Genomic DNA, 72,089 nt, shown 5'->3' with positions numbered 1-72,089 from the left:
AAATTGAGGTATTATGGAGGCCTGAATAAAATAGAAGACTCTTAATATGTAGTTCTGATTACGTTTGTGTACATGTTAGGTTAGAGAGAAATTAATGTTTTGCCTAACAATAATACTGCTATCACTCATGAATTCATCCTCCTGGGTTTCCTATGTAGTCAAGAGGTAGAAATTCTCCTTTTTGTTTTGTCCTCCATCATCTACATCTTGACTTTGTTGGACAACAGTGCTATTATCTGGGCTATGTGGTGGAACCAGCAACTCCACACTCCTATGTATACTTTATTACCCAACTTCTCTTTCCTGGAGATCTGCTCATCAATTTCAGTGTGCCCAACATGTTGTTCAACTTCCTATCCAAGACCAAGACCATCTCCTATAATGGCTGCATCTTACAGTTCTACATCTTCCTCTCTCTTTGTGTCACAGAACTTTCTTCCTGGCCCTCATAGCATTTTTTTTTTTCATAACAATTCTGTTTATTAACATTATACGCACATTCAGGTATAAATGTGAACATCTTATACATTGTTTACCGAGTAGTTTGAATGACGGTTTACTATATGGAAATTTTTTATATTTATCAGTGGATTTGGGATAATTTTCCATAATGAATAGACTGTACATAAACCAAATGTAAAACCTTTTAAAATGCAGATGGAAATTCATACAAATGCATACAAGCTTGAGAAAAGGACAGTTAAAACATCTTATGAGTAATACTTTGCCCTTAAATATCATCACACAGCAACTGAAAAGTGAGTAAAGTTTAGATGTGACTTTTTGAATTGATTTCTTATTTAGTATAGCAACTACATCTTCATTCAATGAGTAATAAGCACTGGGTATTATACCAGGGGCTGGAAAAACAAAGATGAGTAAGTGTAGTCCCCGACTTCTAGACATTCGTAGGCTAGTTGGGCAAACAGGCAAGTAGACACTATAATTGGATTTTAATGTGGTAAATGGAATTACAACACAATATGCAAGGTCAGTGTCAGCAGAGAGCAGATTGTTGCCAAGTGAGATTGGGGAGCAGGACAGGAGAGGATGTTTCATAAAGGAAGAAGGAGATGGCATTGAAACAGGGGCTCAAAGGATGTATAGAAATTCAAGATGTAGACAAAGCAGCAAAGGAGAAAGTGTAAAGTCTGTGAGGACTCTTGAGAGCCATGAGCTGTTTGGTACCTGGAACACAGGATGTGTGGGTAGGTGAGTGATGAGTTGAGGCGCTATAAGCAGCCCCAAGCCATTGCAAAGGGCCACATGGCCATCATAGCATTTGATAAATATGTTGCCATCTGCCATCCAATGCATTATTCTACCATAATGACCAGGAAAATCTGTGGAACCCTTGTGTCTGCTTGTTGGGTGGGTGGCTTCCTCTGGTTGGTGACCCCAGCCACGCTTATCTTCCAAGTTCCGTTTTGTGGTTCAAATGTCATTGATCACTACCTCTGTGATCTTGGGGCAATGCTGGCCATATATGTGTACCTGTCCCCAAGACAGTGCTGACTTGTAGCATTTTCAGTGCTGTGATAACATTTATCACTTTGTTCTACATCCTTGTGCCCTACATACTGGTCCTTCGAGCTGTGGTTCAGGTTCCCAAAAGTTCAAGGAGGAAAAAAGCCTTCTTCATGGGTGCTTCCCACCTGATAGTGGTGTCCCTATTTTATGGCTCAATCATGGTGATGTATGTAAGCCCGGGGCAGCTAATCAGCCTGGTATGCAGAAGTTCTTGACAATGTTCTACTCAATTGCAACTTCACTTTTAAACACTCTGATCTACAGCCTCAGGAATAAGGAGATGAAAATTGTCCTCGGGAAAGTTATGTGTGAAGTTTAGAAATAATTCCTGAATGGGAGACGGTTTGGTGAGATAAAATTCCTTTTGAGTCCTGTTGTAAAGAATCTAGAAAAATTATACTTAAAGTAAGGAAAGGTGCTAGATCTAGAATAAATATGTCCACATGAGAATTCTTGAAATACAAAGCTTGTCTTTATTCTGTATTGATTGAATGACTATGGGTAAGTTACTCAAATTGTTATTTGTCTGTTTTCCCAATTTTATTTTATTTTTATTTTATTTTTTATTTTTTAAAGATTTTATTTATTCATTTGACAGAGAGAGAGAGAGAGCACAAGTAGGCAGAGAGGCAGGCAGAGGGTGAGGGAGAAGCAGACTTTCCACTGAGCAGGGAGCCCAACGTGGGGCTCGATCCCAGGACCCCGGGATCATGACCCGAGCTGAAGGCAGCCGCTTAACCAACTGAGCCACCCAGGCGCCCCTGTTTTCCCAATTTTAATTGGAGACGATCTTAATAATCATGTCGGCATCATAGAGTGTTTGGGATTAAATGAGTTAATATATGGAAGCATTTAAAATAGTGCCTGGCCCTCAATAAATATTATATAATGTAATATATATTATTATCAATAACAATTATATCAAAATTTATTATCATTAGCTATAGTTGTCAAGTGCTTCAGTAGTTTTTTTTCCCCAAACTGTTAAATGATAATCCTATTGTATTTATATAAAGAAAAAAAGGGCCTATTTTTAAGGAAAAAATGTTTTGATTCTTGAAAAAATCTGTGTAAATGCAAATCAAAACAAAAATTATTTCTGCCCCACCACATAAATTTCCTTATATTATGAAAAGGATGATAATGATTTGTTAGACAAAGATTGATGAGGACTGTATTCTGGTTCCAACTCAGCAAATCAAAACTTTCATCCCCCAGTTTTTTTTTTTATTTTATTATGTTATGTTAGTCACCATACATTATATCATTAGTTTTTGATGTAGTGATCCACGATCCATTGTTTTCGAATAACACCCAGTGCTCCATGCAGTACGTGCCCTCCTTAATACCCATCACCGGGCTAACCAATCCCCCCTCCCCCCTCCCCTCTAAAACCCTGCTTGTTTCTCAGGTCCATAGTCTCTCATGGTTCATCTCTCCCTCCAATTCCCCCCCACCCCATTTTCCCTTCCTTCTCCTAATGTCCTCCATGTTATTCCTATGTTCCACAAATAAGTGAAACCATATGATAATTGACTTTCTCTGCTTGACTTACTTCACTGAGCATAATCTCCTCCAGTCCCATCCATGTTGATGTAAAAGTTGGGTATTCATCTTTTCTGATGGCTGAGTAATATTCCATTGTATATATGGACCACATCTTCTTGATCCATTCATCTGTTGAAGGGTATCTTGGCTCTTTCCACAGTTCGGCTATTGCGGACATTGCTGCTATGAACATTGGGGTGCATATGGCCCTTCTTTTCACTACATCTGTGTCTTTGGGGTAAATACCCAGGAGTGCAATTGCTGGGTCATAGGGTAGCTCTATTTTTAAAATTTTGAGGAACCTCCACACTGTTTTCCAAAGTGGCTGTACCAACTTGCATTCCCACCAACAGTGTAAGAGGGTTCCCCTTTCTCCACAACCTCTCCAACATTTGTTGTTTCTTTCCCTGTCCATTTTTGCCATTCTAACTGGTGTAAGGTGGTATCTCAGTGTGGTTTTGATTTGGATTTCCCTGATGGCTAATGATGATGAACATTTTTTCATGTGTCTGTTAGCCATTTGTATGTCTTCTTCAGAGAAGTGTCTTATATCTTCTGCCCACTTTTTGACTCGATTATTTGTTTTTTGGGTGTTGAGTTTGAGAAGTTCTCTATAGATCTTGGATACCAGCCCTTTATCTGTAATGTCATTTGCGGATATATTCTCCCATTCTGTGTGTTGCCTCTTTGTTTTGTTGACTGTTTCCTTTGCTGTGCAGAAGCTTTTTATCTTGATGAAGTCCCAAAAGTTCATTTTTGCTTTTGTTTCACTGGCTTTTGGAGATGTATCTTGAAAGAAGTTGCTCTGGCCAATGTCAAAGAGGTTACTGCCTATGTTCTCCTCTAGGATTTTGATGGATTCCTGTCTCACATTGAGGTCTTTCATCCACTTTGAGTTTATCTTTGTGAATGGTGTTAGAGAATGGTCGAGTTTCATTCTTCTGCATGTGGCTGTCCAATTTTCCCAGCACCATTTATTGAAGAGACTCTCTTTTTTCCATTGCATGTTTTTTCCTGCTTTGTCAAAGATTATTTGACCATAGAGTTGAGGGTCCATATCTGGGCTCTCTATTCTGTTCCATTGGTCTGTATGTCTGTTTTGTGCCAGTACCATGCTGTCTTGGTGATCACAGCTTTGTAATATAGCTTGAAATCGGGCAACATGATACCCCAGCTTTGTTTTTCTTTTTCAACATCTCCTTGGCGATTTGGGGTCTTTTCTGATTCCATACAAATTTTAGGATTGTGTGTTCCAGCACTTTGAAAAATGTCATTGGGATTTTGATCGGGATGGCATTGAAGGTATAGATTGCTCTGGGTAGCATAGACATTTTAACAATGTTTATTCTTCCGATCCATGAGCATGGAATATTTTTCCAACTTTTTGTGTCTTCTTCGGTTCCTTTCATGAGTGTTCTGTAGTTCCTAGAGTATAGATCCTTTACCTCTCTGGTTAGGTTTATTCCGAGGTATCGTATGGTTTTTGGTGCTATTGTAAATGGAATCCTTTCTTTAATTTCTCTTTCTACAGTTGCCTTGTTAGTGTATAAGAAAGCAACTGATTTCTGTGCATTCATTTTGTATCCTGCCACATTACTGAATTGCTGGATGAGTTCTAGTAATTTGGGGGTGGAGTCTTTTGGGTTTTCCACATAAAGTATCATGTTGTCTGCGAAAAGAGAGAGTTTGACTTCTTCTTTGCCAATTTGAATACATTTTTTATTTCTTTTTGTTGTCTGATTGCTGTTGCTAGGACTTCTAGTACTATGTTGAACAACAGTGGTGAGAGTGGGCACCCTTGACGTGTTCCTGATCTTAAGGGAAAGGCTCTCAGCTTTTCCCCATTGAGGATGATATTCGCTGTGGCTTTTTCATAGATGGATTTTATGAGCTTGAGGAATGTTCACTCTATCCCTATACTCTGGAGAGTTTTAATCAGGAAAGGATGTTGGGTTTTGTCAAATGCTTTTTCTGCATCAATTGAGAGGACCATATGGTTCTTCTCCCTCCTCTTATTAATGTGTTCTATCACACGGATTGATTTGCGAATGTTGAACCACCCTTGTATCCGGGGGATAAATCCCACTTGGTCGTGGTGGATGATCCTTTTAATGTATTGTTGGACGCTATTAGCTAGGATTTTGTTGAGGATTTTGGAATCCATATTCATCAGGGATATCAGTCTGAAATTCTCCTTTTTGATGGGGTCTTTGCCTGGTTTGGGGATTAAGGTAATGCTGGCCTCATAGAATGACTTTGGAAGTTTTCCTTCTGTTTCTGTTTTTTGAAACAGCTTCAGTAGAATAGGTATTCTTTCTTCTTTGAATGTTTGGTAGAATTCCCCAGGGAATCCATCAGGCCCTGGACTCTTGTTTTTTGGGAGGTTTTTGATCACTGCTTCAATCTCGTTACTGGTTATTGGCCTATTCAGGTTGTCAGTTTCTTCCTGTTTCAGTCTTGGCAGCTTATAGGTTTCCAGGAAGGCCTCCATTTCATCCAGATGGCTCAGCTTATTGGCATATAGTTGTTGATAATAATTTCTAATAATTGTTTCTATTTCCTTGGGGTTGGTCATGATCTCTCCCCTTTCATTCATAATTTTATTAATTTGGGTCCTTTCTCTCTTCTTTTGGATAAGTCTGGCCAGTGGTTGATCAATCTTATTAATTCTTTCAAGGAACCAACTTCTAGTTTCATTGATCTGATCTACTGTGTTTCTGATTTCTAATTCATTGATTTCTGCTCTAATTTTAATTATTTCTCTTCTAATGCGTGGCTTCGGCGTCATTTGTTGCTTTTTCTCTAGTTCTTTAAGGTGTAGAGTTAGTTGGTGAATTTGGGATTTTTCTATTTTTTTGAGTGAGGCTTGGATGGCTATGTATTTCCCCCTTAGGACCGCCTTTGCAGTATCCCATAGGTTTTGGACCAATGTGTTTTCATTCTCATTGATTTCCATGAATTGTTTAAGTTCTTCTTTGATTTCTTGGTTGACCCAAACATTCTTGAGTAGAGTGGTCGTTAGCTTCCAAGTGTTTGAATTTCTGTCAAATTTTTTCTTGTGATTGAGTTCCAGTTTTAGAGCATTGTGGTCTGAGAATATGCAGGGAATAATCTCAATCTTTTGGTATCAGTTGAGACCTGATTTGTGACCCAGTATATGGTCTGTTCTGGAGAAAGTTCCATGTGCGCTTGAGAAAAATGAGTGTTCTGTTGTTTTAGGTGGAATGTTCTCTATATATCTATGAGGTCCATCTGGTCCAATGTATCATTCAAAGCTCTTGTTTCCTTGTTGATTTTCTGCTTAGATGATCCGCCCATTGCTGAGAGTGGAGTATTGAGGTCTCCTACAATAAACGTATTGCTATCAATATGACTCTTTATTTTGGTTAACACTTGGCTTATGTAGATGGCTGCTCCCATGTTGGGGGCATAGATATTTACAATTGTTAGATCTTCTTGTTGGATAGACCCTTTAAGAATGATATAGTGTCCTTCTGTGTCTCTTATTACAGACTTTAGTTTAAAATGTAATTTGTCTGATATAAGAATTGCTACCCCAGCTTTCTTTTGAGGTCCGCTGGCATGGAAGATAGATCTCCATCCCTTCACTTTCAGTCTGGATGTATCTTTAGGTTCAAAATGAGTCTCTTGTAGACAGCATATGGATGGGTCCTGTCTTTTTATCCAATCTGCAACCCTGTGCTGTTTTATGGGAGCGTTTAGGCCATTCACGTTGAGAGTGATTATTGAAAGATATCAATTAATTGTCATCATGTTGCCTGTGAAGACGTTGTTTTTATAGATTGTCCCTGTAAATTGCTGTTGTAGATCACTCTTGGGGTCTTTCTCCTTTTAAAGAACCCCCCCTTGATATTCCTTGCAGGGCCGGCTTAGTGGTCACATATTCTTTCAGTTTCTGCTGGTCGTGGAAGCTCTGCATCTCTCCATCCATTCTAAATGAAAGCCTTGCCGGATAAAGTATTCTTGGCTGCATGTCCTTCTCATTTAGTACCCTGAATATGTCTTGCCAGGCCTTTCTGGCTTGCCAGGTCTCTGTGGATAGGTCTGACGTTATTCTGATGTTCCTCCCTCTGTACGTAAGGAATCTCTTCCTCCTAACTGCCCTTAAGATGGTTTCCTTGGTTCTAAGATTTGCAAGTTTTACTATTACATGCCGGGGTGTTGGCCTGTTTTCCTTGATCTTAGGAGGGGTCCTCTCTGCCTCTAGGACTCGAATGTTTGTTTCATTCCCCAGATTAGGGAAGTTCTCAGCTATGATTTGCTCAAATACATCTTCTAGCCCTCTCTCTCTCTCCACTCCCTCCGGGATTCCAATTATTCTGACATTGGAATGCCTCATGGTGTCACTTATTTCTCTGATTCTATTTTCATGGATTCTGAGTTGTTTTTCCCTGGCCTCCTCTTTTCCCTTTTTATCTATTATACTGACTTCCAGATCACTTATTCTCTCTTCTGTCTCAGTTACCCTAGCTGTTAGATTATCTAGATTGGAATAGATCTCATTGATAGCATTTTTAAGTTCTGCCAATTCAGCTTTCATTTCTGCCCTTAGAGACTCTATGTTGCCATTAATTGATTTCTCCATTCTAGCCATTGTCTTCACAATTGCTAGCCTGAATTCCATCTCCGACATCTTGGTTATATCTGCATCCATTTGTAAATCTGCAGCATAAGTCATAATCTCTGAGTCTTTTCTGTTTTGGGGGCTCCTCCTCCTAGTCATTCTGTTGATGGGTGTTTGAGGGAATGTATAGAGTCCAAATTATTGACCAGAACCCAAGCAAGATGCACCTGTTTTCTTGGGACCTTAGGGTTACTGGCCTCTTGTTTTCCCAGCCTGTCTTCTGTGGGAGGGGCCTGCTGCGCTGTTACCGAGGCAACCCTGTTTGGTTGGAGTTGCCCTGTGCCACTGTGGTGGGGGATGGGCTCAGTGGGAATCAGTCTTTGGGGCTTTTGTTCTCTGGTGCCTTTCCCTGGTGGCTTTCCCCATCTCTTCTGCGAGTCAGAGCAGAAGAGACCATTTCCAACCCTCTGCCTCAGAGCAGAGAGACCTCAGTCTGTTCTTCAGTGGGCTCTCCAGGCCACACCGTCTCCGTTTCTGTCCGTGCTGCTATAAACTGCAGCGTCCTGGGTTGTGTGCACCTCCGCAGGGCTCCCAGTCCTGCCTCCAGGTCGGGGCACGTCTCTGCCCTTTGTGCTTCTAAAACCGCCAGCCGCTCCCAGTTCACGCGCGGGTGTGACTCCGCTGCTTGGGGTCCTCTCCCGGGGACTGCAGTTTGCGTGTGCGCGACTCCACTGCTCGGGGTTTCCACCCCGGAGGTTGTAGTTCACTGGCGGGACTCTGGCGCACCAGGTTTCCATCTCAGAGGCTGCAGTTCGCATGCGCGTGACCATCGCTCTGGGTTTCTGTCCGGGGAGCTGCGGTTAGTATGCACAGGACCCACCGGTCTGGTTTTCCACCCCAGGGGCTGCCCTAAAGTCCTTTCCCAATGCTACCGGTCTGCAAGTCTGTGCCCTGTGCCCGTCTGCAGTGCGTGAGGCTGTCACTCATTGGCGGTGCAGGATCCCCACGGCCAGGCACCCTTCTGCTGCCGTTTATCCTCCGATATCTGCCCGCAGAATCACGGCTCTCCGCTTTGTACCTCACAACCAACCGCCTGCGATATTCTGTTTGTAGAGATCCAGATCTTCTTACATCTCAGGTTGGTTTCATGGGTGCTCAGAGTGGTCTGGTAGATATCCAGCTCAATTCCGGGGACCAGTTGAAATAGGGTCCCCTACTCCTCCGCCATCTTTCCCCCCTCCTTTTATCCCCAGTTTTTAAAAAGGATATTTTGGGTTTTTTTTAAATGTGGATCAAATGAGCAATCATATATAAAAGTATTTATAAAATGCAAAGTGAAGCCAAAAGATGGAAGCAGTTCAAATATACATCAACAGGTGAACAGATAACAAAATGTGATGTATACATACAATGTAATATTATCCAGCCTTATAAAGAACGGGAATTCTGAAACATGGATGAACCAGCTTGTCATAAAATGATAAACACTGTATAATCTCACTTTTGTAAGGTTCCTAGAGTCTTCAAATTCACAGAGACAGAAAGTAGAGTGGTGGTTGCCTAGGGGAGGGGGAGGGGAATTATTGATCAATGGATACACATTTTCTCTTTGGGAAGATGAAAGTGTTCTGGAGTTGGATGGTGGTGATGATTGCTCAACAATGTGAATGTACTTAATGCCACAGAACTGTACACTTACAAAATTGTTAAGATTTGTTAGATGTCGTGTTATGTGTATTTTATCACAATTAAAAATAATTTTAAAATGTAAAGCATATTACCAATGTCAGTTGTTTTTTATTTGGACTATCATGTTAACCTTTCCAGTAACCCCTGCTGCTGCAATCTTGTTTGTGTGTGTTTCTTTTCCTCTGTGGTGTCGCTGTGATAGCTTTTTCTCAGTAATTAAAACTACAGATGGGGTAAGATCCTTCCCTTCAAGTCACAAATACTTCTCCACTCCCCAACTGCAGCAGCGCTCTGCCCTCCCAGGTGCCCCTTTGCTTTGCTCTTTGAGGACACATGAAGTGGTCTCAAGGAGGCAGCCACTCCCCTTCCTCCAAAGGCTGACTGCCACCTCAGGGAGTTTCTTCCACCCTAGTGCCCATGATTGTTACAAACACTTTTATCACTAGGGATAAAATTAAAGAAAGGAATAATTTTGGTTCTGGGATGTAAGATCAAGTCCCCCCCTGAGCTGTGCAAACTCTTGGCACATGAAGGAATTTGCTCTTGAGGCTGCCTGGTTTTGCCCATTTTTTAGGTCTCACAGGCAGAGTCTCTCCTGTTCTATTTTAACATATAATCAATATAAAATTATTAACCAGACATTTTGTATTAATTTTTTATACTAAGTTTTGAAAACTGAGCTGAATTTTATGCTTATAGCACATCTCAGTTTGGACCAGTCACATTTTGAGTACCAGTAGCCACAGGTAGCTAGTGGTTACCATAACGGACAGTGCAGCTCTATGGCTTCTTATGTTCTCCTTGGTAATGAGCATGGGTATGGATGGGGTGAATTAGGGTTAGTAGATTAGAAACTTTCAATTAGTAACCTTAGATAAATACTTGCTATGTTTTCTTTGTTCTGTCTCCCTTCCCTTGTCCTCTTCCTCTAAAGGGAGATTGAACTTTATTTTTTTATTTTTTGGGAGATTGAACTTTAAAACAGCTTTTAGAGAGGAGGGAGCAATAAAACCTGGAAGCAGCAAAAGAGACAAGGAAGACTGTTTGTTACCAGTGGAGTCAGATCAGGGTCATTTTGGGAAAAGGAGCACAGTGGAGTGTGTTCTGATGCTCTCTCTTCACAGCAGCTGGTGTAGAAAGGTTGATGGGAAGGGAGAGGGTGGTAACTTTACTAGGAGACAGCAGAGCTTTGGTGTTCCTCTCCAGTCTCACTGATGGTGGTGCACAGGCCAGAGGCTGTGTGGTCTTATACATGGAACTCTTGATTCTCCAGAATCCGTCAAAATCCTTGAGGAGAACACAGGCAGCAACCTCTTCGACCTCAACCACAGCAACTTCTTGCTAGACATGTCTACAAAGGCAAGGGAAACAAAGGCAAAAATGAACTATTGGAACTTCATCAAGATAAAAAGCTTTGCACAGCAAAGGAAACAGCCAACAAAACCAAAAGACAACCAACAGAATGGGAGAAGATATTTGCAAATGACATATCAGATAAAGGGCTAGTATCCCAAATCTACAAAGAACTTATCAAACTCAACACTGAAAGAACCAATGATCCAATCAAGAAATGGGCAGAAGACATGAACAGACATTTCTGCAAAGAAGATATCCAAATGGCCAACAGACATATGAAAAAGTGCTCAACATCACTTAGCATCAGGGAAATCCAAATCAAAACCTCAATGAGATACCACCTCACACCAGTCAGAATGGCTAAAATTAACAAGTCAGGGAACAACAGATGTTGGTGAGGATGCAGAGAAAGGGGATCCCTCCTGCAAAAGCTTCTTAAACTCTAGTCATATTCCAAGCAGCATACTTGGTATTGACAATACACAGATGCATACGATAGGATCCTTGTTCTTGAGGAATTCTTAACTTATGTGGGCACAGATCTATTAACACTCAAAAAAAAAAAATGCAAAGAGAGAGGAATGCATAGGGTGCCAGAGGAACGAAGAAGAGTGTTGGACTAAGAGTATAGGTTAGGGAGGGGTTCACAGAGAAGCTGATAAATCAGCTGAGTCTTGAATGACAACTAGGAAGTTTTCTAGATAGAAGGGAGGGAGGAGAGTGGATAATGACATTACAATCAGAAGGAGTAACATATACAATATGTATGACTGAGTGTAGAGTGAACAAAGGGGATGTCCTGAAAGGAGATGAATTTAGGGAGGCAGGAAATTAGAGACACTAACAAGGTTGAACTTGATCCTGTTGGGTTGAAGGAAATATTTAAGGATTGAAAGCAAGGAAATGACACGATCAGATTTGCATTTTTGAAAATTTGGCCTCTTTGTTTAGATTCTGTGTTGTTCAGTGCCACAGGATAGCTCCTTCTCTCATTAAATGTAGTGTAGGCTATCCAATTAACTTTAAGAAGAAGATGAATTCAGGTTAATGGTATTGACTCAATCTTTTGAGAATTTCACGATTCCTCTTGAAAACAGCTGACATCTCAGAGTCTTACAGAGTCAAGGTGGGAAATGTGTTTTATACTAATATTGTCAGTTTAAGGTTAGTAGCTTGATATTTCAGTTGGGTAGCTGTTCAATTAAAATCAGATTTCATTTCTAATTGAACATGCCCAAATGGAAATTCTGAGCCTTTCATTCACCTTAGACTCCAAACAGTGGAATAATTCCTGGGCTTCAACCACATATTTGGCCTCTGAGAATAATTTAAAAAGTAATAATGACAGTGATAACATCAGCATCTCCTTCACATTACCTCAAGCCCTTGGTTTGTAGAATATTTCCATGGAGGCTTTTTGCTGTTGCATATAGAATGTATGACAAAGTCTGTGTTAAGGGTTATACAGCTCTTATGAGCCACTGAAAACTACTCTGTGTAAAGAGGTTAAAAAGCCATGTGCTAGAAATATGGAACTCATCTTAAGGGATCAGAATATAAAAATTCTCCAACAGATGTGTGATTTGTAAGATGTGTAAGTGTTCTAAGCATGATAAGCTGGTTTAGTAACAGATCTAGGGAGTTCTAAAGAATTCTATATCCCTCATATGTACTATTAAAACAGCAAGAGAGCTAGGTTGGTTCTATAATGGCTTGTGGGTAATTAATACAGTTCTGCAGGTTTTTATTTAGTGTGGTCATTAGCTTTGTGTTCTTGGGGATGTAGATTGCAGGTTTGAAGGGTAGACATTGGGTCAACTTAGATGAAGAGTCTTAACTTAAGGATATATTCCATGTTCTTTCAATTGACACTGACATACATCATCATAATGGAGGCATAAATAGTGTTGCTACATATCTAGTTTGCAGAACTAGACCAGCAGCACAGTATGAAAAGCTGGGCCTTACTGCTCAGGATAGAGAGAAAAGTAACAGTGATGAAGAAAGCTCTGAAATGTCTTTGGAGGGAAATGTGGCCGCATTGACCTAAATTTAAAATGCACTCACTCTACGACTCAAAATTTTTATTTCGCAGAATTTGCCCTTCATAAACATTGTTTTTTAATTTTTCTGTGCTATTTTAAAGCATTTTTTAAAAAAGATTTTATTTATTCATTAGAGATACAGAGAGAGAGGGAGAGAGAGAGAGCATGAGCAGGGGGAGAGGCAGAGGGAGAGGGAGAAGCAGGCTCCCTGCTGAGCTAGGAGCCCGATGTGGGGCTTGATCCAGGACCTTGGGATCACGACCTGAGCTGAACGCAGAAGCTTAACCATCTGAGCCATCCAGGCACCCCTCTGTGCTATTTTAGAATTAGAAAATTGAAGGGAATAAGCCCACAAATATATACATTTTAATATAGTCACCCACAGATTGTTTTCTTCATATGTTTATCAAAAGGTAAATATTTGATTCAATTAATCACATTATTATTTTCCAAACAACCTTCTTTTTTTGGTGGATCAAATATTAAAGGTGTTTACTGCTTACTTGAAGTCCAAATGGGTGTTCCTGATTGACAGGCAATTGTTTTTCGAATGATGACTCTGGAACTCAGGCTGTTTTCCATCCTTGGCTTCATCATTTTCAAAACTCAGCTTCCTAGGTCAACATGCTTAATTATAACAGAGATCATCAAGGACCATGCCTGGGTAAAGCTTAAAGTGTTGCTCATCAGTTTTAATTACACTCTGCTGACTAGGACACAGTTACATGAGCATATCTATGTACAAGGAAGGCTTAGAAAAAATGTATCCTTGACTTGAAGAAGAGGAAATGAATTTGTCTCCATCATACAATCAGTGTTTTAACTTCTTAGTTGGCCAACATCTATTCTATTTGATCTACATGTGGAATTAAGGAGTTTGAAAAGAACAGAGATTGGTAGCTCTGTGGATGTTTAGGAATAGGCTCATTCTGGATATAGTGGACAAGATCTTTAAACTGCCATTTGGACAACAGGAATGAGAGACTCTAGGTCTAACAAAGCTTGAGAGTAATGGTGCATCTCATGTCAAAAAATTTTGTTAGCTAAGAAGTAATTTATTAAGTTTAGGAGCGGGAACTCTGGAGGGAATAATACTGTGGTAGTTTAGAATATGTATGTGTATGTGCATGCATGCGTGTGTGTGGGGGGGGACTGCACATATGAGTGTGTGCACATTCATGTAGCTTTCATCTCCAATATGATAATCATTGAAGATGAAACATGCCCCGGTCTGTATGATGCACATTAATTGCCTCCATTGCTCCTGGGGTTGAGGTTTCTGGAGATAGGCTTCAGAGTCTGGAAGGGATAAGTAATGGGGAATGGAGAGATTTGTGCCTTGCTCTATTCTCTGAGTAAAACCTGAAAGGGGTCTTGGTAAAGAAAGGAACCAAAAAGTGTTCTACCAAGGAGTTGACTGACACCTCTAACTCCTGGGCTGCACTGGGATAAGTAGGTCTGGGTACATGCAACAATGACTTCTTTCCTATGTCTCAATGTCCATTTTGTTTTATATATTGATAGGAAAAGGAGCAAAAAATTTCATGATTATTTTCTTTTTCAATTACCATTTCTATTATATAAACCATATTAGACATGGGATTAAGGAAATGTTTTTGTCAAATTATCTTGTCTTTGCAGGTCATCTTCAAAAGAACTGTGTTCTTAGCTGATAGGAAAATGGGAAAAGTTTTCTTTAACACCTTGGCAATAATTTAGATGACTCTCTTGTTTACCATTCTCTTTCACACAGGTGACAACAAAGCAAATTAACACCTATTGTGTGTGGCTTGTAGGAGGGGAAAACTTTGTAAATGGAAGCTAATTTAATGAAATATAATACTCAAGGACAATCAGAAGAGAGCTGGAGTATGACTGTGGCAAATTGAATGTGCAATCTCTCTTTTCTGTGTCTTCTTGGCTTCTTGAGCAGCATTTAATTGCCTCTGCTGATTTTAAAGACCAGGAGGTTAGGTTTCTACCTTTGCACATCTCTTGAATCCATTCCTGGTATCTCTTTGCTTATACATTACCCTAGGTCAGTTTCTTCATGCTTTTTCCTTGGACTATTGAAATAGCTTTCTAACAGTTCCCTGCTAAATTCATTACACTCTGAGAAATTGTCTTACAAATGTAGCTTCCATAAACCTTTGATTCTTTTAGTCTTCTACTAGACTAGTGCCAGTTGTTTTCCACTGATTAGTAAATTAAGCCTGAACTAGACTGGCAGTCTGCCACATGGCCCCACCTTTGAAATTTTTATCTTGCCATTCCTTTACAAGTACTCTAATTTCCACTCTTTTGGACTTTTTTCTAAACATAAGCCTTGTATCCAAATCTTTTCACATTATTATTATTATATGCTATTAATGTTCTGCCTTCATCACTGCCCTTTTGCTAAGGTTCATCTCTCTTTTCAAAAGCCTTTCCTTACTTTTTCCAACTGAGTATAACCTTGTCTTATAGGACAAGAAAATATTTTTTTTCTATTTTTTTTAAAGATTTTATTTATTTGACAGAGAGAGACACAGCAAGAGAGGGAACACAAGCATTGGGAGTGGGAGAGGGAGAAGCAGGCTTCCCGCGGATCAGGGAGCCCGATACAGGGCTCGATCCCAGGACCTGGGGCTCATGACCTGAGCCGAAGGCAGACGCTTAACGACTGAGCCACCCAGGCACCCTGACAAGAAAATATTTTGTTTTGATTTGTCATATGCTGTTGTTACTGTGTCAGCAGCAGCACCATGATATAGGTGGAGGGATGCTAACATCACTCCAAATTCTGTATCAGCTCTCCATGAAGTTGCCACAATAAATATACAATCTAAGTAAAAACAGTTTCCTTTCTATGCAGGTGAGGGTCCAAGGTAAATCTCCTTAGCTCTCTTCCAATCAGATTTAAGCTCCTAAACTCCCTTTATGTAGAAATTTTGGAGCCCCGAATGTATTGTTTGAAGTTGTTTTGAACAAAAGGTATTTGACATCAGCTCCAAAGAGCAGGTACTCTACATTTTTATTTATCGTCTTTCTCCTATCTCCTAGAAGAGTGCTTGGCAATAATATGTGCAAAATAATAAATGTTTATTGAATAAATAAGGGAGGAAGGAGATGAAGAAAGAACAACTCATGCTTCCAAAGGGAAAATAGTAATATCACAAGCCTGAATTGAGGAAAATAAACATATATCTCTTTACCAGGAAGAAGAAAAATAGTGTAAATATTTTTGTGTTTCTTACTGTCTCTGTCACTTCCACAGGTCAGACTAATGAGGACCTTGGAGACTACTAATATCTCTGGGTCTGTGAGTGAGTTCATCCTCTTGGAATTTCCCTGTCGCAGAGACATCCAGGTCCTCCTCTTTGTCATCTTTTCCCTCATCTACCTTCTGACTCTCATGGGGAACACATCCATCATCTGTGCCATGTGGTCAAGCCAGAAACTCCACACACCCATGTACGTCCTCCTGGCCAACTTCTCTTTCCTGGAGATCTGCTATGTCAGTTCTGATGTGCCCAAAATGTTGGCCGACATCATCTCCCAGACCAAGAGCATCTCCTATGCTGGCTACCTGCTCCAGTTCTACTTCTTCTTCTCCATGTGTGCCGCTGAGGCCTTATTTCTCTCAGTGATGTCTTTTGATTGATTTCTTGCCATTTGTAGACCTTTGCAGTATCCCACCATAATGACCCACTGCTTATGTGCTTGGTTAGTGGTCTTCTGCTGGGCAGGGGGCTTTCTCTGTTTACTGACTCCTTTGACTCTAATATCTCAGGTGCCTTTCTGGGGTCCAGGCACCATTGACCATTTTCTCTGTGATCTTGCACCTTTGCTGGCATTGTCCTGGGCTTCAGTATCTGGAATTACTCTGATCTGTGGTATCATTAGCTCTCTCGTCATCTTTCTCACCTTCCTGTACATCCTTGGCACTTACTTCTGTGTCCTGAGTGTGGTGCTGCAAGTGGCCCCAGGCTCAGGAAGGCATAAGGCTTTCTCTACTTGTGCCTCCCACCTTGCTGTGGTGTGTCTGTTCTATGGCTCAGTCACGGTGATGTATGTTAGCCCAGGTTCTGGGCACTATCTTGGGATGCAGAAATTTGTGACCTTGTTCTATGCTTTGGCAACCCCATTCTTTAATCCCCTGATTTACAACTTCAGGAACAAAGATATGAAGGAGGTTCTGAAGAAAATTCTGAATGTGTTATTGCGGGAAATCTCTAAGGGATTCAAAAGTTGAATTTCATATACTGCATCATTAATGATTTAGGAACAAATGAGATTATGCTTTTTTCTCTTCATTTGACTTTATTTTCATATATTTCATATATTGGGAAGATGATTTTTAAAAATTCATCACACTCATGATTTAAATCTTAGGAAGTTGTTGCTGTTATGTTCCAGATATGTCTGTACTTTAGATACACTTTATTTTGAAATACAACTTAATAAGATTTTCCTGTATTTCTCTATGACTCAGTTTCTAGTTTCTCTTTTGGTTTTCATTACATACTACATTTCAAGATTTCCAAATTCTGCTTTCATCAGAGCCAGTTTGTTTGTTTGTTTGTTTTTAGAGCATAGCAAATGTTGAATGTGTTGCAAACACATGCATGATTAAACAATCACACATAGTTAACCAGATTAAAAAAAAACAAAACCCTCAACATCAGGGACAGTTTTAAAGCACTGCTTTGGTATATTCCATAATTCCAAGTATAGTTGTGGACACCAACTAGGGTACTTAGTAAGGTTATATTGACTTGATTGACTCTCACATTTTGCCAATGCTTTCACTTTAGGAGGTAGGTCTAATCCTCCATATGCAGACACATGAAAGTTACTTAACACTCCACATAAGCCAAAGAGCTATAGACTTTGTGAGATCACTACCATCCAGGTCTAAGGTTCACTTACATTCATAGTTCTGTGTAAAATTCTGGATAAACATTACCCAGAGGTAATTTTTATTCTCTAATTTCTTATTTTCTGGAGTAGTCATTTAACTTACAGTATTGCACCTCATGAGGATACCTTGTGCTATAACTTTCTTCTGGGATAATGGCAATACTGGCCATACTTCAATCCTAGTCAAATATCTGCAACCTCCTGCTGGATATTTTTTCATGAAAATATACTTCAAATGTCTGATCCTGAATTTGATAAACTCCTTTTAAATTAGCTCTAGCTGTACTTATTTACCAATGGCTCCCCTCATCTACAACCTGAACCTAAAATCTTAACATTTACAATTCCTCATCTCCTACCCAATCCTAATGTCATTAAATTTGGTGGCATCTTCCCTGTGATCCTTTGTCATCTTCACTGATCATTTTTGTCCAGGTCCTAGCACTCCATACCTGTAAAGGCATAACTTAAACCTCCTTTCCATCAGTCCATCAGTGTTTATCTCCTCTCTACTTTCACAGATTTGGGGGATAAATCCTAAATTATTTTTTTGTTTTGTTTGGTGGATACATGTCATTATAAATTTGTTCAAACCCATAGAATGTACAACACCAAGAGTTAACCCTAATGTAAACTGTGGACTCTGGGTGATGATTATATGTCAATGTAGGTTCATCAGTTATAACAAATGAACCACTTTGGTGGGGGATGTTGATAATTGGAGAGGTAATGCATGTGTGGAGTTAGGGGGCATATGAGCAAGTGCTGTGAGCCTAAAACAACTACTCTAAAAAATAATGTTTCAAACAAATATTATACACACACATATTTATATTTATATACTGCTCTGTGTTGGATCTGTGCTTATAGATCCTCATTTGTTACTCGTGGTTACAAGATGGCTGCTAAACGTCCAGGCGTTTCCCCATTCCAGGTTGGAGGAATTTGAAACTGCTCTTCCAAGTTCCAAGAAAGCAAAAGCCTCCTCAGAAACCCCCAGTTTGTGTCTCATTGGCTAGAACTATGTCACATGGCCAAACTAGCTGCAAGGAAGCTAAAGAAGTGAATGTTTTTAGCTGGACTCATTGCTACTCTGAACAAATCAGGTTTCTTGTGCTAAGGAAAAGGTGGATGCACTTTGGGTATGCAACAGCAGTCCCTGCCATAAGAGGGATCCGGAGAGTTTCTCTAATCATCTTAGACTTAATGAAACCCAACAACTGAAAACATTGAACTTTGACAAGTATAAAAGAGCTAAGGAAGAAAAGCACACAAATTTTCCAGAAGCTACTACATTTATAAATCTGACTAGAGACTAATAAGACAGAGCTGTTTGTTGACTAAGCACTTGAAATCAATTTTTGTTGATTATAATGAATGATATTTTTGTAAACAACTTACAACTAAATTTGAATATAATGAGCTTTTCTGATGATGATCATAATAATATTGAGCTAGCATTTGACCATAAAAGGGCACTTATGAGTTAAATGGCAAGGAAAACATTTGAAGAGAAAAGACTAAAGAGAAAAAACTGTTTTGAGTCCTAGTTTTCTGTGAACAGTTTTCCAAATGGCATCACTAACTAATTTAACCATCTTCCTGCAAGGAATATATAAATAATCATTTTCAGTCTGTTGATTAGAGAGGAGTCCGTTGAATCACAAAGACCACGGATACTGTCAGCCTATCTAGAGGCAATGAATCATCCCACCAGTCATTCATTTTGAGGCTTTATGAAATGTGTCCCTAGAAATGGAATGGGATAAGATAGGATAGAAATGCATTATTTGTGATAAGGGTGGTATTGTTCTAAGAAGCTTCTGTTTCAGTTGTATATGAATGTGTGTACTGAGCACAATGTCGGATGAATTTATTTCTGTGGGTTGCGGTCAAAAAAGTTTGAAAAACCATTTTCTTGGCAGTTTCAAAACACCCAAAAGCAGCCATTAGCATAGGTCACCAAAAAGAAAACCTGGCCTTAAAATCAGCACAAGAACTCAAAACGAGAAAAGAACCCAAGAAAATTAAAGTCAAATGTGGAATAATGAGCCCTCAGACCGGTGGAATGCATAGAAAACAGGAATAGTAATAACAGATGACTGTAAAAAGTGGCAAATCTTTATCCTGTTATAATGATCTTAATGCATGGTGAGTTGGAGAAGATAAGACACTTGAGAACAAGAAAAAAAACCAAGTGGCACCAAAGAAGAGAACAATACCAATGTGAAAGGACTTCTGAAAAGTCTGAAGACTGTGATTTGAGCAGCCACCTATGGGAGGTGTCACCCTAGAGAGAAAGGATCAGCAGTTAGACAAGATTATGCTAGCAAAAGTTGCATGTGATTAGTCATGTCCAAATTCTTTAGTTTGTATGTAATTCAAAGTTCCTCTCAATGTCTTCAAACTAGAACCTTATTAAATATATGTCCCATTACTCCTGTTGACTCAATTTCCCTAATTAAGGTAGTACAGTCTTAGTTTTACAATTTGAGCTTAAAATTGTTTTACTAATAACTTGCCCATTTTTAGACACTAGTCATGCTGTCCTTGAAAATTTTCTTACCCATTATAGCTCATCATAATATCCTTTTCTAAATTCATAGCATTTTTGAGGTTTGCCAGATATTTACTCATAATTGGACTGCCTTTTGTGTATTTGTTGCGGCATTATTTGTGTTTTTTTTTTTTTTTTACTTTCCTACCAGTTATATTGTAAATTTCCTGAAGGCAGGGAATATAAGTTATACTATCTTTTCACTGTTCCAGAATGGCTTCTTCTATAGTAGAAACTCGAATAATTGTTTATTTCATTAACAAGCCCATTCAACAAATGTTTATTGAGCTCCTCCTGTGTGGTAGGCATTTCTCTTGGCATTGAGGGTATAGTAATGATATCTAGCTGTCATGAAGTTCATGTTCTAGTACAAGGAGCCAGAAATAAAGATATAGGAAAAGAAGTGTATAGAAATAATATATTTCTTTTAATTAATTTATTTAAGTAATCTCAGCACCCAACGTGGGTCTCGAACTCATGACCCTAAGGTCAAGAGTCACATGCTCCACTGACTGAGCCAGCCAGGTGCCCCTAGAATAGAATATAGTTCTGTGGTTTTAAATACTTTGAAGAAAAATAAAGCAGGTGAAGGGAACAGATAATAATGGGAGTGGGGGGGGGTGCTCTCTTTTAAATAGTATAGTCTGGGAAGACTTCTTTTAATCTGAATTTTGAGAAAAGCCCCAAATGAAGTAAAGTGGTTCTGTTTTGGCTATTTCATATTTTAGGTGAGTTAAAAAGCTAGACAATTGAGTGTGGGAACATTCTAATAAGCATAATTAGAGAACTAAATTAAAATAGTTGCATTAAGCCATCAAAAAATGAAATCTTGCCATTTGCAAGATGTGGATGGAACTAGAGGGTATTATGCTAAGCAAAATAAGTCAATCAGAGAAAGACAAGTATCATATGATCTCACTGATATGAGGAATTTGAGAAACAAGGCAGAGGATTATAAGGGAAGGGAAGGAAAAATCAAATAAGACAAAACCAGAGAGGGAGACAATAAGAGACTCTTAATCTCAGGAAACAAACTGAGGGTTGCTGGAGTGGAGGGGGATGGGAAGGATAGGGTGGCTGTGTGATGGACACTGGGGAGGGTATGTACTGTGGTGAGCACTGTGAGTTGTGTGAGACTGATGAATCACAGACCTGTACCCCTGAAACAAATAATACATTATGTGTTAATTATAATAAAATAAAATAAGATAGTTGCATTAAGAAAGGCAAGAGGATTTTGGTTCAAAAGAATACCTGGAGATATACAATTGAAAAGTACGACAGGCTCAAGATTGATTTGAATCCCCAAATGTATGAATTGAAGATGTGTCAGACCACATTATTCTCTTACATGGATGTGATAAGAAGAAAGACATTACCTGGGGGAAGGACAAGCCAGTGTAGTACTTTGATAATCCTGAAAAATATGTCCTTGGAACACAAATGACCTTTATTGGCATTAAGAAGGTAGAAATGACAGGCTTTATAACTTATCTCAAAAAAGAGCTAACATTAATTACTGTCCACTGCCTTTTTTGTTAAAAGATGGAAATCTCTCATAATTTTTAAAGTATGTGTCTCATATTTAAATTGATCTCATAGACAAAGTTAGATTTGCTTAGTAATACCCAAGTTTTCAGCAAAGGCAGTTATTTCCATATGGAAGCCTAGAAGGAATTAAAATATAAAAAAAAATATGTAGTTATTAAATATACCAGGGGACTCTACTTTATTGTCTCATAACAGAGTAAGACTAACCTGCATTTGAATTATACACATTAGCCAGAATTTCTCATCCTGTGTCAATACAAGTGCTAATATTGGTCCACTGAAATAAAAGATAGGAATGTACACTTAAAAATTGATGAATAAATGTCCAAGTGGAGGTTCAGGTAGACCATTGGATATGCAATTCTGGAGGTATGAAATGAGGTTGAGAGTGGAGATAAAAACCTGAGAATTATAAACATATTAATGGTATTTAAAGCTATTAGATTCTTTGAGATCAGTCTAAATCAGTCTAACCTAATAAGATATAATGTGAGCCACAAATGTGAGCCACATATATAATTTTAAATATTCTACTAGCCACATTAATAATGGTAAAAAGAAATACGTGAAATTACTTTTAGTAAAATATTTTATTTGACTCAGTTGATCCAAAATAGTATCATTTCAACATGTACTCAACATAAACATTGTTAATGAGATATTTACATTCTTTTATTATATTAAGTCTTCAAAATCAGTATGTAATTTTACCTTATCACACTTCTCAATTAGAACTGGTCACATTTCTTTTTTTTCTTCAAATTTTTATTTAAATTCTAGTCAGTTAATATATAGTGTAATATTGGTTTCAGGAGTAGAATTTAGTGATTCCTTGGTACAACTAAATTTGATAATACTACTTATTCCCTCTAGGCAAAGAAACTGTATTCTGAAAAAATAAAGACATTTCAGTTATTTGTTTAACCTCAACATTTTTAGGTTTTATATTTAGTCCTCAGACTTCTCTAAGTATACCTGCACTATACAACACAATAGCCGTGACTCACATGTGGCTACTGATCACTTGAAATGTGTTCCAGAACAATAATCAGAAGCTCCTTCAGAAGCTGGATGAAACTTCCATCTCCGGCAGTGCTTTTTAAATGAGAGTGGGGGGTGGGTGTGAGGGCCAGTCAGGCATAGAGCAATTTTCATGTATAATTCAATTTACATAGCCATTCAAAATCCAGAATTTATGTATAGGTGTGTGTGTATATATATATATATATATATATACACACACACACAGAAAAATATTTAGAAGTATACCCACCAAACTGAAGACATTCCTAAAGAGACAGGTGTGTGCAAGTATGGAGATACAAAGATTTTCATTATTTTGTACTATTTGGTCTTTTACAATGAAAATTTATTCATTGTAAAATGTATTACTTGTGTAATTAAAAAGAATATAGAGAAAGTAGAATATTATTCATCTCAATGTAGCTAAGCAAGCCTGGTTATTGAAAATTCTATGTATATAACATTTAGACCAAAACAAAAAAATATTTTATTTTAAAATATATCTTCTTCAGATACTATGAAAACCTAGATATAAAAATCTCATTTATTTGGCTAATTGTGGTCCATTTACCCCCAGGCAAAAAAAAAAAAATTCTGGCTCAAAGTAAAAGAATAAGTGAAGAATCTTCCTTATCCACTCTTCACCAGTTCTAAGAAAGGTGAGTGGGCAGCATTAAATTTCACTGCAGCTAATGAGTCTTTCCTAGAAGGTGGGTGATTTTTTCCCCCTCCAGTTGAACTTCTGTTTCTCAGAATTGCAGATAATGCAGCAATAACTTATCAGAATCAGAGTATGTTCTACCAGCACTCATCATGAGATAGATAAGCCCTCAACTACCCATAGGGAAGTTTATTTCCCCTTTCTCATCCAGCTTCCACTTCACTACTATTACATATGGGTCATTTAATTAAGTCCTACCTTGTGTAACTTCTAGAGGGAACATGGCCCAGGGATATCATAGGGAGTCCAAATAAATGGGTTGTTAGAGTTGGCATTTTTCTCTTATTTTGGCTGCCTAGTATCTCAATCCTTTTTTGTGGCTGGGAGAATCACAATATTAGCAGGCTTGGAGCTTATCTTTGCATAATTGGATTTCTTTTTTTTTTTTTAAAGATTTTATTTATTTATTTGAGAGAGAGAATGAGATAGAGAGCATGAGAGGGGGAGGGTCAGAGAGAGAGAGGCAGACTCCCTGCTGAGCAGGGAGCCCGACGTGAGACTCGATCCCGGGACTCCAGGATCATGACCCAAGCCGAAGGCAGTCACTTAACCAACTGAGCCACCCAGGCGCCCCATAATTGGATTTCTTATTGCCAGGTATTAGCTCTTCCAGTCTTTCCTGTAGCTACAGCCCAGGAACGTACTCTTGGTTCCACCAAGCAGATACAGTTACACCAGATTTTGATTCAGGGGTTAGTGATGCAAGAAGCAGAAGTGGGGTTGGGGGCAGCAATGTTGAAATATTGACATTAAAAATAGCAATGGAGCAGGTAGTGCAGTTATTGCAGGAAAGACAAACTCCTAGCACAGAATTGGCAGTGGTTGAAGCTGTGGCATCTGCTGGCCCGTGGCAGCAGGTGTGGCTCTCGTGGTGTTGATTTTTCATCAGACCAGTTCTGCAGAATAATTTGCACATTGGTCTGAAGCTGAGCCCGAACTCTGGTTTTTCAGCTTTCATTGATTCTGTGAAATTCTTGATATTCCATCAATAAATCTTTTCCATTGTCATGCTTAATCAGCGAGAGTCAGCTTCTGTTGTATGCAAGTAAAAACCCTGTTATAATTACACAAGAGTAGAGTTACCGCTGGCAGATGTAGTCCCAGTAATCTGCCAAGGACAAGGAAAAACTAACTCTTCAAGGGAGGAGGAAAGATGGCGAAGGAGTAGGGGACCCTATTTCAACTGGTCCCCGGAATTGAGCTGGATATCTACCAGACCACTCTGAGCACCCATGAAACCAGCCTGAGATGTAAGAAGATCTGGATCTCTACAAACAGCATATCGCAAGCAGTTGGTTTTGAGGTAGGAAGCGGAGAGCCGTGATTCTGTGACAGATATCAGAGGATAAACGTCAGTGGGATGGTGCCTGGCCGTGGGGATCCTGCACCGCTGGTGAGTGACAGCCTCGCGCTCTGGGGACGGGGCACAGACTCGCAGACCGGTAGCATCAGGAAAGGACTTTAGGGCAGCCCCCGGGGTGGAGGACCAGACCGGTGGGGTCGTGCGCATGTGAACCGCAGCTGCCCGACAGAAACCCGGAGCAATGGTCACGCGCACGCAAACTGCAGCCTCCGATATGGAAACCCAGTGTGCCAGGGTCAGGCCAGTGAACTGCAACCCCCGGGATGGAAACCCCAAGGGGCGGAGTCTCGCACATGCAAACTGCAGTCCCCGGGACAGGACCCCAAGCGGTGGAGTCGTGCGCACCCGTGAACTGGGAATGGCTGGCGGTTTTAGAAGCACAAAGGGCAGAGACGGCCCCGACCTGGAGGCAGGACTGGGGGCGCTGCGGAGGGGCGCACAACCCAGGACGCTGCAGTTAATAGCAGGACGGACAGAAACGGAGACCGTGTGGCCTGGAGAGCCCACTGAAGAACAGACTGAGGTCTCTCTGCTCTGAGGCAGAGGGTTGGAAACGGTCTCTTCTGCTCTGACTCGCAGAAGAGATGGGGAAAGCCACCAGGGAAAGGCACCAGAGAACAAAAGTCCCAAAGACTGATTCCCACTGAGCCCATCCCCCACCACAGTTGTGCAGGGCAACTCCAACCAAACAGGGTTGCCTCAGTAACAGTACAGCAGGCCCCTCCCACAGAAGACAGGCTGGGAAAACAAAAGGCCAGTAACCCTAAGGTCCCAAGAAAACAGGTGCATCTTGCTTGGGTTCTGGTCAATAATTTTGACTCTATACATTCCCTCAAACACCCATCAACAGAATGACTAGGAGGAGGAGCCCCCAAAACAGAAAAGACTCAAAGATTATGACTTATGCTGCAGATTTACAAATGGATGCAGATATAACCAAGATGTTGGAGATGGAATTCAGGCTAGCAATTGTGAAGACAATGGCTAGAATGGAGAAATCAATTAATGGCAACATAGAGTCTCTAGGGGCAGAAATAAAAGCTGAATTGGCAGAACTTAAAAATGCTATCAATGAGATCCAATCCAATCTAGATAATCTAACAGCTAGAGTAACTGAGGCAGAAGAACGAATAAGCGACCTGGAAGACAATATAATAGGTAATAAGGGAAAAGAGGAGGCCAGGGAAAAACAACTCAGAATCCATGAAAATAGAATCAGAGAAATAAGTGACACCATGAGCCGTTCCGATGTCAGAATAATTGGAATCCCAGAGGGAGTGGAGAGAGAGAGAGGGCTAGAAGATGTATTTGAGCAAATCATAGCTGAGAACTTCCCTAATCTGGGGAATGAAACAAACATTCAAGTCCTAGAGGCAGAGAGGACCCCTCCTAAGATCAAGGAAAACAGGCCAACACCCCGGCATGTAATAGTAAAACTTGCAAATCTTAGAACCAAGGAAACCATCTTAAGGGCAGTTAGGAGGAAGAGATTCCTTACGTACAGAGGGAGGAACATCAGAATAACGTTAGACCTATCCACAGAGACCTGGCAAGCCAGAAAGGCCTGGCAAGACATATTCAGGGTACTAAATGAGAAGGACATGCAGCCAAGAATACTTTATCTGGCAAGGCTTTCATTTAGAATGGATGGAGAGATGCAGAGCTTCCATGACCGGCAGAGGCTGAAAGGATATGTGAACACTAAGCCGGCCCTGCAAGAAATATTAAGGGGGGTTCTATAAAAGGAGAAAGACCCCAAGAGTGATCTACAACAGCAATTTACAGGGACAATCTATAAAAACAATGTCTTCACAGGCAACATGATGACAATTAATTGATATCTTTCAATAATCACTCTCAACATGAATGGCCTAAACGCTCCCATAAAACGGCATAGGGTTGCAGATTGGATAAAAAGACAGGACCCATCCATATGCTGTCTACAAGAGACTCATTTTGAACCTAAAGTGAAGGGATGGAGATCTATCTTCCATGCCAGTGGACCTCAAAAGAAAGCTGGGGTAGCAATTCTTATATCAGACAAATTACATTTTAAACTAAAGTCTGTAATAAGAGACACAGAAGGACACTATATCATTCTTAAAGGGTCTATCCAACAAGAAGATCTAACAATTGTAAATATCTATGCCCCCAACATGAGAGCAGCCATCTACATAAGCCAACTGTTAACCAAAATAAAGAGTCATAGTGATAATAATACGTTTATTGTAGGAGACCTCAATACTCCACTCTCAGCAATGGACAGATCATCTAAGCAGAAAATCAAGGAAACAAGAGCTTTGAATGATACATTGGACCAGATAGACCTCATAGATATTTACAGAACATTCCACCCTAAAACAACAGAATACTCATTCTTCTCAAGCGCACATGGAACTTTCTCCAGAACAGACCATATACTGGGTCACAAATCAGGTCTCAACTGATACCAAAAGATAGAGATTATTCCCTGCATATTCTCAGACCACAATGCTCTAAAACTGGAACTCAATCACAAGAAAAAATTTGGCAGACATTCAAACACTTGGAAGCTAACGACCACTCTACTCAAGAATGTTTGGGTCAACCAAGAAATCAAAGAAGAACTTAAACAATTCATGGAAATCAATGAGAACAAAAACACATTGGTCCACAACCTATGGGATACTGCAAAGGCGGTCCTAAGGGGGAAATACATAGCCATTCAAGCCTCACTCAAAAAAATAGAAAAATCCTGAATTCACCAACTAACTCTACACCTTAAAGAACTAGAGAAAAAGCAACAAACGACGCCGAAGCCACGCATTAGAAGAGAAATAGTTAAAATTAGAGCAGAAATCAATGAATTAGAAATCAGAAACACAGTAGATCAGATCAATGAAACTAGAAGTTGGTTCTTTGAAAGAATTAATAAGATTGATCAACCACTGGCCAGACTTATCCAAAAGAAGAGAGAAAGGACCCAAATTAATAAAATTATGAATGAAAGGGGAGAGATCATGACCAACCCCAAGGAAATAGAAACAATTATTAGAAATTATTATCAACAACTATATGCCAATAAACTGAGCCATCTGGATGAAATGGAGGCCTTCCTGGAAACCTATAAGCTGCCAAGACTGAAACAGGAAGAAACTGACAACCTGAATAGGCCAATAACCAGTAACGAGATTGAAGCAGTGATCAAAAACCTCCCAAAAAACAAGAGTCCAGGGCCTGATGGATTCCCTGGGGAATTCTACCAAACATTCAAAGAAGAAAGAATACCTATTCTACTGAAGCTGTTTCAAAAAACAGAAACAGAAGGAAAACTTCCAAAGTCATTCTATGAGGCCAGCATTACCTTAATCCCCAAACCAGGCAAAGACCCCATCAAAAAGGAGAATTTCAGACCGATATCCCTGATGAATATGGATTCCAAAATCCTCAACAAAATCCTAGCTAATAGCGTCCAACAATACATTAAAAGGATCATCCACCACGACCAAGTGGGATTTATCCCCCGGATACAAGGGTGGTTCAACATTTGCAAATCAATCAGTGTGATAGAACACATTAATAAGAGGAGGGAGAAGAACCATATGGTCCTCTCAATTGATGCAGAAAAAGCATTTGACAAAATATAGCATCCTTTCCTGATTAAAACTCTCCAGAGTATAGGGATAGAGGGAACATTCCTCAAGTTCATAAAATCCATCTATGAAAAAGCCACAGCGAATATCATCCTCATTGGGGAAAAGCTGAGAGCCTTTCCCTTAAGATCAGGAACACGTCAAGGGTGCCCACTCTCACCACTGTTGTTCAACATAGTACTAGAAGGCCTAGCAACAGCAATCAGACAACAAAAAGAAATAAAAAATGTATTCAAATTGGCAAAGGAGAAGTCAACTCTCTCTTTTCGCAGACGACATGATACTTTATGTGGAAAACCCAAAAGACTCCACCCCCAAATTACTAGAACTCATCCAGCAATTCAGTAATGTGGCAGGATACAAAACCAATGCACAGAAATCAGTTGCTTTCTTATACACTAACAAGGCAACTGTAGAAAGAGAAATTAAAGAAAGGATTCCATTTACAATAGCACCAAAAACCATACGATACCTCGGAATAAACCTAACCAGAGAGGTAAAGGATCTATACTCTAGGAACTACAGAACACTCATGAAAGAAACTGAAGAAGACACAAAAAGATGGAAAAATATTCCATGCTCATGGATCGGAAGAATAAACATTGTTAAAATGTCTATGCTACCCAGAGCAATCTATACCTTCAATGCCATCCTGATCAAAATCCCAATGACATTTTTCAAAGTGCTGGAACACACAATCCTAAAATTTGTATGGAATCAGAAAAGACCCCAAATCGCCAAGGAGATGTTGAAAAAGAAAAACAAAGCTGGGGTATCATGTTGCCCGATTTCAAGCTATATTACAAAGCTGTGATCACCAAGACAGCTTGGTACTGGCACAAAAACAGACATACAGACCAATGGAACAGAATAGAGAGCCCAGATATGGACCCTCAACTCTATGGTCAAATAATCTTTGACAATGCAGGAAAAAACATGCAATGGAAAAAAGACAGTCTGTTCAATAAATGGTGCTGGGAAAATGGACAGCCACATGCAGAAGAATGAAACTCGACCATTCTCTAACACCATTCACAAAGATAAACTCAAAGTGGATGAAAGACCTCAATGTGAGACAGGAATCCATCAAAATCCTAGAGGAGAACATAGGCAGTAACCTCTTTGTCATCGGCCACAACAACTTCTTTCAAGATACATCTCCAAAAGCTAGTGAAACAAAAGCAAAAATGAACTTTTGGGACTTCATCAAGATAAAAAGCTTCTGCACAGCAAAGGAAACAGTCAACAAAACAAAGAGGCAACACACAGAATGGGAGAAGATATCTGCAAATGACACTACAGATAAAGGGCTGGTATCCAAGATCTATAAAGAACTTCTCAAACTCAAAATCTAAAAAACAAATAAGTCAAAAAGTGGGCAGAAGAGATGAGAAGACACTTCTCTGAAGAAGACATACAAATGGCTAACAGACACATGAAAAAATGTTCATCATCATTAGCCATCAGGGAAATCCAAATCAAAACCACACTGAGATACCACCTTACACCAGTTAGAATGGCAAAAATGGACAGGGAAAGAAACAACAAATGTTGGAGAGGTTGTGGAGAAAGGGGAACCCTCTTACACTGTTGGTGGGAATGCAAGTTGGTACAGCCACTTTGGAAAACAGTGTGGAGGTTCCTCAAAAATTGAAAAATAGAGCTACCCTATGACCCAGCAATTGTACTCCTGGGTGTTTACCCCAAAGACACAGATGTAGTGAAAAGAAGGGCCATATGCACCCCAATGTTCATAGCAGCAATGTCCGCAATAGCCGAACTGTGGAAAGAGCTGAGATACCCTTCAACAGATGAATGGATCAAGAAGATGTGGTCCATATACACAATGGAATATTACTCAGCCATCAGAAAAGATGAATACCCAACTTTTATATCAACATGGATGGGACTGGAGGAGCTATGCTAAGTGAAATAAGTCAAGCAGAGAAAGTCAATTATATGGTTTCACTTATTTGTGGAACATAAAGAATAACATGGAGGACATTAGGAGAAGGAGAGGAAAAATGGGCGGGGGGAATTGGAGGGAGAGATGAACCAAGAGAGACTATGGACCTGAGAAACAAGCAGGGTTTTAGAGGGGAGGGGGTAGGGGGGATTGGTTAGCCCGGTGATGGGTATTAAGGAGGGTACGTACTGCATGGAGCACTGGGTGTTATAGGAAAACAATGGATTGTGGATCACTACATCAAAAACTAATGATGTGGGCGCCTGGGTGGCTCAGTTGGTTAAGCGACTGCCTTCGGCTCAGGTCATGATCCTGGAGTCCCGGGATCGAGTCCCGCATCGGGCTCCCTGCTCGGCAGGGAGTCTGCTTCTCCCTCTGACCCTCCCCCCTCTCATGTATTCGCTCTCTCTCATTCTCTCTCTCTCAAATAAATAAATAAAATCTTAAAAAAAAAAAAAACAAAACTAATGATGTATTGTATGGTGACTAACATAACATAATAAAATTTAAAAAAAAGTAAACAAAAATAATACCATAAAAAAATAAAACAAAACAAAATAAAACTAACTCTTCAGTATTGTAGGTTGTCATGAATTTTCCTACAGTAGTGTAGGAAGCTTTGTCATTTAGCATATTCTATTACAGAAAATATCCCCAAAGCCAAAATAACTTGGAGGAAGACTTTAAGATATCTAATTGAGTTCTGGTCTGGGTTGGATTTTGTCAGTCAAATCATTAGCTTTTTTCCCAATATGTAGGAGACAACTTCACAAACCACCCCTTCCCCCAGAAAAGGAAATTTTGTGCCCTGGTCTAAAATATGAATATTTCCAAGTAGAGGCAGATGATCAGGCCAAGTCAAAATTTTATATTAAGTGCTGATTGCCTGTAAGTATCTTATACTTTGTTTGACAGTCTGTTCCCTGGTTTCTCATGCCTATTTTCTGCACCAGTAAATGTTCCTCTACCCAAAGCTTAGAAGGTGCTGAAACCCAGGTCTGGGTAAGGAATGCTTAATGATTTGGCATATGTGAATGTGTGCATGCTTTTCTATGTATCCTCTTCAAAACTGGGCTAAGAATTTTCTGTAAGAAGCAAACATATCATTTCCCATTTTCATTTGCTGCACACCCTGGACAATTTACCAATGCTTGGTAATAAAGAGAACACAAATGAAAAAACACTACTGTTTCAGTGACAGATATTGGGTCCTTGATCTTACAAATCAAAGAATTGAATTTTTGTTAGTGCAATGAGTAGATGCTATATTTCATTATAGAAAAATCTGTAATTGGAAAGGAAGAAATAGTGATAAATTTGAAACACAAAAAATAGTAGTAGGATAAAAGCCAAGATACAAGTGTTAGCTTTGTACTTATCAACTTGATTACATTAGCTGTCAGACTTCAAAAAATGACCAAAACAGAGAAATGACACATTGATGAACGAAAACTGTACAGAACTTTCCACAATAGACCTCTAAGACTGTGGGTATTTGCTTTTGAGACAGGATGAAGGTTCTTTGTGTGTAACGAGTCACACTTTCATGAGAGCAAGGAATCAAACACTCAAATATGCCCAGAAGATAGTTTTCTCCCCTCTGTGGGAGAAATTCGGTATTCCTGAGAGAATGATAGGAAAATTTATATCATTTCTCTTTATTTTTAGAAATTTCATTTGATGGTGCTCCCAGGACTTTCTTGAGTGCATCTTTCATATCTTTGTTCCAAAGGCTGTAAATCAGAGGATTAAAGAATGGGGTTGCCATGCAGTAAAACAAGGTCACAAATTTCTGTGTCCCAGGATGGCTCCTGGAGCCTGGACTCACATACATCACCATCACTGAGCCATAGAACAGGGAAACCACCAAGAAATGTGAGGCACATGTGGAAAAGCTTTGTTCCTACTTGAGCCAGCTGAGACCTGAAGGACGGCTGGCAAAACTAAGGTATAGGACCCAAGGATGTAGAGGAAGGTGATGAAGATAATAAGAGAGCTTACAGTAGCACAAGTTAGAGTAGTTTTGGGAACTGGAGCACAGGACAGAGCCAGCAGTGGTCCCAGGTCACAGAAAAAATGGTCAATGATGTTAGGGCCACAGAAGGGCACCCGGGACATAAGAATTGCAGGTATCAGTATGGATAGAAAGCCACCTACCCCACAGGAAACCACTAATTGGGCACATAGATGGTGAGTCATGATGGTGGGGTAATGTAGAGGTCGACAGATAGCAAGGAACCGATCAAAGGACATTGCAGACAGAAAGTAGCCTTCAGCAGCACTCATGGAGAAGAAGAAGTAGAACTGGAGCAGGCAGCCAGCAAAGGAGATGCTCTTGGTCTGGAAGATGATGTTGGCCAACATTTTGGGCACATCAGAACTGACATAGTAGATCTCCAGGAAAGAGAAGTTGGCCAGGAGGATGTACATGGGTGTGTGGAGTTTCCGGCTTGACCACACGGCACAGATGATGGATGTGTTCCCCATGAGAATCAGAAGGTAATGAGGGAGAAGATGACAAAGAGGAGGATCTGGATGTCTCCCTGCGGCATGGGAAGCCCAGGAGAATGAACTCACTCACAGACCCAGAGATATTGCTGGCTTCTGAGATGTTCATTCTCCTAATCTATGAAGGGAATGAGCAATAAGGATCATTATATTAGTCATTTTCCATCTCTTTAAAAGTTATTTTTATTTCTTCTGACTTCTATATACTCCTTTAATGCACTTTTGTGAAAAGGCTCTATATGGTTCTGAATTCAATAATTTCCTTCCCAGGATCTGGCTTAGTCCAGTGAGATCAGGATTCTGGGAGAACCTGGTATGCTCCCACAGCCCCCACTCAGTCTTCATTTTCACAGCATAAATTTCACTGGCATCATGTAACAGCGAGTCCAAACAGTTTTTCTCCATTTGCATTTAAATTAATTCTTTTTTGATATATATTTTTTCATAATATACATAATCATATCCTTATATTTCTTCTTGCTGAAAAGAAAATTTTGTATAGTATTTTGGAAAATTTTAAGAAAAAATCCAAGTTTCAATATAACCTGAAATTGAACTAGGTCAGTACAAAAAGAGCATCTTACTATGTTGTCAGTAACATAATATTGTCAGGAGATCTGTCCTGAATAATTCTGTTGACTGAAGCAGGGTGCTGAAGACACTGCCACAAATTCCATTCTAGCAAGTACCTATTAGTGTTTTTTTTTTTTTTTTAGTTTTTTATTCTAATTCCAGTTAGTTAACATACCTATTAGCTTCTTATACCTGTATTTAACTTCTACTTGCTGAGCAACAGCTATTTTGATACCAAGAGGACCCAAGTTGGCTTCACTCCTTTATTAGGAGATCCTAGTTCTCAAATAGAAAAATAGATGGAGGCAGATGGAGGAACACGTTTCTCAGCTCAGATGCCTCATCATCTTGTTACTACATGGTGATGAATTGTCTTATGTAAAAAGACAATAAAAAAGGAACAAAAGCATGTATTTAATTCTAAAACTGTGAGAGAAACACACCAGTGTAGAATGTTAGTGTCAGAAGGGATCTCACACATTATCAAGCTCAATTTCCTCATATCACAGAAACCAAAACCAGAGAGGTTAGACTGATCCAAGATCAGCTGACTTTTTTTTTTAATGTTTCAGATAGTTTTTTTTATTTTATTTTATTCTTATGTTAATCCCCATACATTACATCATTAGTTTTAGATGAAGTGTTCCATGATTCATTGTTTGTGCATAACACCCAGTGCTCCATGCAGAATGTGCCCCCTTCGATACCCACCACCAGGCTAACCCATCCTCCCACCCCCCTCCCCTCTAGAACCCTGTTTGTTCTTCAGAGTCCATCGTCTCTCATGGCTCGTCTACCCCTCCGATTTCCCCCGCTTCATTCTTCCCCTCCCGCTACCTTCTTCTTCTTCTTTTTTTTTCTTAACATATATTGCATTATTTGTTTCAGAGGTACAGATCTGAGATTCAACAGTCTTGCACAATTCACAGTGCTTACCAGAGCACATACCCTCCCCAATGTCTATCACCCAGTCACCCCATCCCTCCCACCCCACCCCCCACTCCAACAACACTCAGTTTGTTTCCTGCAATTAAGAATTCCTCATATCAGGATCAGGTGACTTTTGATGGAAGAAACACATCTAAAACTTAGGTGTTTGGACATTAGTTCAGACCTTTTCCCATAAACTTGGTTATTGTGGACCCTATTTTTCTCAGATGGCTGCAAAAGTATATTGTACATGTATTATAGCTTTCCCTCCTTAAACCAGATTCCCATTATTATAAATAATGAAGAATAACTTTAATAAGGCTACAAGTCAAAGCTGGAAATCACTATCTTAAATCCTCCATTCCTCTTTGACCTGCACTCTGTCCTAATTCTTGGTATCTTTTATGACATGAACCCACTTTGGGACACTTTCTTTAAAACACATTTGACTTCTAAAATAGTAAGTGTAACAACAACCACTGCCATGCATTAAGTATTTATTGTGACAGTCACTTAATGTTCATTATCTCATTAAATTCTGCTCTCTCGTCTCCAGTTCTAGAGCCTTAAAACAAACAAGCGTTTTCACATTTCTAAATGCAGCATTGAATTTTATTGTCCCTCTGAGTATGTCGATTCTAAAACCCAACCTTTTTTTCTACATGGCTGTAAGCTGTGTATATATTAGCTGTATTTCCTTATTGTTTTTGATGCAATTTGTTCACATGAGACTTGCCTATATCAAATTTACACTTGTGTATGTGGAGGATTAGCCTCAGGAAGGCTGTGTTAAGATGAGCTGTATACAATAGGGAAGATTATTTATATATTTCTCATACTCTCTCTCAATAGTTTACATCAGGTATTTCAGCTAAGATGGTGAGGCAGGTATCTTCTAGGACAGCAGTTTCCACTAAATACCAAAGGGATACCAAATATGAGAGGATTACTGTGATCCTTCAGAGAGCAAACATGGCATACAAACAGACTGGTGAACTGAAATGGGAAAAACTATAAACCATAACTCCAAGATTGTGGGCTCACTGAAGGAGGCTATGGGCTGGAAATTCAGTGATTGTAAGGGATGGTATGATGCTTTAACCCAGAACTAGACAACCTAAATTTTCTATATTTGAAATTTAACTTAAGTATATAGTATGTGCCCCCACACTCTTTAGTGTGACCATAATTTTACTTATACAGTGAAACTGACAATGGGGGGGGTAAGACTGCATATAAATAGGGCAAAGAAACATCGTAAGAACAAGAGTGTAAGGAAGGTGTATTTCGAGGTGGTTTTATTTGGATGAGAATTACTCCTTTCACTCTTGGTTAGAATCAGTGTAAACTCACCTCACAGTTAAGGAAAGAATAAGGAGCCTTTGAGAAGCCACCTTTGATATTTTGAGGGTGGCTCTTAAATGAGTGGTTGTGAAACAAAGTTTGAGGGAAGAGGAAAGAAAATGTCCAGAAAGAGAAAGAAAGTTTTCTTTCAAATTCTTATCTGTAGTAAAACTTGGAACTACTGTGAATGCTCTTCCTTCCTTTCTCAGTTCAGGAGCAGACTTCTTCGTCTTTGAGAATCCTTCTATTCCTGCCTCATGTTTTAAGTCCTTCTCTTCCTGCCTTGGGTCATTGTAGGATCTATTTTGGACTACCTGTTGATTTTTCCTTTCTCTGCAGATATAGGCATTCTTAAATCTTAATTGTACTTAATGAAAATAAATATCCACTACTTAGAAATACTTTATCTCCTCTGAAGTGATATGAAGCCCACTGCCTTCTGTCATCTTTTTATCTGGACTATAATGCAAAGCTGAAGTGGCAGCTCAGATATTCCCGATGAGATTTTTAAACAAATATATTCTGGATAGACATTTGAGATGCCCTGCAGAGAAGAATGAAGGCTTTGTTAAAAAAATTATATATTATTATACATACTTTCTCTAAAATATAAAATATATTTATAGATAAAAATACAAAAGAAAATTCACAGCCTTTTTTCAGTAGCAATATTACAGTTTTTTTCTGTAGCAATATTTTTTGTAGCAGTCGAGGGGTTCACACATGTAACCTCTTAGAGGGCCGAGGTATGCAGGATTTTGGATTCCTTGTGGCACACTCTCACAGTTTGAGCCTCACAAAGGAGTCTCTTTAGCTGTTAAACAAAAAGGAGTAGGCTGTCAGGAAACTCTCCATTCATTTTATTATGCGTCTCTTTCTGGCCACACACTGTCCCTGGAGGCCTCCCCTCAGGAGCAGCAGAGACAATCACAGTGCATCAATCAATCCCCAAGTGGGTTTTACTTCCAGGGATGAGCTCAAAGGTGGAAGGGCCTCCCTGAATCCATTAGTGAGACTGTCACCTAATAATGACCCTTCTGGTTTGCTGCTCACCTGACACCTCCAGACTGGTTCTGGATTTTAAAAACCAGCCTCATAGAGGATGTCACCAGTTGTCTCAAAGCTCCTGGAGTTCCCTTTCCCTCCTACGTGTTTCTTCAGATGACATTTAAGTTCACTTTAACAAATCCCCAAATCTCGAGTATCTCCCCAGTCATCCACTAGAAGAAACTACCCTGCCCATCTTTATCACTGAGTGTAGTGCTGTTAGAATTTGTCTCTACTCCCCCTGCAGCCTCACGGCCACAGGAACTGATGCCCACTGGAACCATCCAGTGGCTTTCAGGCTTTGACAGTAGGAAAACCTGGAGTTTCACTTAACATTCAGAGGCTCCTCTTATGGCCTCAACCCTGAGGATTCTATGTCTCTTTAGATTTTAAAATTATCTTCCTCCTGTCCCAATGGATATAAACACTCTATCTAGCTTTATATCATGCCTAGATGACAGTTTTAGTACCTGCTATGTGCTGATTACTGTGTCAACAGATTTCACAGGCATTATCTAATATATCATACTCATAAAATTCTTTGGAAGACAGTCTTACCACTTAAAATGATTAAACAGAAACCCACAGAGTGTAAGAGTTTATATTTGGCTGTAATTCAACTTGGTTTATTCCCTTTCCACAAATAGGATGCCTGTAGTGAAAAATTATATTTAATCTGCCTATAGCTTCAAACTGTTACTCTTTCTTGGTCATTGTTATGCTTTTTAGCCACACTGGAAAACTGCTATTAACATTATTATTACTGGGGCACCTGGGTGGCTCAGTCAGTTAAGTGTCCGACTCTTGGTTTCTGCTCAGGTCATGATCTCATGGGTCATGGGATCATCAGGCTCCATGCTCAGGAGGGGGTCTGCTTAAGATTCTCTCCCTCTGGCCTTCCCCCCACTTGCTCGTGTGCGTGTTCGCTCTCTCTCTAAAATAAATGTCTCTTAAAAAATTATTATTTTTTTTGCTTCTTTTCTTTAAAAATATTTTTACTTCAAACAGTAACTTGACCAGGTTGTTCAGAAGCTGCCGTCTATGGTTTAACTTGCTGTTTATCTTGGTATAATGAATTTCATTGAAAAATGAGTGCCTATTGTGAACAAAGATTTATTCAAAACAATCATTGCCCACAGAGAGCTTTTAGGGTAATGAGCTACTTTGGCAAAAGTTCCAGCAAGGAACCCTGTGCAAGGGGAACACTTTATATCCTTTTCATTCATTGCTGGTTAAGCAGATACATGATAGTCCTACACTGACAATGAGGTACATGTGACTTCCTGGGCATGATTCATAGGAAGATAGGAGTCAGGCCAGTTTCAGATGTCACCTTCTTGTGTTAGACACTCTGTAGCTTGTGTTAGGTAACTTCTCTCTTCTCTAAGCTTTAGTCATTTTAGCACACAGGTGTGAGGTGGCAGGAACTGGCCAGAATGTCTGTAATCCAAGCTGAGAAAGGCAGCAAGAGTGGAAATATCCCACTCAAAGATGATGGACTCTGAAAAACAAACCGAGGGTTCTAGAGGGGAGGGGGATGGGAGGATGGGTTAGCCTGGTGATGGGTATTAAAGAGGGCACGTTCTGCATGGAGCACTGGGTGTTAGAGGCAAAAAATGAATCATGGAACTCTGCATCAAAAACTAATGAGGTAATGTATGCTGATTAACATGACATAATAAAAAGAAATATCCCACTCAACTCTGTTCAGTGTTCAACATTCCCTGCAGAAAGTAACTTGGGACAAATATTTCTGAGTAGCATTAATAGCTGGTTTTACTTCCTCTTTTTCTTCTGGTGCTAACTTAAGAATACTCTAATTTTTCCATTTTGGAAGTACCACTGATGTATCTGGAAGTCTTCAACCCACTAATGCTTTCATATTGCACTTGGAGACTCCTTTTTAACCTCCTCCCTCAATGACTTGGCTTTTGAAAATCTTCTGTTGAGCTTTTGTCACATTGATGATCGATGTCTAAACTCTTTGGTACAATCTTTATTTTCCATTTATTTTGTTATTCTTTTGTGTGTGCAATAAGTATTTATTAAAGAACTAATAAGATAAAGGAAAAATGAGAGGAGAGAACTGTTTTACCTACACAGAAGGACAGCCTGATCCACAATCAGTTCAGACAGCCCCAAAATTGAAATTTTCTAGATGTTTCAGTTTCAGATAAATTCCTCAAATGTAAGCTTGAACCTATATGTTTTTCTATCACTCTTCAGTGTGATTATGATTATGATTATTATGTTTTTCTCTCTTTTCTTTCCACATTCTGATTCCATTTCTTTGTGTTTTCTTCCTGGAGTTGGTGCCATAGCAACAGAGGCTCTCTGATGTTGCCAGTGAGCTCCATGTCTCATTGGTCTTATTCAACCTGTCAGTATGTAGTTGAGCACATACAGTAAAGTTCTGGGTTTGGATATCTCAGAGTTTTAATGCCAGTTTGGATATCCCAGGATAAAGCTAAACTAAAGCCAAACAGGACATTTTGCTGCTCAAGAGGAAATATACTTTGGGCCTGGAAGTCGCTGCTTAAGTTAGGAGTATCCAAGGGAAACCAGGTCCTGATGAGGTGTTTGGATTCAAACTCTGGGAAGAAATCAGCTCTGGGCCTGAAAGGCATTGGTAGGAAGTGGTGCACCTGGGGTAAATCTCATCTTCTCAGGCCCTCTTTTTGTCAAGTGAGATGTTGCCGAAGTTATGGCAGCTAAGTCCCAAGGGCTCTGGGGCCGGGCTTTGCTTTAGTCAGTACAGCCCAGGGTATTTATGTTCCCATCTTTGTACAGCCTTCCAGAGGCCATATATAAAGACTCTGAGTGTTGCTATGTCTCCTGTGGAATTCGGGTGAAAGAGAGAGAAGTGGCCAAATATGCATACTTGGTCATTTCCTAATTGAATTTGTGTTTTTTGTTTTGTTTTGTTTCGTTTTTTTAAATTTGAGTATATTTGACACACAACATTACGTTAGTTTCAGCTCTACAACATAGTGATTCGACAAGTTTATATACTATGCTATCCACACCAGAAAGGTAGCTACCATCTGTCACCATGCAACACTATTAAATATCATTGACTATATTTCTTATGCTGTGCCTTTTATTCCTGTGACTTATTCATTCCATAACTGGAAGCCTGTATCTCCCACTCCCCTTCACCCATTTTGCCCATCTTCCCACCGCCCTCTGGAAACTATCAGTTTGTTCCCTGTATTTATAGGTCTGATTCTGCTTTTTGCTTTTTTGCTTATTCGTTTTTTTTAAATTCCATGTATAAATGAAATCATATGGTATTTGTCTTTTTCATTCTGACTTATTTTGGTTAGCATAATACCCTCTAGGTCTATCCACATTGTCAGAAATGGCATGATCTCATCCTTTTTTATGGTGGCATAATACTCCATTGTTTATATATACCACATCTTCCTTATCCATTTGTCTATCTATGGACACTTAAGTTGCTTCCATATCTTGACTATTATAAATAATGCTGCAGTAAACATAGGGGTGCATATATCTTTTCGAATTAGCATTTTCATTCTTTGGGTAAATACCCAGTAGTAGAATTACTGGATCATATGGTATTTCTCTTATTAATTTTCTGAGGAAACTACACACTATTTTTCATAGTGTCTGTACTAATTTACATTCCTACCAACAGTGTATGAGGGTTCTTTGCTCCACATCCTTATCAGCACTTATTATTTCTTCTATTTTTGATTTTAGCCATTCTGACAGGTATAAGGTGAAATCTAATTCTGGTTTGATTTGCATTTCCCTAATAATGAGTGATGTTGAGCATCTTTTCATGTGTCTGTTGTCCATCTGTATGTCTTCTTTGGAAAAATATCTACTCAGGTCTTATGTCCATTTTTAAATAGGATTTTTTTTTTTTTGGTGTTGAGTTGTATGAGTTCTTTATATATTTTGGATATTAACTTCTTATTGAACAATCATTTGCAAATATCTTCTTAAATTGACTAGGTTGCCTTTTTGCTTTGCTGATGGTTCCCTTTGCAGTCCATGAGCTTTTTATTTTGGTCCCATAAAACAGTTTATTTTTGCTTTTGTTTCCCTTGCCTCAGGAGATACATCCTTAAATATGTTGCTAAGGCTGATATCCAAGAAATTACTGCCTATGTTTTCTTTTAGGAGTTTTATGGTTTTGGTTGCACATTTAGGTCTTTAATCCATTTTGAGTTTATTTTGTGTATGGTGTAAGAAAGTGGTCCAGTTTCATTTTTTTGTACGTAGCTGTCTAGTTTCCCCAACACCATTTATTGAAAAAGCTCTTTTTCTTACTGTATATTCATGTCTCCTTTGTCATAGATTAATTGACCACATAAGTATGGGCTTTATTTCTGGACTCTATTTTGTCTCATTCATCTAGGTGTCAGTGTTTGTGCCAGTGTTTTGATTACTAGAGCTTTGTAGTATATTTTGAAATCTGGGACTGGGATACCACCAGCTTCATTCTTTTTCAAGATTGCTTTGGCTATTCAAGGTCTTTTGTGATTCCATACAAATCTTAGGATTATTTGTTCTAGTTTTGTGAAAAATGCTGTTGGTGTTTTGATAGGAATTGCACTGAATTTGTAGATTGTTTTGGATAGTATGGATATTTTAACATTATTAATTCTTCTTATCCATGAGCATGATATATCTTTCCATTTGCAGTTTTCCAATTTTTAAAAATATGGCATGGATAATAACAACTCCAGAGGGTTTTTGTATATAATAGATGAGGTGACTATTCCCAAAACATATTCAGTGGAATAGTCTCAATAAGGTGATATTAGGGAAAAGGAAGTTATCCTGTCAAAATTGGATAAAGCTCCATCCTAAAATATTTATTTTGGTGATTCATAATGCTTATGATGTTCTTGAAGTCTTCATGAATATGCTTAATTTGGCATAACCTATTACTTTCTTTTTTAAAATATAGGACTTTTTTGGGGGAGAGGGGCAGAAGGAGAGGGAGAGAGAATCATTTTGTCTTTTAAAGATTTTATTTATTTCAGAGAGAGCACACATGTGTGCAAGCATGAGCAGGGGGAGGGGCAGAGGGAGAAGCAGTTTCCCCACTGACCAGGGAGCTGGACGCAGGGCTCAATCCCAGGACCCTGGGATCATGACCTGACCCAAAGGCAGATGCTTAACCAACTGAGCCACCCAGGTGCCCATAGGACTTTTTTTTTTAAATTAAATAGACCCCTCCCCACCCTTTTCTATTAACTTCACATGGATTATTCCTTGAAAGATATTTTGGAAAATTTGGAGATGATATTTATAAGTAATTTATCTCTGTGTGACTAGCAGCTGATAAATGCTCAAATAGTGCATATTATTGAAATAAATGAAGTGGGCTGAAAGGCTATCCTCTGTATTTGAGGAGGTAAGAATTTATTATATAGTTTGAAGAAAATGTAACTTTTAGATAGTGGTCAAGGGGAGTGAGGGGAAATTATGAAGACCAGAAATTATCTATTGAGTAGGATAGACTTTTATTTGTATCCTTATAGATAGTTCATCTCTTAAATAGACAAATCAGAAAAAAAATTCAAATTTTATTATCAAAATATTCTTAATTTATAAAATCCCGAATTCAGCAAAAGTTACGAATTAAGTTGGATTTCATTCCATAAGTGGTAGCAGCCTGAAATAGCAGGTGAAAGTTTTTCTGGGATATGGGAAGTCTGATATGTAAAGAGCCTGTTAATCGTTACCTCCAAGTTGGTTACAAATGCAGAAACCACACACCTTTAGAAAGAATCAACAGTATATTTTATTAATTACCACACAGATTCATTTCTTTTCCCAACCTACTAAGAAATACTGATGACCACAGAATGAATAAGCCATAAGCACCCAGAGAGGAATCATAATTAAAATAATCAGAACAATATTACCATCTTATACCTATATTAAAGATATTTCAGAATAAGTTATTTTTTTTTAAGATTTTTATTTATTTAGTTGGCAGAGAGAGAGAGTGCACAGGCAGGGGGAGTGACAGGCAGAGGGAGAAGCAGGCAGACGCTGGGATCATGACCTGAGCCAAAGGCGACACTTAACTGACTGAGCCACCCAGGTGCCCCTAAATAAGTTCTTAATTAAGGTTTTTTCCCTATATCAGTAATTTGTCCAGGCATCTGCTCAGCCACTCAATTCACTTTGCTTCTGTGAAAAAGAACAAAGAAAATGTCTCTTTTGTTATGAAATCCCCAGAAATCCTGCCCCTCTAAGTCCAAGCAACCTCAAATCCTTGGTTCTTTCCTGAAGGATGTCCAGTTACAGTTACACTTCACTTTGTGAAAGGGATGACTTTCTGAAGGCTATAAATGTAGCACCATAAGTGCGTCTTATTTCCCTACTGTCTTTTATTACATTTTAGAAAGTTAGACTTGAAAAAATAGATGGCTAAGGGTTAAAATAAGATGTATATTCAAATCAAAAATTGCAATTATGTATTTAAGAAGATAAGATATGATCTTTAGAGGAATTTTGGATAATACTTAAATACACCACACAACAAAAATACTGAAATAAAGTATAGTTCTAAAAACAGTCAATTAGTGATGAATGGATAAAGATGTGGTATATACATATATACATACACACATACAATGGAATATTACTCAGCCATCCATATAAATACATACAATGGAATATTACTCAGCCATCAATATAATTACATACAATGGAATATTACTCAGCCATCAAAAAGAATGAAATCTTGCTATTTGCAATGGCATGAATGTAGCTAGAGGGTATTATGCCAAGCGAAATAAATCAGTCAGAGAAAGACAAATGTCATATGATTTCACTCATGTGGAATTTAAGAAACAAAACAGATGAACATAGGGGAGGGGATAGAAAAATAAAATAAGAGGAGAGCAGAGAAGGTAAACCATAAGAGACTCTTTTTTTAAAAAAAAAGACTATTTATTTATTTATTTATTTATTTGACACAGAGAGAGAGAGAACACAAGCAGGCGGAGTAGCGGGTAAAGGGAGAAGGAAAAGCAGGCTCCCTGCTGAGCAAGGAGCCTGATGCAGGGCTTAATTCCAGGACCCTAGGATCATGACCTGAGCCGAAGGCAGTTACTTAACCAACTGAGCCACCCACGTGCCCCCATAAGAGACTCTTAACTGTTGGAAACAAACTGAGAGTTGCTGGAGGGGAGGAGGGGGGGGATAGGGCAACTAGGTAATGGGCATTAAGGAGGGTACTGGATGTAATGAGCACTGAGTATTATATACAACTGATGAATCACTAAATTCTACCCTGAAACTAATAATACACTATATTTTAGCTAAATTGAATTTAAATAAAAATTTTAAAAAATTACCTGCTTAATGTTAAAAAAAAAAAAAAAGAAAACTATCTTAAGAAAACTGAACTCTTCTTATATAGCTGAGTTTCTTAGGAAGTATAAATCCATTTTGTATTTCAGAATTAGAGCAATATAGAAGGGTGTAACATAGGTCATAAACTTGTTCAGGGATTAACAGTATAAACAAACTCTCCTTGACTGATAGGTACTGACTAAAAGGAAGGATTTCTGTATGAGAAAGTCCAACCTTGCAGGTGTGATCTTATCACTCTAACTCCAAAGAATGATGCATGATTTTACTCTAAGGATTTTAACAAAACAAACTAATAGCCTTAGATGCATGTTAAGTAGTAGATCAGAGAAAACTCAAAATAAGAATTAGGAATTTTGTGACTATTGTTTATCTCCAGGAGGATTAAGATAGATGCTAAATATAAAGGGCCAAACGTTAGTTAGGATTTAACTCCCTTTGCTGCAAATCTAGTGTCAGTTAAACTGTTTTTATTTTTTGTTGTTCTTTTTTAATCTAAATTTTGTTAGTTAACATATAGTGCAATATTGGTTTCTGGAGTAGAATTCAATGATTCATTACTTACATACAACACTCAGTGTTCATCACGAGTGCCCTCTTTTTGGAGAACTACCATACTGTTTTCCAGAGTGACTGCACCAGTTTGCATTCCCACCAGCAGTATAATAAGGTTCCCCTTTCTCTGCATCCTCACCAACATCTGTTGTTTCCTAAGTTGTTAATTTTAGCCATTCTGACTGGTGTGAGGTGGTATCTCATTGTGATTTTGAATTTTATTTCCCTGATGACAAGTGATGCATTTTTTAAATGTGTCTGTTGGCCATTTGGATGTCTTCTTTGCAGAAATGTCTCTTCATATCTTCTGCCCATTTCTTGACTGGACTATTTGTTTTTTGGATGTTGAGTTTGATAAGTTCTTTATAGATTTTGGATACTAGCCCTTTATCTGATATATCATTGTGAATATCTTCTCCCATTCTATAGGTTGACTTTTAGTTTTGTTGATTATTTCCTTTGCTGTGCATAAGCTTTTTATCCTGATGAAGTCCCAAAAGTTCATTTTTGCTTTTGTTTCCCTTGCCTTTGGAGGCATATCTAGCAAGAAGTTGCTGTGGCCAAGGTCAAAGAGGTTACTGCCTGTGTTCTCCTCTAGGATTTGGATAGATTCCTGTCTCACATTTAGGTACTTCATCCATTTTGAGTTTATTTTTGTGTATTGTGTAAGAAAGTAGTCTGGCTTCATTCTTCTGCATGTGGCTGTCCAATTTTCCCAACAGCAATTGTTGAAGAGACTAAGACAGTTTTATTTATTAAAGAAAACTCCATCATGTAGTGAGATATTTAAGATGGTGGTGGGCTTTACTGTAACAGTTCCCTAACCAAAATTATTGAATTCTCTAGAAAATTATCTTGCTCATATTTTATTAAGATAGACTGTGGTGGAACTTGGTTCACTCTGACTTCTGATTTATATTTTATGGACAGGCATTTCAGTCCCAAAGACTTTCCTTAGGGCAGTCTTTATCTCCTTGTTCCTGAGGCTATAAATTAGAGGATTGAAGAGTGGTGTTATCACAGAATAAAATAAGGTCACAATTTTCTGCACTTGCACTGGGTGTCCTGATCCAGGACTAACATACATCACCATGACGGAGCCATAAAACAGGGTGACAACCGCTAAATGAGAAGCACAAGTGGAGAAAACCTTGTGTTTGCTTGCTGCTGAAGGCATCCGTAGCACAGCCACAATCACCAGAGCATAGGAGCAAAGAATAAAGAGAAAGGTGCCAATCATGAAAATAGCATTGAAAGTAGAGTAGATGAACCGAGTGGTGGTGTCTTCAGAACAGGACAGCAACATCAATGGGACAGGATCACACAGAAAATGGTTGATGGTATTTGGGCCACAGTAGGGCAGCCGTGAAATGAGAACAACTGGGATTAGGAAGAGGATGAACCCACATGACCATCCGAAGATGACAAGGCCATTGTACAGCTGTTTAGTCATGATGCATGGGTAATATAGAGGACGACAGATGGCAAGGTACCTGTCAAAGGCCATGATGCAAAGGAAGAAGCCCTCATCACACCCAAACGAGAAGAAAAAGTAGAACTGTGTGAAACAGCTCACAAAGGAGATAGACTTGTTTGTGGACAGGAAATTGGCCAACATGTTAGGGACAGTCGTGGTGACATAACATATTTCCAGGAGAGAGAAATTTCCCAAGAAGATGTACATGGGGGTGTGAAGCCGCCGGTACCACAACACAGAACAGACAATGGCTGCGTTCCCCATCAGAGTCAGGGCGTAGACTACTGAGAAGAGCCCAGAGTAGAGGAGCTGCATTTCTGGGCTTGAGGGAAAGCCCATGAGGATGAAGTGGCTAACAGAGTTGGTTTCTGTGCTGGACACATTCATTGGTTTTGGAAGACATGGAGATGACTAGGTTATTGCACTTGAATGGAGTATGCTGGTTCTTCTTGAAGACACGAGATTCTTTTTTTTTGATAAAGTAATAAACAGTGAGGTTTCTGTTAACGCAACAAAGCTCTGATCATCATAACCTGTGCCCCAAGAGTATGATTTCATTTTGATGAGATGTAAATAATAATATAAATACAAACATGGTGTGGGGCAATCATTAAATAGGGCAGGATACTGGATTACATATTAGGAGTGCAAAATTGAAATTTCTTTCTAAAGTATAATGTAAAATTAATTTGTTGTAATTAGTAATATTGATAAGAATACCAAATCAAGTACTACTTATATTAAGACATCTCAAAATGTCTCACTGAGATACAGTGAAAGGGCACAGGGAATATTCCTTTTTGTTCTTGTTTATGATATTATAAAGTGATGACTAAAACAGCTCTCTAGTTCATTAGATGGTTCATTATATGACCAGACATGTTTGCTCTGTAAAAAATGCTTTCTCTCTATCCAGCCTGTTGGATTCAGCTCCACAGCATTAGGAAGAGGCTTACATTTTGGCACCTAAAATTACTCCTAGTTTGTTGTTATTGAATCACAGCTTAACTTCTGTATGTCTTATTTCCTTAGAAACCTACTCTTGGCTATCACATTTGGCATCTAAGGTGGAAGGACTGCTGTTTATGTATACTCATTGCCCATGGCACTACGTAGGCTGTATCAAGTCTGAATGCAACTTGGCAGTTCAGTCTATTTGTTTCCCATAGAAACCATATTGTATCAGGTGGCAGTGGAAGGCATGTACCAGAATTTCTCCAAATATAAGAGGTTTTTTTTTTTTTTTTTTCCCCCATCCTGGAAGACAAAGATTCTCCCTTGATCTGTTGTTATTGTATGGTAAGATTTTTTTTTAAAAGATTATTTAGGATTTTTATCCTGAATAATAGTATGATTTTCTCAGCTGAGGTTGTTGTATCTGAGAAAGAATTATATGTAATCTTACATAGAAACAGCAAGGTAGGGAACTACTGAATCTTGGCCATTCGCTAGAAGTGAAAAATAGAGTGCCTTTAAGTTAACTACATTTAAATTGTACTTAAATGTGTATAGTGAGGACAAAATATACAGAAGCAAAGAGAGAAAAAACATAATGTAAGAGGCAATTGATATTCTTAAGTTTCTAAAATACTCTATGGGATGCCCACAAATTATTCTGCTGCATTCTTTTATTGATGAAAAGGCTCACTTATATGCCTAACAGGTCTTAGTGGTTATCTTCATAACTCATTCAATTGAATTTTTAAAACTCATTTATTTTTGTCCTTTTTATTCTGGACTGTGTCTTAATACATTGGTATCCTACTCTAAGCCATCTTAGTTAATATTTTGACCGACAATGGGACACTACAGTGGTATATCAAATCAGCATCAATACTCACCCTGTTTGTGTCTCCTGTTACAGCATTTCTTGGGAATACTAAATGTATTATGTCATAATCCAAACAAGATCCTACAAATGCAAGAAACAGCACACAGATACTGAATGGTTTTGTCATTAAAGGAAGTTGTTTCACATAAAACCAAAGCATATTAAATTAGTAAAACTGAGAGCAATATATGAGTTAGATATGATATCAGTGGAATCAGAGATTTGTTATATTTTCTCTCTTAAACAAGCAACAAAATTCATCATCCATCCACCTCTAGTAATTTATTAGTTACACATTTTTACACAAAATCCCCAGGCCTCTTGCTGTAAATAATACTTATGTATATCTTAAAGGGATAAGGAAGCTAGATAAATGTACTTCCCCAGACTTGGAGAAACAAGAGAAAAATTAATATTTTCAAACTTTTCTGTATGAATTTTATTCTAATCAGATATTTACATTTTCAGAGCAAGAAGAGAGCACTTGCCAATAAATCCATTTATGCAGAAAATCAGCATTTGTAATAGGACATGCAAAGTTTTAACTCACTCCTTGGATATGTGTCAAGAAGAAAGGTCAGGGAGGGGGGAATAAAATATTACCCCACAGAGTGAAAAGCATGTGAGGACTTCTGAAGAATTGGAGAATCCAGTTTGTAACCTGCCATGAATTGCAGAGCTCATATTTATGGTTAAGATTAAGCCTAGGTGAAGGTATTGTCTGTATTTATTTTTTTGCATCATAGTCTTTTGAGATTTGGAACTCTCTCCCATAACATTTTTAAAGTATTTGTTCAGTAGATGAGATTGTTTTTGACTTTTATTTATTTACAATGAAATTCCAAGCCCTGCTATTCCCTGAGGATTAGTGCACTTCAGAACTGTGTTCTTACCTTCTCTTATACTTTTTCTCACCAGGCATTGCAAAAGGTTCCTGGGGAATAATTAAACAGTAATAGAGCTTGTTGTAATAGATACAACATGAAGACACACCATTGGATTCCCTGTTTCTATTTTGAAGAAAGAGAAAATTCTTCCCCATCAATACTAGTTCTTAAATTTGTTCTTCAGAGACAAATTTCAGTCACAGTTATATCATACTCATTAGAAAAATGACACTTTAAGTGCTAAGACTGGTATGGGGTTATTTAACAAATATTTATCAAGTGCTTACAAGGCACTGGGAATATATGCAGGTGAACAAAACAGAGTAAGTTCTTACCTACATAGAACAGTTCAATGGGGTAGGGAAAGCAACAGAAGATCAAATCAGTAAGTGCACTATAATTTTTGTTTGTTTGAGAATAATGTAAGAGTGGAATGGACCAGAAGTGGGGTAGGAATTGTAATTTTAAATAGTTTTAAGGAAAGCCCAACAGAGATATTAATATTTGGGCATGTGCTTGAAAAAGTGGGGGAACAAATCAAGAGGATGGATATCAAGAGAGATTTCAGGCAGAAGGAACAGCTAATGATAGGAATATGTGCAGTGGTATATCAGGAGAAGAGCAAGGTGGCTGGTGTGCTGGAGTAGTGTCAGCTAGGGAGATGGCCTCTTTCTGGTGCCCACTCCTGCTATCCCTGTCTCTTCTTTGTACAGCACTGTACTTCTTTGTAGTCTTTTTTCCTTAAACATTTCCCCCCATATTTATTGAGCTATAATTGACATATAATATATAGCAACGATACGTAAGTTTAAGGTGTACAATGTACTGATACACCCACATATTGCAAAGCGATTACCAACATATTAGCTAACAGTTGCCTCACCTTATATAATTATTCTTTATCTCTTGCGATAAAAACGTTGAAGATCTACTCTTAGCAATTTTAATTATGTAATACAGTGCTGTTGACAGTAATTACCATGATGTACATTAGCTCCGCAAAATGTTTTCATCTTTTTTTTTTTTTTAAGATTTTATTTATTTGACAGAGAGAGACACAGCGAGAGAGGGAACACAAGCAGGGGGAGTGGGAGAGGGAGAAGCAGGCTTCCCGCGGAGCAGGGAGCCCGATGTGGGGCTTGATCCCAGGACCCTGGGATCATGACCTGAGCTGAAGGCAGACGCTTGACTGAGCCACCCAGGTGCCCCAAATGTTTTCATCTTATAACTGGAAATTTGTATCCTTAGACAAACATCTTCCCATTTCTCCTACCTCACAGCCCCTGGCAACCACCAATCTGTTCTTTGTTTCTATGAGTTCAGATTTTTGAGATTCTATATACAACTGATACAGTATTTGTCTTTGTTTGACTTATTTCACTTAGCGTAACACTCTCAAGGTCCACCTGTCTTGTCACAAATGGCAGGATTTCCTTCTTTCTGATGGCTGAATAATATTCCATTGTATATATATCTTTATCCATTCATCTGCTGATGGACATTTAGGTTGTTTCCCTATCTTGGCTATAGTGAGTAATGTTGCATTAAACATGGGAGTGCAAGTATCTTTTCAACATGGTGATTTTGTTTTCTTCAGATTTATGCCCAGAAGTGAAATTGCCAGAATGCATGATAGTTCTATTTTTTATTTTTTGAGGAATCTTCATACTGTTTTTTTTTTTTTTTAATTTTATTATGTTATGTTAGTCACCATACAGTACATCATTGGTTTTTTGATGTGGTGATCCACAATCCATTGTTTTCGTATAACACCCAGTGATCCATGCAGTACATGCCATACTGTTTTTTTTTTTAATTTTTATTGTTATGTTAATCCCCATACATTAGATCATTAGTTTTAGATGTAGTGTTCCATGATTCATTGTTTGTGCATAACACCCAGTGCTCCATGCAGAACGTGCCCTCCTCAATACCCGTCACCAGGCTAACCCATCCTCCCACCCCCCTCCCCTCTAGAACCCTCAGTCTGTTTTTCAGAGTTCATCGTCTCTCATGGTTCATCTACCCCTCCGATTTCCCCCCTTTCATTCTTCCCTTCCTGCTATCTTCTTCTTTTTTTTTTTCTTAACATATATTGCATTATTTGTTTCAGAGGTAAGATCTGAGATTCAACAGTCTTGCACAATTCACAGCGCTTACCAGAGCACATACCCTCCCCAGTGTCTATCACCCAGTCACCCCATCCCTCCTACCCCACCCCCCACTCCAGCAACCCTCACTTTGTTTCCTGAGATTAAGAATTCCTCATATTAGTGAGGTCATATGATACATGTCTTTCTCTGTTTGACTTATTTCGCTCAGCATAATACCCTCCAGTTCCATCCACGTCGTTGCAAATGGCAAGATCTCATTCCTTTTGACGGCTGCATAATATTCCATTGTATATATATACTACTTCTTCTTTATCCATTCATCTGTTGATGGACATCTTGGCTCTTTCCACAGTTTGGCTATTGTGGACATTGCTGCTATAAACATCGGGGTGCACGTAGCCCTTCGGATCCCTACTTTTGTGTCTTTGGGGTAAATACCCGGTAGTGCAATTGCTGGATCATATGGTAGCTCTATTTTCAACTTTTTGAGGAACCTCCATACAGTTTTCCAGAGTGGCTGCACCAGCTTGCATTCCCACCAACAGTGTAGGAGGGTTCCCTTTTCTCCACAACCTCTCCAACATTTGATATTGAGGTATGTACCCTCGATCCCTATACTCTGAAGAGTTTTGATCAAGAAAGGATGCTGTACTTTGTCAAAAGCTTTTTCTGCATCTATTGAGAGGATCATATGATTCTTGTTCTTTCTTTTGTTAATGTATTGTATCACATTGATTGATTTGCAGATGTTGAACCAACCTGCAGCCCAGGGATAAATCCCACTTGGTCATGGTGAATAATCCTTTTAATGTACTGTTGGATCCTATTGGCTAGTATTTTGGTGAGAATTTTTGCATCCATGTTCATCAGGGATATTGGTCTGTAATTCTCCTTTTTGATGGGGTCTTTCTCTGGTTTTGGGATCAAGGTAATGCTGGCCTTATAAAATGAGTTTGGAAGTTTTCCTTCCGTTTCTATTTTTTGGAACAGTTTCAGAAGAATAGGTATTAATTCTTCTTGAAATGTTTGGTAGAATTCCCCTGAGAAGCCATCTGGCCCTGGGCTTTTGTTTTTTGGGAGATTTTTGATGACTGCTTCAATTTCCTTAGTGGTTATAGGTCTGTTCAGGTTTTCTATTTCATCCTGGTTCAGTTTTGGTATTGATACATCTCTAGGAATGCATCCATCTCTTCCAGGTTATCTAATTTGCTGGCATAGAGTTGCTCATAATATGTTCTTAATTAATTAATTATTAATCTTATTAATCTTAATTAATTAATTAATAATTGTTTGTATTTCTTTGGTGTTGGTTGTGATCTCTCCTCTTTCATTCATGATTTTGTTGATTTGGGTCATTTCTCTTCTCTTTTTGATAAGTCTGGCCAGGGGTTTATCCATCTTGTTAATTCTTTCAAAGAACCAGCTCCTAGTTTCGTTGATCTGTTCTACTGTTCTTTTAGTTTCTATTTCATTGATTTCTGCTCTGATCTTTATTATTTCTCTTCTCCTGCTGGGTTTAGGCTTTATTTGCTGTTCTTTCTCCAGCTCCTTTAGGTGGAGGGTTAGGTTGTGTACTTGAGACCTTTCTTGTTTCTTGAGAAAGGCTTGTATTGCTATATACTTTCCTCTTAGGACTGCCTTTGCTGCATCCCAAAGATTTTGAATAGTTGTGTTATCATTTTCATTGGTTTCCATGTATTTTTTTAATTCTTCTTTAATTTCCTGGTTGACCCATTCATTCTTCAGTAGGATGCTCTTTAGCCTCCATGTATTTGAGTTCTTTCCGACTTTCCTCTTGTGATTGAGTTCTAGTTTCAAAGCATTGTGGTCTGAAAATAGGCAGGGAATGATCCCAATCTTTTGGTACCAGTTGAGACCTGATTTATGACCTAGGATGTGATCTATTCTGGAGAATGTTCCATGGGCACTAGAGAAGAATGTGTATTCCGTTGCTTTGGGGTGGAATGTTCTGAATATGTCTGTGAAGTCCATTTGGTCCAGTGTGTCATTTAAAGTCTTTATTTCCTTGTTGATCTTTTGCTTAGACGGTCTGTCCATTTCAGTGAGGGGGATGTTAAAGTCCCCCACTATTATTGTATTGTTGTCGATGTGTTTCTTTGCTTTTGTTATTAATTGCCTTATATAATTGGCTGCTCCCATGTTAGGGGCATAGATATTTACAATTGTTAGATCTTCTTGTTGGATAGATCCTTTAAGTATGATATAGTGTCCTTCCTCAACTCTTATTACAGTCTTTGGATTAAAATCTAATTTGTCTGCTATAAGGATTGCCACCCAGCTTTCTTTTGGTGTCCATTAGCATGGTAAATGGTTTTCCACCCCCTCACTTTCAATCTGGGGGTGTCTTTGGTTCTAAAGTGAGTCTCTTGCAGACAGCATATCGATGAGTCTTGTTTTTTAATCCAGTCTGTTAGCCTGTGTCTTTTGATTGGGGTATTTAGCCCATTTACATTCAGGGTAACTATTGAAAGATAGGAATTTAGTGCCATTGTATTGCCTGTAAGGTGACTGTTACCGTATATTGTCTGTGTTCCTTTCTGGTCTATGTTGCTTTTAGGCTCTCTCTTTGCCTAGAGGACCCCTTTCAAGATTTCCTGTAGGGCTGGTTTTGTGTTTGCAAATTCCTTTAGTTTTTGTTTGTCCTGGAAGCTTTTTATCTCTCCTTCAATTTTCAATGACAGCCTGGCTGGATATAGTATTCTTGGCTGCATATTTTTCTCATTTAGTGCTCTGAATATATCCTGCCAGTCCTTTCTGGCCTGCCAGGTCTCTGTGGATAGGTCTGTTGCCAATCTAATGTTTCTACCCTTGTAGGTTACATATCTCTTCTCCCGAGCTGCTTTCAGGATTGTCTGTCTATGAGACTCGTAAGTTTTACTATTAGATGTCGGAGAGTTGACCTATTTTTATTGATTTTGAGAGGGGTTCTCTGTGCTTCCTGGGTTTTCATGCCTGTTTCCTTCCCCAAATTAGGGAAGTTCTCTGCTATAATTTGCTCCATTATACCTTCTGCACCTCTCTCTCTTTCTTCTTCTTCTGGGATCCCAATTATTCTAATGTTGTTTTGTCCTATGGTATCGCTTATCTCTCGAATTCTGCCCTCGTGATCCAGTAGTTGTTTATCTCTCTTTTTCTCAGCTTCTTTATTTTCCATCATTTCATCTTCTATATTACTGATTCTCTCTTCTGCCTCATTTATTCTAGCACTTAGCGCCCCCATTTTTGATTGCACCTCATTAATAGCCTTTTTGATTTCTACTTGGTTGGATTTTAGCTCTTTTACTTCTCCAGAAAGGGTTTCTCTAATAAGTTCCATATTTTTTTCAAGCCCAGCTAGTATCTTTAAAGTGATGATTCTGAACTCTAGATCTGACATCGTACTAATGTCCGTATTGAGTAAGTCCCTGGCAGTCAGTACTACCTCTTGTTCTTTTTGTTGAGGTGATTTTTTCCGTCTTGTCATTTTGTGCAGAGGAGAATAGATTAATGAGAGAACAAAATGCTAGCAGAGTAACCACGTCCCCAGAAAATATACTCTAAACAAGTCAGAAAAGACCTGAAGCAGTGGGATAAGAAAGGGAAAGAGAGAAAAAAGAAAAAGAAAAAAAAGAAAAAGATAGAGATAAAAACAAAAACAAACAAAACAAAACAACAACAACAACAAAAAAACCAGAATGTGATCAAATATGATCAGGCTGGTATATAGATCAGTGCCACACACTGGATTTGGGGTGTATTTTGGTCTTTTAGAAGAAAGTGCCTCCCAAAATTTTAAAGAAAGAAAAACTTATATATGTACAAAAATAAGGGTTGATATGATGAAGGGATGGAATATGACTGTAAAAATGGAAATTATAAAAAATTTTATAAAAGGAATTGATAAGAAGTTGTTTGAAAAAAGAAAGAAGAGGATTTAAAAAAAGAAAAAAGAAAAAGAAAAAAAAAGGGAGAGGATGTGATCAGGCAGGGGAATAGAAAACACCATATACTAGAGATTTAGGGTATATTTTAATCTGTTAGAAGAAACTATCTCAAAATTTTAAAGAGAGAACAACTTATATATATAAGCCAAAAATATGGGTAACTACTATGAAGGGATAGAATATGACTCTAAAAATGAAAAATAAAAATGTTTTTTTTTTTTTTTAAAAAGGGATTGATAAGATGTTGGTTGAAAAAGGGAAAAAGAAAAATTCAAAAAGAAGAAAAAAGAAAAAAGTTAAAAAAAAATTAACTTTGAAAGACTAAAGAATCATGGTAAAAAAGCCATGATTTCTATGTGCAGTATTCCCCTAGCGCTGGAGTTCTGCCGTTCTCATTGATCGGTAAACTTGGTCTTGGCCGGCTGTTCTCGCTGATCTTCTGGGGAGGGGCCTGTTGCCGTGGTTTCCAAATGTCTCTGCCGGAGGCGGAATAGCCCCGCCCTTGCCCCCTCCCGGCTAAGTAATCTGCTCGGGTTTGCTCTCCAGGGCTTTTGTTCCCTGTGAGCTTTCCGTACAGCTTTGGAGGCGGAGAGTGAAAATGGCGGCCTCCCAATCTCCGCTCCGGAGGAGCCGAGAACTCGGGGCCCCACTCCTCGATGAGCCCCCAGAGAAAAGCCGCCAGTCACTCCCGTCTCCCCGGTCTCCGGCCGCACTCCGTGCTCACCCGGCCTGTGACCGCGCGTTTCTATCTCTGGCACCCGACCCCGGGTGGAGTCTCCAAACCCAGCAGATCCCTGCGGTACGCTCCCGCACTGCTCCTCCCCCCGGGGGAGGAAGGTGAGTCTCCCCGGATCTGCTGCTTGTTGGGTCCCTGCTGGAGGAGCAGGGGCCCGACTGTGCCGCGGATCACGGTTTATGGCAACCCCGAGCTGAGAGCCCGCGCCTGGGCTCCGCCTCTGCAGCCGGCTTCCCTGCTCCGATACCTGGGAGCTCTGCCACACTCAGGCACCCCCGGTCTTTCTGTGACCCCGAGGGTCCTGAGACCACACTGTCCCGGAGGGTTCCACCCCCCGCTTAGCCACCAGAGTGTGTCCCTCAGCGGAACAGACTTTTAAAAGTTCTGATTTTGTGCTCCGCGGCTCTATCACTTGCCAGAAGCGGCCGACGGAGGCCCCTCCCCCGCCGTCTATCCTCCCGAATATCGCCTCGGATTCACTTCTCCGCACGTCCTACCTCCCAGAAAGTGGTCGCTTTTCTGTTCAGAGAGTTGTTGCTATTCCTTTCTTCGATCTCCTGTTGGGTTTGTAGGTGTTCAGAATGGTTTGATCCCTATCCAGCTAAATTCCTGAGAGGAGACGAAATCCAGGTCTCCTACTCCTCCGCCATCTTGCTCCGCCCCTCATGTTTTGTCTTTTTTTTTTTTTTAAAGATTTCATTTATTTATTTGACAGAGAGATAGAGAGAGAGAACAAGTAGGCAGAGAGAGAGGGAGAAGCAGGCTCCCTGCCGAGCAGGGAGCCCGATGCGGGGCTCGATCTCAGGACTCTGGGATCACGACCTGAGCCGAAGGCAGCCACTTAACCAACTGAGCCACCCAGGCGCCCCTCATCTTTTGTCTTTTTGATGCTAGCCATTCTCACAGGTGCAAAGTATCTTTTGTGGTTTTGATTTGCGATTCCCTGATGATTAATGATGTCGAGTACCTTTTTATGTACCTTTTGGTCATTTGCATATCTCTTTTAGAAATAAGTCTATAAAAATCCTTAGCACATTGGGAGCCTGGGTGGCTCAGTTGGTTAAGCGACTGCCTTCGGCTCAGGTCATGATCCTGGAGTCCCGGGATCGAGTCCCGCATCGGGCTACCTGCTCAGCGGGGAGTCTGCTTCTCCCTCTCCTATTCCCCCCTCTTGTGCTCCCTCTCTCAAATAAATAAATAAAATCTTTAAAAAAAAAAAAGAAAAATCCTTAGCACATTTTAAAATTTATATATATATATATATATATATATATATATATATATATACACTTTGCTTTAGTTGTATGAGTTTCTTATATATTTTGGATATTAACCCCTTATCAGATACACAGTTTGTAAATATTTTTTCCCATTCTGTAGGTTGTCTTTTTTTCTTAATTTTAAAAATTTTATTATGTTATGTTAGTCACCATACAATACAATATTAGTTTTTGATGTGGTGATCCACGATCCATTGTTTTCGTATAAAACCCAGTGCTCCATGCAGTACGTGCCCTCCTTAATACCCATCACCGGGCTAACCAATCCTCCCTCCCCCCTCCCCTCTAAAACCCTCAGTTTGTTTCTCAGAGTCCATAGTCTCTCATGGTTCATCTCTCCCTCTGATTCCCCCCCCCTTCGTTTTTCCCTTCCTTCTCCTAATGTCCTCCATGCTATTCCTTATGTTCCACAAATAAGTGAAACTGTATGATAATTGACTTTCTTTGCCTGACTTACTTCACTTAGCATAATCTCCTCCAGTCCCATCCATGTTGATGTAAAAGTTCATCCTTTCAGATGGCTGAGTAATATTCCATTGTATATATGGACCACATCTTCTTTATCCATTCATCCATTGAAGGGCATCTCAGCTCTTTCCACAGTTTGGCTATTGTGGACATTGCTGCTATGAACATTGGGGTGCATATGGCCCTTCTTTTCACTACATCTGTGTCTTTGGGGTAAACACCCAGGAGTACAATTGCTGGGTCATAGGGTAGCTCTATTTTTAAATTTTTGAGACACCTCCACACTGTTTTCCAAAGTGGCTGTACCAACTTGCATTCCCACCAACAGTGTAAGAGGGTTCCCCTTTCTCCACAACCTCTCCAACATTTGTTGTTTCTTTCCCTGTCCATTTTTGCCATTCTAACTGGTGTAAGGTGGTATCTCAGTGTGGTTTTGATTTGGATTTCCCTGATGGCTAATGATGATGAACATTTTTTCATGTGTCTGTTAGCCATTTGTATGTTTTCTTCAGAGAAGAGTCTGTTCATGTCTTCTGCCCATTTTTTGACTTGATTATTTGGTTTTTGGGAATTGAGTTTGATAAGTTCTTTATAGATCTTGGATACAAGCCCCTTATTATCCTGGTCATAATCTCTGTGTATTGTGTGACGTATAGGTCAAATTTCATTTTTCTACCTGAAAATCCATTTGACTTAGACATTTTTTTTGTTAAATCTGTATTCAACACCTGCTGTGTAGTCGTATTTTTCTCATAAACTAAGTGTCCATATATGCATGGGTTGGTTTCTGGATTCTCAGTGAATCTCATCTGTCTCTTTGTACCTATTGTACCAGTAGCACATTCTCTTAATTATTGTAGCTTTATAATAAGTTTTGATATCGAGTGAGGTAAGTCCTCCCAATTTATTTCTCTTCAAACTCTTGTTGATAGTCTTTGCCCAATGTCTTTCCACATAAGTTTAGAATCTTTTTGTCAATTTGCACGAAAATTATTACTGGAATTCTGATTGGGATTGCTTAGGATGGGGACATTTATTGTCATCTACACAATAATTACTCTTACAATCCATGGATTTGGCATATCTTCCTATTAACTTATGCCTTCTTGAATTTCTTTCAACCAAGTTTTATAGTTTTCTGTATAGAAGGCTTGACAAATATATATTTTTTTCCTTTTTTCCCCACTGAGTGCCATTGTTTGCTATTGTTATAATATAGAGAGACGAGTTGGGGGGCAAATTATAACAGGGAAATCTGTAGCCAATTGCAAGGATGTTTGTGAAGTTTGTAGCTTGTTGACCTCATTCCAAATTTGGCACTTTGAAGTCAATTTCTTATCACCTCCCACCTCTATTCCAGTTGGGGATCCCTTTACCAAATGAAGCAGTAAAATCAGAGCATTTGGCAGGTCCAAGTTGCTTCCAAGGCTGTCTTGATATCCTAAATCCCCAGAGTTTCTTGATCATTTAGTCCCCTTCTGCTGGTTCCTCTCTATTTGCCTGGAGTCCTCTCACTCTGTTTTTCCTCCAGTTTTATTGAGAAATAATTGACATACATCACTGTATAAGTTTAAGGTGTACAGCATGATGGTTTGATTTACATCTGTTGTGAAATGATTACCACAATAAGTTTAGTTAACCTCCATCCTCTCACATAGATAAATGAAAAGAAAAGAGAAAATTTTTCCTTGAGATGACTTTTAGGATCTATTCTCTTAACAACTTTAAATCTCTAAGGTCTGTGAGTATTTTGCACTTCATTATTTCTCCAAACCTGGGCTCAATATTTAGCACATAGGAGACACTCAGTAAACGTTTGGGAGATGAATATATTAAAAAATGAATAAATGAGTGAAGGAATGTTTCAAAGGAGGAAAAGAAAATGGTGGAAAAGAGAAAATACATCATAGTATGGTATCTGAATAATAGACACTAACAATTAGGTTTTAGCACCTTTGAGTGTGTTTGGGATGGGGAAATAGTGTACATTTTGTCAGTAGTAAGTCCATGGCTTTGGGAGTCTCTATAAGAATAAGGTGAACAGAATTTGGTTTCCAGGGTGGGATGTTTCAGGATTGGTAATATCATTCATCTGGGCCTAAGATTTTAAAGACAATCTAAGGCACATTGTGTTGGGGGATGAAATTCAAGAAGAAATTCAGGAAAAATTCCTGGATATATTGATAGGGAGGCCTGGAAGGATATGGGGAAAACTAAAGACACAACTATTTTTTAATTATTTTATTTTTTATTTTTTTAAGATTTTATTTATTTATTTGAGGTAGAGCGAGAGCGAGCAAGAGAGAGTACAAGTGGGGGGAGGAGGGGAGGGCCGAGGGAGAGGGAGAAGCAGGCTCTCCACTGAGCAGGGAGCCCAATGCAAGGCTCAATCCCAGGACCCTGAGATCATGACCTGAGCATAAGTCAGATGCTTAACTGACTGAGCCACCTAGGCACCCCAAAAGACACAACTGTTGAAGTTAAGCTTGTCAAAATGCATACAGCAGGTCATTTTCCCACACATGGGGCTGATAATTAGAACCTTGGGAAAAAAATTATTTTAGGGAGACAACTTTGAAGGCCTGAGACTCACCTGCCTAAATCTCTCCTAAAATATCTCTTTTAGTGCACTCTTATCCCAGAAGTAACACCTTTAATAGCTTTTGCACTTGTATAAAGATTTTTTTTTAAAATTTTAAGTTGCATACCACTGTAGGACATTTGCTTTTTGACTTGTTACTAGACATGTACACTGTGAGAGGAAATTATATACAATTAAAATGACTATTTTATTTTAAAATTTTTAAAAAAAGATTTTATTTATTTATTTGATAGAGAGAGTGAGAGAGCACAAGCAGGGGGAACAGTAGAGGGAGAGGCAGAAGCAGGCTCCCCGCCAAGCAGGGAGCCCGATGCAGGGCTCGATCCTAGGACTCTGGGATCATGACCTGAGCCAAAGGCAGACGCTTAACCATCTGAGCCACCCAGGCGCCCCTAAAATGACTATTTTAGAAAATCTAAGAAAAATTGGCAAATATGAAATAATATAGAAAAAATTAAAAAAAAATTAATGGCACTACTAGTTCTTTTATGGACTATAAAAATAATACTTAGTTGCATTTCCCCATTTCCCCATTCCTTATATATTTCTTTTTTTTTATTATGTTATGTTAATCACCATACATTACATCATTAGTTTTTGATGTAGTGTTCCATGATTCATTGTTTGCATATAACACCCAGTGCCCCATTCAGTATGTGCCCTCTTTAATACCCATCACACCAGGCTAACCCATCTCCCATCCCTCTCCCCTCTACCATTCCTAATATATTTCTTTTTTTTTTTTTTTTTAAAGATTTTATTTATTTGACAGAGACACAACGAGAGAGGGAACACAAGCAGGGGTAGTTGGAGAAGGAGCAACAGGCTTCCCGCAGAGCAGGGAGCCCGATGCGGGGCTCGATCCCAGGACCTCAGGGATCATGACCTGAGCCAAAGGCAGACACTTAACGACTGAGCCACCCAGGCGCCCCCCTAATATATTTCTAATCATATTATAGCAATTTTTTGCAGATCTTCATAAAATTTTTTAAAATTATTTTATTTTATTGAAGTATAGTTGTAACACAATGTTATGTTAGTTTCAGGTGTGCAACATAGTGATTCAACTTCTCTATACATTATGCTATGCTCACCACAAGTGTAGCTACCATCAGTTTCCATACAATGCTATTGCATTACTATTGGCTATATTCCCTATGCTGTAATTTTATCCCTGTGACTTATTCATTCCATAATTAGAAATCTGTATCTCTCACTTGCCTTCACACATTTTGCATGTCCCCTTACTACTTTTTCCTTTGGCAAGTGGAATTGCTGGATCTTTGGTATTTCTATTTTTAATTTTTTGAGGAACTTTCTTTTTTTTTTTTTTTAAAGATTTTATTTATTTATTTGACAGAGAGAGACACAGCGAGAGAAGGAACACAAGCAGGGGGAGTGGGAGAGGGAGAAGCAGGCTCCCCGCAGAGCAGGGAACCCGATGCGGGACTTGATCCCAGGACCCTGGGATCATGACCTGAGCTGAAGGCAGTCGCTTAACCAACTGAGCCACCCAGGCGCCCTTGAGGAACTTTCATACTGTTTTCCATATTGGCTATACCAATTACATTCCCACCAATGGTGCACAAGGGTTCTTTTTTCCTTTCATCTTTGCCAACACTTGTTATTTCTTGTTTCTTTGATGCTAGCCATTCTGACAGATGTAAGGTGATATATCTCCTTGTAGTTTTGATTCGCATTTCTCTGATGATGAGTGATGTTGAGCATCTTTTCATGTGTCTTTTGGCTATCTGTATGTATTCTTTGAAAAATATTCAGGTCCTCTGCTCATTTTTAAATCAGATTGGTTGTGTATGTGTGTGTTGAGTTCTATAAGTTCTTTACATATTTTGGATATTAACCCCTTGTTGGGATATACCATTCACAAATATTTTCTCACATTCACTAGGTGCCTTTTCACTTTGCTGATGGTTTCTTTTGCTGCGCATAAGTTTTTTATTTTGGTATAGGCCCAACAGTTTATTTTTGCTTTTGTTTCCCTTGCCTGTGGAGACCTATCTGAATGTTGTTAAGGCTGATGTCAAAGAAATTACTACTATGTTTTCTTCTAGGAGTTTTATGGTTTCAGGTATCACATTTAGGTCTTTAATCTATCTTGAGTTTATTTTTTGTGTTTGATGTAAGAAAGTGGTCCAGTTTTGTTCTTTTGCATGTAGCTGTCCAGTTTTCCCAGCACCATTTATTGAAGAGTAGCTATACTATTTTCTTTTTTTTATACTATCTTATTTCTATCCTCAGACTTATACACACTATCCTCTCTGCATGGTTAGTTTTTATTCTACACAGATAGAGAGAAAAGCCCTTTAAAAATCATAAAGCATTTAAAATATCAATTATTATTATTTCATTAAGTTTTTTTCAGGTAATCATATTTCCAGGTCTCATCTCTGTTTCAGTACATTTAGCCTTTTATATTGAGTGGTACTAAGATAAGAAATATAGTCAGTTATAAGAACCTAAAACAACCCAAAAAGCAAGCAGTTAGAAAAAAAACTATTTTCACAAAATCCTATTTAAGAATTAGATTTGCTGAGAAGAAATTTTTTGACAAGCCCAGTTTGAGGAACAATCCAAAATTGTGAAGGGCCTACATATAGAAAACAATTATTCTGGGGCGCCTGGGTGGCTCAGTTGGTTAAGCGACTGCCTTTGGCTCAGGTCATGATCCTGGAGTCCCAGGATCGAGTCCCACATCAGGCTCCCTGCTGTCAGCAGGGAGTCTGCTTCTCCCTCTGACCCTCCCCCCTCATGCTCTCTCTCCCTATCTCATTCTCTCTCTCAAATAAATAAATAAAATCTTTAAAAAAAAAAGAAAAAGAAAAAGAAAGAAAACAATTATTCTGAATAAGAAAGGGAAAGATGTTCTGGTTGTTCTGGTGGGTGAGAAGGAAGATGAGGAAAGAAGAGAAAGAGGCAGAACACTTATAATATTAAAGATTGAGTGTTCAGCACAGTGGCCTTTCCTATGACTTTACCTAACCCCAACCTGTAGTCAGGTTAATAAACCCACACAAAACTGGAATTACTTTGTTTTTGGATAAAATGTTGAAGGGGTGAGTCTCACATCCAGATTGATATGATCAAAACAAGACAGGGTGTAGATTCAGGGGTGGGAGGAAGGGAGCACACATGAACATGTTTATATGGTATGTATGTAGGGAGATAGTGGTGGGTACTTTAGACATGTGATCACTGAGAAACTGGGGGTCAGAGACAAATTTATCTATATCTGCAAAAGATAGAAGCAGACCAGGTGACATCTGGGTTATATACGGTTTTTCTGCAAAGAGTCCTGAGAATGTTTTACATTTTCCTGTTTGCATGCAAGACATACAAGAATATTAATACAATAAAGCCTAGTACAAATGATTTATGCAAGTTCTTGTAAGATCTTATTTGCTATTTGCTTCATTGAGATGCATTTCTAAAAATATTCCAGGGAATATGAGAGACATATTTGCCTCTCAAATTTACTTAAGACCATTAACCTCCTATAATTTTATATCACTATGTGTCCTACACATATATAGATTCTAGTTCTTGAGAGGCTGTCTTTGACAAAATCTCATACTCCTAAACAGTTTTCTCAGGGCCTTCTTCATCTCCTTATTCCGGAGGCTGTAGATCAAGGGATTGAAAAATGGAGTCATCACAGAATAAAATAGAGTCACAATTTTCTGGATCCCTGTTGGATTGCCAGCTGTTGGGCTCACATACATCACCATGATAGAGCCATAGAACAGGGACACCACGGCCAGGTGGGAACCACATGTGGAGAAGGCCTTATGTCGACCTTCTGCTGAGGGGACCCTCAGCACAGCTCTGATCACCAAGGTATAGGAGCTGGTAATGAAGAGGAAGGTGGAGAAAATGAGGACTGAGTTATAGATGGCACAGATGGTCTCAGTGGCAGGAGCTGGCACACAGGACAGCTTCATAAGAGGTCCTGGGTCACACAGGAAGTGATCAATTGTATTGGGACCACAAAAAGGAAGTTGGGAGATGAGGTAAACTGGGAGGAGAAAACAGGAGAAGCCAGACACCCAGCACCCAGCTCCTATTCTGATGCAGCGCTGAACAGTCATGACAGTGGGGTAGTGCAGGGGCCTGCAGACAGCAAGGTACCTGTCAAAGGCCATGGCAGACAAGAAGAAGGTCTCAGTGGTACCCATGGAGAAGAAGAAGTAGAACTGGAGGAAGCAGCCATAGAAGGAGATGGTGCTGGTCTTAGACAGCAAGTTGGCTAGCATATTGGGGACAGTAGAAGTGACATACCAGATCTCCAGGAAGGAAAAATTGGCCAGCAGGATGTACATGGGGGAGTGGAGATGGTCATCCCACAACACTGCAGAGATAATGCACAGGTTTCCAGTTAGTGTCAGGCCATAGATCGCAAAGAAGAATGAGAAGAGGAGGATCTGAATCTCCCAGGAACAAGGGAATCCAAGAAGAATGAATTCACTCACAGAGTCAGAGTGGTTATTTTCAACTGGGTTTTTCATTTTTTTCCTCTTCAAACTGCAATAATAAGACATCACCATGTTACAAATGACTCTACATCTTAAGATGCTCTCCAATTTTCTTTACAATTCAATTGGAAGCACAGTTTTAGATTACTTAAAGATATTTAGCCCTCTTTGCCCCAGTGATATTGGGAGGAAATAAGGAACTTGGGGGTGTGGGTGCTTGTTACAGCTTTACTATCATGATCCCCATTCCCATCAAGGGCCATTAAACCCCTGCCTTTGTTTTGTGTCCTCAGCACTACATTAAATTAAGATAGATGCTTCTTGTCATTCAGAGGCTTTCAACCAAGTTCAGAAATGACTTTTAATCAACCATTGCTTATAGCAAGGCCACTTGTGACATTTGTGTGCCCTCTTCTTTTTAAAGATCTCCTGAAATCACACAATTTGCAATGTTACTTTCTCTCAGTGTTTAGAGACATAGGCACAATTCTTCAAAGTACTCTTTATTTTTAACTTGGTTCCCTTTGCAGTTAAAAATTTGTTGCCAAAGAGAAGTAAGCTTCTTGTTCTGTCACCTTGAATAAACACTTTAAATGAAATTGGTATGAATGAATGAGGTTTTTTTTTATTTTTATTTTTTTAAAGATTTTTAAAATTTATTTTAGAGAGAGCGAAATTGAGAGAGATCACAGAAGGAGAGGGAGAAACAGACTTGCTGCTGAGTGGAGAGCCTGATGCAGGGCTCGGATCATGACCTGAGCCAAAGGTAGATGCTTAATCGACTGAGCCACCAGGTGCCCCTGCATGAATGAGGTTTAGACTAATGACTAATGGTTCTCTTTTAACCGAGAGTACACAGGCTTCAGTCCTCAGCTGAAATTTATCACGTGCAGGGAAAGTACCTCATGATGGTATTTTATATATATTTTGTCATGTAAAGTAAAAATGACTATGTTGTCATGTCAACAAAAGCATTCTGAGATTTGAATTATATTAATTGGAGATCTGTGCATAGACTAGTCATCCTCATTTCTCTCTACATATTATCTCAGGCTTCTATGTCAGAGTTTCTCCTGGTTCACTTGACCTGTACATGGGTCGTGTCCCTCCCACCCCACCCAGGACCTAACCCTTGATATTTTTCCTTCTCCCACAATCCTCTCTCTGTAAGTGACCTGACAGTTAGCCCCTTGCTATAAAAACCAACCATCTGGGTTAAGACAAAGCGAGATTTTTCCTCCCTAGCTATGAAGTCTCTTCTGCAACCTGGATTTATCTACCCAACTTCTTTCTCAACATCTCCAGTTGATATCTAATGGAACATGCCTATGATTAAACTTTGATTCTTCTCCCCGCAAACTGGCCAATCCTTCCTTCACTGCCATATCACTAAATGGCACCACCATTCACTAAGCTGCTCAGTCTGTACACTTTGGCCACATCCTTACCACTCCTCTCAGTACTCTGTATCAACAAGTGCTCTAGGCCTCATGTTCAAAACATTCAGAATCTGAACAATTTTTAGCATTCCTATCAGCTTTCACCCTGGTGCATGCTTCTATGAAATTCTCATTTTCACCACTACAAAAGCCTTTTAAATTGCCTGTTTCCATTTTTATATGCCTAGAGACTGTTACCTACATAGTAGCTGAGGACAGTTTTTAGAAAATCTAACCATGTCAGCTACTTGATCTCAGTCTTTTAAATATACTTAAAACTCCCAAATTCCTTACCATAGCTAGGAAGGTCAATGAGGCCTTCCTCCATGTCCTCATTTCTTACCACTCTTCCCCCTACTGGCCCCACTCCAGCTGTGCTGATCCTTGACCATGCCAGGGGCGGCCCATTATCCAGGCCTGGAACATCCCTCTCTCCACCTGGCCAGTATTCACATGCCTCAATCTGTTAACTTCATTCAGATTTCTGGTAAAAATCAGAAACTCACAGAGGCCTTCCCTATTTTAGTCCATCTTTGCTACTCTGTTTCCCAATCCCACTTTAGTTTTCTTTAAAGTGCCTATCGCTACCTGGCATTGTATTATCTACTTAGTGTGTATTTTCTGTCTCAACAGTCTGAATGTAAGAGGAATACATTATGTTGCTCACCAACATATTCCTAGAATCTAGGACACTATCTGGTATATTATAGGTGCTTCTTAAATATTTGTTGTCTCAATTAATGACATGCCCTAATATTAACCAATTAAGGAAATAATTGTGTGTAGCCAGAGGAAAAAGGTTTTTAAAAAATGCAAAGATTGGAAACTCCACTTTGCTAAAAACAAAAGCTAGGCAACAAAGATTTTGTTTTTTATGGGGATACACCATCAGTCCAAGGAAACAGGAGGATATCCATGACAGGAGCCTGCTCAAGACAACCATGTTTGAATAATTTCATCTTTCTTTATGTCTCTTTCATCCACGCTGCTTTGTGCCGTGAGTTTTCTTATTGTTGCTAAGTTATTATAATCTGCTCTAAGGGTGTGTGTGTGTGTGTGTGTTGTATGTGTACTCTGTATCTTGCTGTCTTCTCTGTTTCTAAGTGTCCAAATCTTTATTTTTATTAAATGGCTTTTATAATTGTTCCCTCTCATTTTTAAATAGGTAAGTGAACTGTTTTAGGTTATTCCCTCTTGAAGAAAATGTGTTTATAGTCCATAACTGACATTTTTTCTCTATGTAGTCAATCAATGTCCTTTAATAGAAAAATGTCCTTCTCTTACTACCTGATGTTTTCTTCTGCCCCATATTCAGGGTCAGGAAATCTGGTATATGTGATTTGAAAAAGTAATAAGGTATAGAATGAAGTTGTCATGGGTTGGCCTGGTGGTGGGTATTGAGGAGGGCACGTTCTGCATGGAGCACTGGGTGTTATGCACAAACAATGAATCATGGAACACTTCATCTAGAACTAATGATGTAATGTATGGGGATTAACATAAGAATAAAAAAACCCTCAAAACAAACAAACAAACAAACAAAAGAATGAAGTTGTCATTCCACAATTTATTCTTGGCCCATGTGGTTTTGTGGTTCAGCTAACATCTCAATTTAAGTAAAATACTATTATTTTTATTAAATATATTTATTAAAGTATTTATAAATAAAACACATATGACAATATTTATTTAGAATAGTTCTGATGCTGGAGGTTATGTTATATAGTTGAGAGTGTAACCAATTTCCATTAGGAGGAAGCTATTTTAAATTACATTTTCATATGGAAAAAATATAACAAAGGGTTAGAGGAAAGTGAAAAGGACATTACCAAAAAAATCTGAGCTGTACCTTACTTAAAGCTGTTATGTGAGGATTCTAGAATCCAATAGAGGGCAGACATCCATGGAGTCCGCCTGGGTCTCCTTGTTCTCTCAGTTCAGCAGGACAGTGTGTAGCCACGCTAAACACAATGGTGCTCCAATTCACATTTCTTTTCAGGCTTCTGAAAGGGGATGAGTGTTGGAAGATAATATTAGCAAGGATAGCAATTATTTGAAGCCCACACAATGACTATACTGACCTTTTCAAGCTGGTTACATGAAGTTATAAAGGGCACCGTGGTCTCTCCTGATTGGGAATGACTGATTACAGCCCTGCCTCTAAAGGAGGGTATGTAGCAAACACATTCTGAATCGTGATTATTCTGTTCTTGACAGTCCATCTTGGAGGTGTGGTGATCCAGAGCACGCTATGTGTGCATTCAGGCCTTACTGCTGAGCTCCAGTCCCTTGTACACTTTTTAATAAATATGCCAAGGTTTGCTTCTGACCCTCCTGGATTATCTGACTTTTCCCAGTGGTCTCATCTAGGAATAAAAATGAGAAAGTTTTGGCTAGAAGTCAGGAAGTATTTCTTTAACTGAGGCCTGAATTGTTCCAACCTCTAGGGGAAAAAGGAAAGATGGTAAGGCCCGGATCTTAGCTGAAGAATAAGTTGGTCTTAAGCCTTGGATCAGAATGTTAAATATAACCAGAAGCATCTGCATATATTTTTATAGTAATGCAGCTGTGTTTTCCCGCAAAAGAGATGACACTTGGATTTAGGAATGAAAATGTAAGAGCAAAGGGTTCTACAAAACCAAAGGATATAAAGATAGAGTTTAGTTATAGTAAAGAATTTACAAAACCCTTCAAAGGATTGTTCCATCTGTTCCTTCCTTTCTATAATTGAATACATATACCAACCCCAAGCATGCTATGGTAATGCTGGGATTTTTAGATCAGTAACAACTGTTCCATTATTACTTGACTGTAAAGTGTTGTCCTACTTGTTTTGTGAATTTGTCCTTTTAGTCTTACTTCAGCCTGGGTAAAGTAAATTGAACATTTACATCAACATTATAACTGCTACAACTAATCTTGTGACTTTAGAACGTATAATGGAGGTAATGCTCTAATCCTGTTTGACTCTACAGAGATCAGATAAAGAGTCCTTCAGAAATTCTGGGTCTCATAATTTAAGAAGCACATGGGCAAATGGCAGTAATTTTGGAGGAAAGCAATTTAGAGGGGGCCTTGGAAGTATGAAAAATGAGTAACAGTGGAAGGAACTTGCATATTTAAATTGGAAGACAAAAGACTATCAGAAAAAAGGGAAAGTGACCATTTAACAGAACAGTTCAATTTGTCCTATTTGTCTCCAAAGTACAGAATTTTAAAAAATAGGTAAAAGTTATAGGGAGATACATTATAATTCAATATGGAGAATAGCTTTCTAACAGAGAAACCTGTCCAGTGATGGGACAAGCTACTTCAGAAGACTACTTTCAATCATGGATTTTGTCAGATGTAGGCCAGGAAAGTGGTAAGAGGAATTTAAGTAAGCATCAGAAGCAATTTTTTTTTCAATCCTGAAACTCGATGATATGCATTTAAGATATGTCCAGGAAAAAAAAAATTTACCCAGGTAACCTCAATGACATAAAAAAAAGTATAGTGGGAAATACTAAGTTTAGTGAGAACTTGAGGTTTTCATTAACACTGATAAACATGAATAGTATCTTCTAAAGGTCATAAGTTGACAATAGACAAAGGGGGGAAAAAGGGAATTCTGAACTGTGCTGTAGTCAGTAAGATCCCAGAGTTATGTCATGTGACTACAAATAGTCCAATTCTATTAATTGAAGAAATTGGTGGCTTTTTTTTTTTTCTTCCCTGAAAAATGTGTGTAGGACTCTTACTCTCTGGACCAAAATTTGAATGGCTCTATAGTTTGGCCAACGGCAATTCTGCAAGAATTGTGTAGGGGGGTTCTGGGAATTTTGAGGAAAAAGATATGACCATGAGGTGGCAGTAGCACACGCAACTTTTATTTGGGGACACTGCTTTGACCATTTGCTTGCTGGGGAAATCCCTCAACTTTCATGAGGCTTTTCAGAGGCTATAGGCTGACAGGCCAGTACTCAGAAGGGGAGGAGGACTAAGGGCTAACCAACCACCAGGAGATAGATGGGGATCAGAGAGTAAGCTTACTTGACTAGGTGCTGTTAGCCTGGAGAAGGGGAGGACTCTGTCAGAAAGTTCCAAAGGGCAGCAATAACTTGGGGGTCTTTATTTATCTATGGCTGGCAGAATTTATCTTCTCCATGGCTAGAAGATATTGGTCACAGTTCCCTGGGATATGCAAAGTAGGCAGGCTCTAGATGGCTAAAAATCTATTTATTTGGGCTATTTATAAAATAGTTAGGTATGTAAAAATTTTGGCACCTGTCGGCTTTTGAGCTACCAGGATTCAACCTGCTGTGAAGAAGTAAACAGTCTAGGGGTCAATATACAGAAGCCATCATTGGCTCATTTATATAACAGAAGGGCTTTGAAATAGATTGTGATGGCTTTTTACTTTATTTTCTGTGTTTATCCAGACTTCAGCATTCATGCTCTCTCTACCTGCTTTCATGTATACATGTACACATATATATGTATATGTATGCACACACACATACATACCACGTCTTTTTTATCCATTCATCTATGGATGGACACTTGGGTTCCTTCCATATCTTGGCTATTATAAATAATGCTGCAATTAACATAGGCGTGCATATATCTTTAAATTAGTGTTTTTGTTTTCTTTGGTAGTGGAATTACTGGATCATATGGTAATTCTATCTTGAATTTTTTGAGGGACCTCTACAGTATTTTCCACAATGGCTACACCAATTTAAATTCCCACCAACAGTGCACAAGTGTTCTTTTTTTCCCACATCCTCACTAATGCTTATTTCTTATTTTTTGATGTTAGTCATTCTAACAGGTGTAAGGTAACATCTCATTGTGGTTTTGATTTGCATTTTCCTGATGATTAGTGATGTTGAACATCTTTTCATGTGTCTGTTGGCCATCTATATGTCTTCTTTGGAAACTTATCTATTCAGGTCTTCTGCCCATTTTTAAATCAGATTGTGTGGGTTTTTTTTTTTTTTTGGTGTTGAACTATATAAGCTCTTTATATATTTTGGACATTAACCTCTTATTGGGTATACCACTTGCAAATATCTTCTCCCATTCAGTAGTTTGCCTTTTTGATTTGTGGATGATTTTCTGTGCATAAGTTTTTTATTTTGATGTAGACCCAATGGTTATTTTTGCTTTTATTTCACTTGCCCGAGGAGACCTATCTAGAAAAATGTAGCTAAAGCTGATGTCAAAGAAACTACTGCCTATATTTCCTTCTAGGAATCTTACAGTTTTAGGTCTCACATTTAGGTTTTTATCCATTTTGAGTTTATTTTTATGTATGGTATAAGAAAGTGTTCCAATTTCATTCTTTTCCATGTACCTGTCCAGTTCTCTCGGCATCATTTATTGAGGAGACTGTCTTTTCCTTATTGTATATTCTTGCCTCGTAGATGAATTGACCATATAAATATGAGTTTATTTCTGGGCTCTCTATTCTGTTCCATTGATCTATGTGCCTATTTCTGTGGCAGTACCATATTATTTTGATTACTAATACCTTGTAGTATATCTTGAAATCTGGAATTGTGATGCCTCTAGCCTTGTTGTTCTTTTTTAAGATTGCTTTGGCTAGGGAACTTAAAATGTAATGCAAATTTCTGGGAATCTGTTTTTTTTTTTTTTTTTTTAAGATTTTATTTATTTATTTGACAGAGAGAGACACAGCGAGAGAGGGAACACAAGCAGGGGGAGTGGGAGAGGGAGAAGCAGGCTTCCCGCTGAGCAGGGAGCCTGATGCAGGGCTTGATCCCAGGACCCTGGGATCATGACCTGAGCCAAAGGCAGACGCTTAGTGACTGAGCCACCCAGCTGCCCCTGGGAATCTATTTTTTTTTCTTTAGAAAAAATTATTGGAAATAGATCACATGTGTGTATATTTTTAAGATGTTTGGCACACACTTGCCTATTTTAAATTTGTAGCAAGGTAAATTGTCATTGGTTAGAGATAACTGGAAGATAGTACTGGTTTGTGATTCAGAGGAACTTGGGCCAAACTTTATGATATACTAGC

General features: G+C 38.9%; 3 protein-coding genes and 2 pseudogenes across 3 annotated transcripts; 2 read left to right on the top strand and 3 right to left on the bottom strand.

Annotated features, from left to right (window-relative positions):
• Positions 1–1,849, top strand: part of LOC135361655 (olfactory receptor 11G2-like) — an 11,909-nt pseudogene extending 10,060 nt beyond the window's left edge.
• Positions 1,850–16,018: 14,169 nt separating this feature from the next.
• LOC123841899 (olfactory receptor 11G2-like) lies at positions 16,019–16,987 on the top strand. The gene is given in 1 exon segment (XM_045871364.1): positions 16,019–16,987. A coding segment is annotated over 1 exon segment (969 nt).
• A 15,129-nt stretch (positions 16,988–32,116) lies between these two features.
• On the bottom strand, positions 32,117–33,085 carry LOC123842122 (olfactory receptor 11H6-like; annotated as a pseudogene).
• Positions 33,086–45,706: 12,621 nt separating this feature from the next.
• LOC135361654 (olfactory receptor 11G2-like) lies at positions 45,707–46,660 on the bottom strand. The gene has a single exon (XM_064571745.1). It carries the CDS (start codon positions 46,655–46,657, stop codon positions 45,707–45,709), a length of 951 nt encoding a protein of 316 aa, XP_064427815.1. The 5' UTR covers positions 46,658–46,660.
• A 13,319-nt stretch (positions 46,661–59,979) lies between these two features.
• On the bottom strand, positions 59,980–64,694 carry LOC123841377 (olfactory receptor 11H6-like). Its single transcript, XM_045870987.2, has 2 exons — positions 63,733–64,694; positions 59,980–60,058 (listed from the first exon to the last, which is right to left on the bottom strand). Exons 1-2 carry the CDS (start codon positions 64,692–64,694, stop codon positions 59,980–59,982), a joined length of 1,041 nt encoding a protein of 346 aa, XP_045726943.2.
• Positions 64,695–72,089: the final 7,395 nt, after the last annotated feature.

The sequence above is a fragment of the Mirounga angustirostris genome, unplaced genomic scaffold (genome assembly GCF_029215605.1).
Source record: "Mirounga angustirostris isolate CCGP_5_RB_7025 unplaced genomic scaffold, mMirAng1.0.hap1 SCAF_9, whole genome shotgun sequence".
In the NCBI taxonomy this organism is placed as follows: Eukaryota; Metazoa; Chordata; class Mammalia; order Carnivora; family Phocidae; genus Mirounga; species Mirounga angustirostris.
This window is presented reverse-complemented; position numbering and strand designations above follow the sequence as displayed.

Excerpts from the sequence above, each read along its gene's own strand:
- LOC123841377 (XM_045870987.2), bottom strand. The coding sequence starts at position 64,694 with ATGGTGATGTCTTATTATTGCAGTTTGAAGAGGAAAAAAATGAAAAAC. Across the intron at positions 60,059-63,732 it reads AAGAAGGCCCTGAGAAAACT|CCCCATGTGTGGGAAAATGA; the intron begins GTTTAGGAGTAT and ends TCTAATTATCAG.
- LOC135361654 (XM_064571745.1), bottom strand. The coding sequence starts at position 46,657 with ATGAATGTGTCCAGCACAGAAACCAACTCTGTTAGCCACTTCATCCTC.